The 72,089-nt window shown below is 33.9% G+C and overlaps 3 protein-coding genes across 3 annotated transcripts; all 3 read left to right on the top strand.

Annotated features, from left to right (window-relative positions):
- Window positions 1-40,775: 40,775 nt before the first annotated feature.
- Window positions 40,776-47,247, top strand: LOC136274598 (RNA-splicing ligase RtcB homolog). Its single transcript, XM_066081823.1, has 10 exons — window positions 40,776-40,997; window positions 43,188-43,237; window positions 43,903-44,009; window positions 44,296-44,455; window positions 44,854-45,029; window positions 45,334-45,522; window positions 45,855-45,965; window positions 46,143-46,262; window positions 46,795-46,837; window positions 46,957-47,247. The coding sequence occupies exons 1-10, from the start codon at window positions 40,795-40,797 to the stop codon at window positions 47,019-47,021; spliced, it is 1,224 nt and encodes a 407-aa protein (XP_065937895.1). The 5' UTR covers window positions 40,776-40,794; the 3' UTR covers window positions 47,022-47,247.
- A 16,720-nt stretch (window positions 47,248-63,967) lies between these two features.
- Window positions 63,968-68,103, top strand: LOC136275035 (RNA-splicing ligase RtcB homolog). Its single transcript, XM_066083290.1, has 8 exons — window positions 63,968-64,231; window positions 64,486-64,645; window positions 65,457-65,632; window positions 65,926-66,114; window positions 66,455-66,559; window positions 66,734-66,853; window positions 67,376-67,418; window positions 67,550-68,103. The coding sequence occupies exons 1-8, from the start codon at window positions 63,968-63,970 to the stop codon at window positions 67,612-67,614; spliced, it is 1,122 nt and encodes a 373-aa protein (XP_065939362.1). The 3' UTR covers window positions 67,615-68,103.
- A 1,429-nt stretch (window positions 68,104-69,532) lies between these two features.
- Window positions 69,533-71,660, top strand: LOC117685354 (tripartite motif-containing protein 3-like). The gene is made up of 2 exons (XM_034459691.2): window positions 69,533-69,614; window positions 69,843-71,660. The coding sequence occupies exon 2, from the start codon at window positions 69,850-69,852 to the stop codon at window positions 71,518-71,520; it is 1,671 nt and encodes a 556-aa protein (XP_034315582.2). The 5' UTR covers window positions 69,533-69,614; window positions 69,843-69,849; the 3' UTR covers window positions 71,521-71,660.
- The last annotated feature ends 429 nt before the right edge of the window (window positions 71,661-72,089 follow it).

Here is a 72,089-nt window from a genome sequence, read left to right as displayed (position 1 = left end):
GGTCTATGATAAGTCAATTTTTGTATGTAAGTTTAAGAAAAAATGTCTTCTGCAAAAAAAGGGGATGAACTGACGTACGTTACAATCACTTTAAAAGAGGAGATAGAGTGCAATGAACATTTACATTAAAATCTTCATTATTCGACAACATTGTTCATTGTATCTGAGATTGAACTATTGCTCTACTTATAACAAATCTTATAAACTACGAATAATGTAAATTTACTGAACAAAATAGGCATGTATTATTTTATTTTGCAATCAAATTTATTTACGTTGTTAATTTTATTTCTATTGATTTATCATAATTCATTGTTTGATCATATGCTGCACTCGCCAAAACGGTCGCACATTAAAACATATTATTTGTAAAGTAAGCAACCAATCACAGATGTGCTGTATCACATGTAGTTATTACATTTTAATCAACATACGATGTATACGAAATACAGTCAGTACCACCACTAAAGTTCACTTCAATACACTGTCAATCAAAAATAATCGAGTGACGTCACAAAGGTTTACACATTGATCCGATAGATTTGTTCGGCGTCAGTAAATTTTGACCCACAATTCATAGTATCAATGGTTTCCAACCTCACGTTCTCGCGAGAATCAAAGTAAAATTTTGAGAAGCATATAAGATGTGTGATTTTAAGAACATAATGCTTTTTAAAGTAAATAAAACAGTATACTTCGCGTACTTTTATTTCTTAGTGGAGTTTTAAAGAGTCAGGCGACACTAAACCAACGTGAGATTTGACGTCACAATAAGCACTGACAAGGGGAAATTTCTCTAACTGAAGTTATTGTAAATCTGCTGAAATTACCAAAATCTTCCCAATATCTTGCAAAGGCTAAACTAAAGAACAGCTGAAGAATGAGGACATTTCTTCAGAAACAGGAAACATTTGTAACTTGCACTCATTTTGATGAATGCTCACACTTATTTTATTCACTATAATTACGGCAATTTCCTGGAACGTAAACGTATATTCGCTTTTTTAAAAGAGGTGGGTGGATGGCAGCAAAAAGAAAAAGAAATCATGAAAATTCTAATCCTTCAGCTGTTTGGCAGTTCAATGGTTTCTTTATTTTCACTTCCATTTATAACATGCGGGTGGGTGGGGGGGGGGGGGGGGGCTCCATGTTCTTTTAATATGATAAGCAAATATTTTAAAGCGAAAATTGAAAAAAAAAATTAAACATTTTTTTTTGAAAAAGTGGAGGGGCAAATCCATGATGAGTCGATTTTGTATGTGTAAATTGAAAAAAAAATTGAATTTTATTTTTTTAACGGGGGGGGGGGGCTCTATGATGAGGCAATTTTTATTTGAAGTTTAAAAAAAATGTCTACTGCAAAAAAAAGGGATGAACGGACGTTACAATCACTTTAAATTAAAACATTTTCGTTATGCAATCCTTTGTTATTTTAAACTATTATATAGCATAAAGTACTTGTAGATTTGAAAACAAATCCAAAACGTTACCTCTAAGTGTCCAATAAGTTTAAAAAACTGTCCATTATTTTAAAGAATGGACAGTGAAATCTGCCCAGTAAAAAATAATGGATAGTAATTGTAAACTTATTGGACAGGTACAGGTGACGTGTAATAAAACAAATACCATGCAAAGCCATATATATGAGAACAAAATGAAATTTAATTAAGCATGCTTTGAAATACTAGTATAATAATCCAAATGAATTGACACTACTCTGTAAAATAATTCAAATGCACTGGTACATGAGTGGAAAATAATCCAAATGCAGTTGTATACATGTGTGGAATCAGGAAAATCCAGATTTGACTTTGCCTCCATTTTTTTAGATAAACCACTCCGTATTAAGTCATCCAAATCCTGCTGATTCAGAGGTTTTAAAAACCTATTATTGCTCTCTACCTCTTGACTGGCGTTAATCATATCTTCATCAGAGATATCAGAAAAGACACAGTTCTGAATAAAATCAAAATCTGGCCCAGCCTCTATATCTAGAATGTCACTTAGAACACCATCCGTGTTTGGATGATTTTCATAATCATCCTTGCACTTTGACTGAGTTATTTTTAGAAAATGCTTTCTCCATCAGAGGATACTAAAACACAAGTTGTGTGAATGAATGAAAAATCATGCAGTTCAAGATATACCTAAAACGTCACCTGAACCTGTCCACTAAGTAGACAACAGAAACAGAATTCTACTCAGGACTGCTTTTTTTGTTAGGGTGGTTATAAATAGCTCTATTTTCATTGTCTACTGGTGTACCTGTTGAAGTACCTGTTGAAGTCCATTCTTAAAACAAAAGAGGATAATGTTTTAAGTCGGATATAAGCCTCAAACTGTCCATTCTGTGAGAGAAAGAACTGATCTCGGCCCTTCGGGCCTCGATCAGTTTTTTCTCTAACAGAATGGACAGTTTTTGGCTTATATCCTTTACATAGGAGATACAGTGCAACATTTATATTAAAATCTTTATTATTGAACAACATTGTATCTGAGATTAAACTACGCTTCTACTTATAAATAAATAAATTATAACAAATCTTATAAACTATGAATAATGAAAATTTACTGAAAAAGGTGTGTTTTTATTATTATTATTATTATTTTTTTGTTTTTTGCATTCAAATTCATTAACGTTGTTAATTTAATAATTCATTGTTTTATCATAATTCATTGTTTGATCACATGCTGTGCTCGCCCCAACGGTCGCACCGTAAAACATATCATATTGAGTTGTTATGACGGATAGGATTAGTCTCGTCATATAAGAAAATATTAGTAATGAGACACGGGGCGTAACTCTTATTGTAAATATGAATCTATAGTCAGGTGACAAGCCCAGCCATGTTTTAGATAACGAACTTGTCAGATTAGGTAAATATGTAGTTTTTTAATGATATTTCTGATCTCAGAATGCATTTCTACCCTTAATGTTTGCTCGAAAGAATAAAAAAGAATAAAGCCGTGTGCATATCTGTATCAAAAGATATAATAAATATACTTTCGTTTTTATGTTCTAAATAAAGCTTTTAAATATTGTAGCCTAATCGTAACTTTATTATTTAAGGAAAGAGCCAGTATGGATCCTCACTGTAGTGCTCCGAATGAACACCTATGTGACCTTTGTGAGACCGCCATAGTATAAAGCTACTGTGACTATTGTCATGTCAACCTGTGCAAGCCCTGTATAGGTGAACATATCTCTGATGAATATGAAAAACACAAAATAGTAAGATTTCAGGATCGAAAATCAACCTTGATTTATCCAAAATGCGTAATGCATCCACAGAAAAACTGCAAATATCAATGCAAGAATTGTGACACTGACAATTTTGTTTGTTCTTCCTGCACTACATCTGAACAACACAGAGGTCATGTATTTATAGACATTTTAGAAGTATACAAAACAATGAAAAAAATTATTGAAAAGGACACAGAGGAGTTCGAAAATCTTATCCCTCCTAAATATGAAGAAGTTGCACTTGACTTGGAAAATCAGCTTGCTAACCTCGACGGAAGATATCAAAAATTTACAGAAGAAATTTCCAAACAAGGCGATGAATGGCACAAAGAAATCGACATAATCATCGACAAAATGAATACCGAAATGAGCGAAATAAAAATGAAACACAGAGACATTTTACAGAAACATTTGGATGAAATTAAACAGATACAGTCTCTCATAAATAAAGCAATACTGGTTACGAAGGAAATGAAAGAATCTAGAGAAATATTCTTCATTATTAAATACAGGTCTTAAATCAGGGAATTCAGTGAGTTTCCACCCACAATTACAGTAACATTGCCAACATTCCTTCCAAAATCAATCAACCGTGAAAAACTGTATGATTTGTTCGGACATATCACCCCGTTATATACTGTTACAAAGAAAAATGGTTCGTCACTGAACCTACCCGATACTTCAGTCAGAGAACTACTAGATAAACCGGAAACTGTTGCCACAATAGAGACTGGATGTGAAAGAATATTCAGTGTTACCTGTCAAAATGAAGACAATATATGGACGAGTGGAGAGACAAATGTCATAAAAAGCTTCAACAGTAAAGGTTCACTGCATCAAACGGACATGTTCATCACAAAATCCGGACACCGGCCTAGAGATATAGCTGTAGACGTTAATGGAGATCTTCTGTACTCTGATGATTCATCAAATACAGTGAATACAGTAAAGAATGGACAGACATACGTATTGATCAGATTTCAGGGATGGGTGCCCACTGAGTTATGCATCACCCCCAGTGGTGATCTCTTAGTTACCATGTACAGTGGTGATTTCACTCAATCCAAAGTTGTCCGTTACTCAGGATCTACAGAGAAACAAACCATTCAATTTGATGATATTGGGAAACCTCTGTACTCAGTGAATTCTTATATTAAATACATCACTGAGAACAGAAACCATGACATCTGTGTTGCTGATTTTCTGGCTGGTGCAATAGTGGTGGTGAATCAGGACGGGAAACTCAGATGGAGATACACCGGTCATCCCTCAGTTACCAAGAACAAACCATTTAAACCCCGTGGAATCACGACAGACAGTCAGAGTCGTATCCTCACTGTTGATTGTTACAATCAAAGTATCCACATTTTGTATCAGAATGGACAGTTTCTCCGTTACATTGATAACTGTGATCTTGAGGATCCGTATGGTTTATGTGTTGACAATAATGACAATCTGTTTGTGTGTGAATCTCACAAAGGTAATGTAAAGAAAATCAAATATCTTAAATAGGCACAAAGGCTGATAATTATGTAATTGAAATAATTATGATATTTTCATGAATACAGAGTATGCATTGTATCAACCTCTATAATGATAAAACGCCGCTTAATGATACAAATATCTTTAAGCGTTGCAATTGCAAACCCTAATGCTATAAATTCTTGCATTAACAGTTTTCAATATGAACCTCTAATGATAAATCGCCGCCTTATGATACAATTTTATCATTGAGCGTCGCGAATGCAAAGCAGACCTAACGCTTAATGAAACAGGCAAAAAACTACAAGGACAACCCCTAATGATACAGACCTTTTCATCATTAAGCGTTGCAATTGCACTCTTAATGATATAATAACAAACCAAAATGTGAAACTCACGCCATTTAAAAAAATATCTAGGAAAGAAAGGTGGATGACAGGAAAATAGGAAGATTTTTACATAACATATTATCCAATATAGTATCATACGGAACAACACCATAATGTAACATATTACACATTCCAATATTAAATTATGATACAATATCATATAATTGATATAAAACAATATCATATTACATGAAATAAAAATAAGATTTTGGGATACATATCATACGTATTATACAATATTGCATATTATGATACCTTACTTTATCATATTTTTATCATTAGTATACAATATCGCATCATATAATACAATATTGTATCATATAATATGATTGCGCCCATGAGAAAAGGGTCCTTATGACGTTTTGTATAAAACAGAGAAATAACGTCATAAAGAATAATAGAATCATTCATTATTACGAGTGTGGGATAGTGAAATTCCACCGAGGGGACAAGATTCACTGTCTAGGACGAGGCTTTGCCGAGTCCTAGACCGTGAATCTTGGCCCCGAGGTGGAATTTCACTATCCCACACGAGTATATAATGAATGATTATTTTTCTCGCATTATATTAGCTTAAAAAATGATGTTTAACAACTTTCTGTTATGACGTTCAAAAGATTACTTTCGGTTTATCCCTCCGCGTGCTTCAAATAGTGCAAGTTAAATGAAAGCATACGACAGTTTTTTCAATTAAAATATGAAAAATTGTAATTAATTATGCAACACAATTACTTAATGGATAATCTCAATGCACTATTTTGCATTTCCCTACGGCAGACAACGTTTGTTTACGGTTTAAAACAGCGTAGTAATACACAGTGTAAGACAGAAAAATCTCACACTGCTGTCTCACACCGGACAAACCGATCTCACACCGGTGATAATGCGAGAAAACACGTTCCGTAAAAGAAAAAAAAACTTGTCTGATAGCCAGGTACTAAACATGCAGCGGCGCTGTAATTTTGTTACTTTGTTTATGAGCACCTGTCTTAATAGCAAGGGCCTAGAATGCAGTATCTTTTATAATAAATAAAATGAACATATTTATATTTTTTAAATATTTTACTCATAACTCGCGATCGAATGTAGATTCCGTGCTTGTTTGATACGAACAAAAGACAACTCTTAATTGATCATCGGCATAAAAAAAAAACTTGTACAGAATAACACGATTAAACAATTTACATTCTGGAACAATTTACAATGCGGTACTAAATTTGATATTGAATGTTTTGAATATAAATTAATTTTAAAATTACCGGTAAATGAGAAATCATTATATTCTCGACTGCGTTTTCGCTACCGATTATAACTTGTTGATCCGCCCGTCAGCATCTGTTTAATCGCGCGACCGACTTTAACTTCATGTAGGTCTACCATTTTCATCTAAAGCCCTGAATCTCTGACGACTCGGGTCCAAAAACAAGTTTAACAATCTGGATGAAACCCATAGCGTTTTTATTGCACGATAAATACTTTAATCACTGTTTATAAAGGCATTATATATGATCACGTCGAAAAACAAGAAAGATAATCCACTTGTGTAGAAAATACCATGAGGTTCCGCACGGGGAAATTGATGTTTAATATATTTTATCTGTTCAATATTTATAAGTGTTAAAGAAATTAGTGAATGAATTATTATTAAAAATATGTATTTAATTTATATGTTGATACTACAGGTAGATCCAGTCGTTTATCAATTGATATAGCTCGATATTATTCCAAACTGTAAGATTATGTCATTTTTGTTGATTTTTTAAATAGATAATAATAAATGAAATTTGATAAATTTATTGTAAAACTAAATTCTTATTAAGAATAATTTATAACCTTTCACTTTAGCTTCATCATTTTATTTGGTATTGTAACTCTCAGTTACTAGTATTCAAGTTAGAATATTTAAAAGAAATTATTCATGGCATATCATAAGTCAGGTTTTATAGTCCGTCTATATATTTATTTCATAAAGATAAGATATACACACTGAAAATTGTTTTAACTACATGTTATAAAGAAAAGAAAATGTTTACTATTACTACAAAATGTTATGCATACAGATTTAAGCGCAAAACAAATGCAAGTTAACTTTACGATTGTCATTTAATTGTTGCAAATATATCAATTTGTTTTTATTTTCTTAGTTTGATGCACTTTCAGAATGAATCTATGCATGATTAAGATATAGTCTGCCAAATTTAATCTTCAAAATTTTATTTTTTATGCGTGTTTTTTTTTTTTTTTTTTTACATTTTTGGCAAACTGATATACATTTTCTCCGGCACAAACTTGATTTTTCAAAGACATTTTATAATAGAAACCAAACCTTTTTCAACAGCTTTTACAATTTTTTAAACACCATAAAATCGCGAAAATAGAGGCCCAGGGGTCACATCGCTCACCTGAGCAACACTTTAAGATATTGATCCCCCGTTGTGCCCCCCCCCCCCCCTCACACATCTGTGGCCCCAACCTTTTCCCCATGGTCATGATATGACCTAATATTAATACAAAAATGCATACAAAGTTTCATTATTTTCTATTTATCTCCCTTGAAATATGGTGTGGTCCTTCTTTCGTACACACTTGAATTTCCTTGGCCCAAGGGTGATCTGTGCCAAGTTGGTTGAAATTGACCTAGTGATTCTGTAGGAGAAGACGTTAATTCGTTTATAACGACGACAACAGCGACATTTTTAGCAGAAAAACTCATTTAATTGAGCTTTCGGCTACGGTGAAATAAAATTGTATAACCTTTGATAATCATGTGTTTCCTTTGTTTCTACCTGTATGTTATCTAAGCTTTTTGTATAATCTATCACTATTATTTATAAGGTCAAATTCCAGTCACGAAGTTTGGTAGACTATGAATGGAAAATGAAGTTCAAATATGTTTTTTTTTCATGGTCAATTACTTAGGGATAAATGATTACAAAACAAATTTCTTCTTGGTATTATGTAATCATTTTGTTTCAGATACAATCGTGCAATATATAATAATATATACAGAATACACATCGTATGAATTCAAGAAAGATCTTCCTTGAAGACTTTGCTTCTGAAGTTTTTCTTACAATATCTATTTACCGTATATAGAGAGCATATGCTGCAGCCAATGCAAAGGTGTAAAGACGAATAATGACTCCCGTAGAATAATGACCTTGGATCATTTTTCGACGTAGAATAATACCCCCCCCCCCCTTTGCTGTATAATAATTGAATTTTTCTCAAGAAATAAACTCCAGTGGTTTTTTTTGTTCATGTTAAACATGAAAAGAAATTACCCCCGCTGTAAACAAGAGTAAAAATGGGTTACACCGTATCCAAGATATCTGACTTTGAATTAACTGAATTTTCACTCTAATCAGCCTATTTTGAAGTTATAAACACCGAACTTGTAAAGAGATCGCTGTATATAGTTTTTCATATCTGTAGCAAACACACACAAATACACTTTTATTTCAACAAATTGATTGTAAACAGTTACGTCTCTTCTCTCGTCGACATATGGCGGGAAATGACACTGCACTTGTGTATAAATCGGCTGAACTATACTTGACACTCTACATGCATAATTCTAAACACCATTTTATAAACCTTTATTATCTAAAAACGATTTTTGGTCAACAAAATTTTTGCACAACGTGCTAAACTTTTATAAATTATTTTATCGCGATTTTACAATTGCATCGGCGACTTTGTCAATCTAAATGTGTCCATTTAGGTCATTTGAACTTTGTCAATTCTTTTTTTAACTTTCCATAACGATATTGTGGTGAATGGTTGGCCGTTATCTCCCTTTTATTTAAAGTGTACATCAAACGAATTACAGGGCAGTGCAGGATATCTATAGGGCTATTATTATCAGGTCTCAAATTTCGGCTTTACGGATACCACCAAGTGGTTTCGAAGGGTTTTTATCTACCTTGGTTTTGAACACAAGACGCATTTATCAAGTTGCCAATGCTCCTACAAATTATTGATGAATTACTTATCTTGATGCTAATTAAAGTATGCCGACGATAAAGTGTTTTCTGAAGAGTACTCTCAGTACTTTGATGATTTTCCTGATTGACCGTTAGCTTCTACTGGCTGCGATCAAGATCGTAGCTGCTACGTAGGGCTACGTAGTTGAACGGTAGGCTAGCCTAGTCGCTACGTAGATATTTGTAGCCTAAATATTTTATGCTAAGCATCAAATTCAAGAAGGTCACCTTATTTACCACTTTGTAACAAACATGAAATGTATTTACATAGTGATATTTTGTTCATCATTTAAGTTATAATGAATTTTCACATGTATATTTCCGCTTGAAATAAACGATATATGTCGATGTAATTAGTCTTTAGTTCAATATTTCCAACTTCAAATCAGAGACCTAGCGGTCTGTTCAATAGACCTATATATCTAGGTCCTAGCGGCTGGGCTAGCTGCTACGATCTTGAACGCAGCCCTGCTGTTAGCGGTTAGCAATAATGCCTAACATAATAATGGAGTAAACTTTTCATAATTTTGGTTTCATCATTTATTCTGGGTGAAGCAATTTCATATCAAATAGTTTGTAGTAGGGGAAAATCATCAATGCAAGTATAATTCATGAACAATATCTAGTCTACTCTTTCATCGCCGATAAACATAATTTTTGATTTATAGTGTCTTGTATCTCGAAATAATTCTAATGTGTTGTCGTTAGTAATAATGAGATACATGTAAATGCAACTCGTTAAGATGACAACCACACCGGTACCCAGATACAATACATCAGTGTCATGTTATAAGGAAGGATTTGTTTTTCAAAGATATAACTCCTTCTCTTCGGTACTTTCTGTAAACTGCAGTAAAGATTACAATATTGTAAAGACTATTTCACAACTAATAAAAAATTATATTGTAAAAATTTTAAAATTAATCTATAAGGGGTCATTATTCTACAGGGGTCACTTTTCTTCATGTAGAGCAGGCTTGGGGCGAATTACATTGTAAAGTAATGCATTACATTACCATTACTTTATTGTAATAACCCGTTGTAATATCTATTAATATAAGCAATTTAAAAATAAATTTTTTAAATCTTCTTTTAATACATGTAATACATTTCCAACAAAGACAATTTTTTTTCAAGAACTATTTTTCTCTTCTTTAAAATAATTTTAATCAAATACAATTTCAGTTATTCATTTATTCATCACATTTTTTAAATAGTGAACATGCATAAATAAGCATAGTAATGCAAAGTAATGCCATGTAATGCCAGCATTACACAAGATTTTGGAAAGTAATGCATTACATTACCATTACTTGTAATGCTAAATTTGTGGCATTACACATTACTAGCATTACTTTAAAAACATGTAATGCATTGCAATGCATTACCATTACATTTAGCATTACCCCAAGCCTGATGTAGAGTGTGCTCATTTTTATAAAAATAACACTTATTCGCTATAAACTTGCAATTTATATATGCTTAAAGCGAATTATGAGAGAGAGAGAGAGAGAGAGAGAGAGAGAGAGAGAGAGAGAGAGAGAGAGAAGCTTGAAAAACCGATATATTGAACCAATGTTAACTAAAATATGGCATGCGTCTTGTTTACAAGTAAAGAATTGTGAGCTCTATAATTCGCTTATAACTCTACGACTGACACTCAGATTTTAGTTTATCACTAGCAATCTTTTCTCAAGCATTGTAATCAATAAAAATTAAAAAAAAATAATGTGTAAAGGTGAATGTCAGTAGCCAGTATTTGCATGGTACAATATTATTAGATAAATGCTTTATGATGACTGTCAACATCCAGTGCTTTCTGGTCGCAATATAATTAAAAATGTATATACAGTTGTATATATATACAAATGAATTTTTAGATAATTATTTTAGCCAAGAATTGACTTTATCGAATGGCAACTGACTTTGTCAGACTAATATAATTCAACCATTTATTACAAAGTAAGTCTGTTGATATAATTTATTTCAAATCAAAGGGCTTGGGGACAATTGATATTTTACTTTTGAATATGACACTCATTTCTACTGTTATCTTGGAAATCAAAGCAAATTTGTTATAGCATATTAGATCGCTATTTCGTAACTTTTCCCAGCAATTTTAGTTGAAACATACATATTGGGTTTAAATATATATCACTGATGCTATCATTTAACGGGTATAAAATAATTACATCTCTAATCATTCTCTTAGAGATAAAAAATGCTATTTTGAAAACCAGGTGCATTAAATAAAAAATAACTGCTTTAACCTATCTCTACGTAAAGATGTTCTACTATTTAAATTATTGTTTTAAGGAATTACTGTGCAAATATTTTTTGATATTGATATTTAAATCTGCAGACTAACGCATTTTAATGACATTCATGTATCATTGTTTATATTTCAAAAGAATGTTATGTTCAATAACTCTTTAATTCGCTAATATTTCTGAAGTTTGCTTTCTTTACAATCGATTTATAGCATGCGGGTTAAATAACCCCAATCATTCGGGGGACGAAACCAAACGGTTTCCTTTTCAAAGAATTCCCGTGATGCACTTTGTTTTTTCGTTTGCCCAAAAAGAAATTATTTTTATTTACTTTGAATATTTCTAACATTGAAATGAGACTGATTCTGCTCGTGTAAATAGGAGAAAGTTCCTAACTTTCTAAGATAAATGGTTTGTATGGCAAAAATTTTGATACTGTATTCAGAAAAAAATCGGACCATTAAGTGATTCAATATTCTGTAGAGTTAATGTCAATCATGTCGTCGGTATGTTGTATATTTTTTACTTCTTTTTCCATGAAGTTAGCTTTAAAGCATTGTATATTTTCATTATTCTTTATTTTTTCAGATAAAATTTCGGAAACAAAAAGATATAGAATGGCTGATATTGGACAGCCTTGTCTTATTCCCATTTTCATTTCGCATGTTTTTGAAATCCATCCGTAGTTCTTTAATCTGAATATTGGGCTTTGATATAAATTTTTATCCAATTTAGAAAGTTTTCCCCGAAGTCGAATTTTTCTAGTGTTTTAAATAAAAAATTCCATTCTACTGAATCGAAAGCTTTTTCAAAGTCTAAAAATAGCATGATCCCCTCTTTGTTAAAATTTTCACAATATTCAAAAATATCTAAAACGAAACGGACATTACGTTTAATCAGGGTTTGAGATTTCAAAAAATATTTTTACAAAATTCAATACTTGAAGTCCAAAGTTGTTTTAAAATCCCAAAATAACAATGTTATTAACAAATATCGATATTGATATCCATCTTTTGTTTATTTGAGGAAGATATGCTACGACAAAAGTAGATTAATATTGAAACAGAGGAAATTTGGACTAATTTTTCCATTTTCTGATTTTCTCTTAAAAACTATCTGTTGCAATGTAATTGCAAAAGTTAAGTTTTTATGAGTTTTTTTCACATCATTTTACTTATTTTATGGTTGTATTTACTCCTGTATAATTTTATATTACTGGCTGGCGCGTTCGGCCTTTTATCATGTTTATATAAGCTGTTTGCTCATTACCAATCTGCTTTGAAATAAAGGTTTGTAATCTACGTGCAAAAATAAATGCTATGATTTTGTAATCTGTATTAGTAAGACAAATCGGTCGGTAATTTTTCAAATCATTTTTTTCTTCCCTTTTTAGACGGTGGCTATAAATAGCCACGGTCTATTGCTACGGTCCTGACCGGAAGAGTATTTCTCACGGGGACCCTAGCGGATAAGGAACGATAACTCTGTTAGGTATGCAGTGTTACACGCAATGTTTTATCTATGTGTCGTTTTACAGTTTGATAACTAATTTTAATCTTATCAGATATTTTAAGCACTATAGCTGCTAATCATTTTGTACATATATTTAAATAATTTATGAAATTGTGTTTTATTTTAAATGAGCCGTTACCCTGTCTGCTTACGCGGTATCGATAATTTATGCACCAACTGCCAGTTGTGACGTTAAACGCTGTATCAGGACTGCATAAACTATATCACTGCGACTAATTGGCTAAGAGATCTCATAGTAATCGCTTCTTGTGTTTTATGATGTAAACAATTGTCAGAAACACACTATTTAAACAGGTTTGCCATTTCATATTTCAGCAAGTATGCTTCATCGATAAATTCATTAATTTTCAACAGCTGTTCAACGCATAAATTTTAGTTGAGGTAGAATAATTATTTATTTTGTTGTAGCTTATTCTAAAGAATTCACAACAAATACTGACGATGAATATTAGATAAATTACATTTTATTGAACTTTAACCGATCAATGGCACACTTTCTTCTACAAGTGTGCATGTGTTTTTTTAACATACAAAAAACTTGAAATTTACGGTACAAATGTGTTTAATTTTGGACTATCCTGTGATTTACCGTATTTTGTAACCCACTCAGTCTGTAGGAACATTAATACAGGCACCTCAATATTCATCAGACAATATTTACTACTGATGTTGACGCTTTACTTGCTGCTGAATTTCTCTCAAATCGATCGACCTCGGATTGTAAAATTCACGTGCAAATGAAGTCGCCATTTTACATGTACACATGTATAAACAAACAAACTTTTACGATGTTTCAAAGATTTTCAGTTCAGATTTTTTGTAAGCAAATAAGGGATTAAGACATGCTGTAAAACGTCTTATGGATTTCATGGCGTGTCAGCTCGTGTACTGTGGTTTCATTCATTTTCGTGGGTATCAATTTTCGTGGATTTTCTGAAAACCTTAGTTTCAAGAATACATAAATTCGTGGCCAATGATCCTATCAATACAAATTGTTAGTTAAAATTGAACTTCAATGAACATTTAATTTCGTGGATCAACTTAACAACGAAATCCACGAAAATTGGTATTCAACTAGGGTTGGATACCGGTACACGGTACCAATACCGTACCGAATACTTGCTTTAAAAATACCGGTAAAATACCGTTTCATTTAATACCGGTACTAATAACGGTATTTCTGTATCTTTGAAACCTTTTCATACAATTAAAATGATTTTAAAAAACGATTACAGACTCGCTAAAATCGAATTCTCTGCGCATTAAAAGGATAGGCTAATTAACGAAATATGAGCTTTCCCGTTCTTAGTACGATCCTTGATTCGACTGCCAATACTATAATAAGTCAATACATAAATTTAAAAAAAACTAATATACTTTTACAATGATAGTTTTTAATTTTATTCTGACAATAAATGTAAATTAAAAAGACAAAATAGCGCAAAAGTTTTTTTTAAAATTCCGTTCTATTTTCTGATGTTTCGTCAATTAGTGCGACCAAACAATGGCTGACAACCGGATAAACGCGCTCGGCTGTTTAGTCTCATTTCAGTAGGAAATCAGATGGTGGTGTTTGCAACAATTGCCAGTTATTTTGCCTGGGAAAAGGGGAAAACACAAGGAACTTTACTAAACATTTGAGAATCAGATTCAATTTATTTGTCTGTTAATCTTTTATTAAAAGATTGGAGCATAAACATAGTTTGTAAACTCATATGTTATTGTAAATATATTATATACTATCTTTATAAATTATAACACTGAAAGATCAAAAACACCTTTATTGAAAAAAAATAACTATCATTCTCATTTATTGAGGTCTAGTACCGTATCGTTAAAAATACCGTATCATTTCAAAAATACCGGTATGGTATCGTACCGTTTCATCCTTAACGGTATCCAACCCTATATTCAACGAATATTGATGAAACCACAGTATCTCTAAATAAATAAGCAAACCCCGCTGGCGCCTCAATTTGTATTATGGGTTATATAGTACAAAATCGATATATAGTGTTATCACAGGCAAAGACACTGGAAAATGTAAATATATTTCGATATAATTGTTTAATTTATTTGCAGCAAACGCTAGCTTTTTTTGTGAGAAAAAAACAATCGGTTCAACTCATGCAATATTCCATATACATTTATGGTACATTGTGAACGGTAATGTAAGATATAATAATTTTGTTCACTTAACAGTTTCTGACGAATTTTTCACACTAAACTGAAATAACGCAATTTGATGAGCGAAGTACAATCTGTGACTTTAATCCATATGCGCCCGTCTCTGCTACTAGAGAACCTTTCCTTTCGCGGGTAGGTTAAGGCAACTCATAGTTTAATGACCGTCAAAATTATGATCAATTTAAATAATGTTTATTTTTATGAAAACAGCGCTGGATATTAAAACCAAGTGAAAGAGTTCACCAAGATATTATTTTTCTACTTCGGAATCGACTCAATCTTTGAAGCTGCCGTGCCATGGTATCACGTGACAGTTAAAAATAGATCACTTTTTTACCTTAACAAAAAATCAAAAAGTGTAACACTACCCCGAAATTCATTTGTATGTTTTCTACAATAATTCGATTGGAAATTAGTTCATGTTTATTAGTATTACTGCTAGAATCCTATTGTACATCGCATAAAATAAATATTGTAAATATTTATCGGAAACCCTCTCAACTTCTAAAATTTCATTGAAAATACTACGTATTTTTCGTTTAAAACAACAAAGCACAGGATTCTAGCAGCACTTTCCATGTAGTTTAGGTCATATACCGTTGATATTTACCAAAGTCATCTTTCCTAATATCCAGGGTAGTGTTACACTTTTGCCATTTTTTGTACACACTGACAGAGGAAAGGCTGGTCAAGCCATATAAATGTCGATCCGCTTACCTTATAACACTCGCTGATTAAACAAAATATCCATGCCTGTATTATCCTGATTATATTCGAACTGACGCTCATCTTAATCTTAGGTATCTGTATTAAATAAGTCTTATTTCGGCATTGTTTACACTGCATTCCGATAATTTGTCTCCCGACATGATCTTCTCTTTTAAACATGCTTGTGACGTCATCAATGATAATTATACGTAATAGAGAGAAATCGAAGATATATTCAGTTAGAAGAGTTTCTAGTGATATTTTATGTCTGTAATTTTTATGATATAAACCAGAGATAAAGTTAAAATCGACATGTTTCTGAGTAAAATATGACATCATGCTGCTTATTGTGACGTCATATCGATCAGAGGAATTTGATCGCTGTGAGTTGCCTTATCATACCCGCGTTGGTTTTGGGGGATTTTTTCGCAAACAGATAACATTATTTACACATGTACGTAAATATCGCCTCTTTTGTTCTCAAATAATTTTTAACTCGTGAGTACAACTCTTTAATGAGCTTTCTTCGATATTTGTTTCCATTTACAAATAGGCGAGCAGGTTAGAAAGTGTCATCACTCAACGAAATGCTACATCGGCTGTAGCGTATACATCCATGCTATATTTGCGATAAATAATGAGACATGACGGTAAAAGGTAACTAAAGGTGCTTCATAGATGAATGTAGTATTCTGCTGAGCTACAGAACTATAGCTTTCCGGAAAAATTGCCGGGATTTGCGGACCCTAGATCTATTGTATAGACTATAGTACATGCAAAGAATAAAATGAAATTAATATACACAACTGTACGGTGGGAAAAACATGCGTTTTACTTGGATTTTGTTTGTTTGGTTTTTTTTAAAACTTATTTTAAATAATTAATCTATATTTCTTGTAAGTTTACTAGAAAGGTTTAATGTAGCAAGTTAATTATGCGTGTTAAAGTGTACTGAGAAGCGATAAAATATACATGTGACTTTCCCAAATTCATTCAAATGATTTGAATAAATCTATAGCTAAATACAATAAGACAAATAAACTTTAAAACGTTGAGTAATGAAACTGCCGCGACTGAATATTGTATGAAATTTTTTTTCCCAAATTTTTATTCACTTTCGTTGTGAGCAAATGGAAATAATCCACTACAGTCGAAGATAAAATATTGACTGACTCTTCTGTTTCATGATGACGTGCATTCCAAAAGCAATATCAGTTTTATCAAACAGGTTCTTGCAATCCATTCCGTTCTCTGTACACCTAAATGTATAACTGACTATGAGGACAAAAGCAAGTGTGATGGTCCACAAGCAAGTGTGATGATGCAACTTTTTCCCCGTGAAGAAATTGAGAAAAAATGCTGTCGAGAGGGACAATAAACATACTACATGTATGCCCAAATACTCAGTAAAAATCTTGATAAGTATTTTATCATACCAAAGCTTTATTTGTTCTCGTTACTTTGAGAAATCTACAATATCTTTAAAGCACAATAGTCCACTCCACACTTTTCAAAAGTTGTTCCCCTTTGCTGGGTCAACCCAAAGGTCAAAAGGGAAAAAGCCAAAATTCCCCTTCTTTATACAATCAAATATTTTGGCGTACTGTGATGAAATCACTTTGGATTTGATTTATTCATTCAATATGTGGTGGCAACCCACATATTTAATGAGTCTTTCAAACGGAGTTTTAATGTCAACTGATATAGATACAAAAATATAGATACAAACATATAGATACAAACTTCTATACTACAAAGGCTACTGTGATAAATCTATGGGTTTTCCCCAAAAGATGACGATTATAAAGAGACTGAACATTTGTAAAGTGTGGATTGTGAACACAACTACGATTTCCACATAATTATCCATGTGAGTAACTCACGACCAGTTGTGCTAGTACATGTATGAGTTGCTGGCTGTGGATTTTCGACAACAATAATTTCCATACATGTAATATGCCACTTTCAAACGGCGCCACCGTCTAACAGTACTTTCAGTACTTTGATTATTGTGGTGTTCCCAATCAGGAAATTTACCCGTTCCGGGTTTTGATATTATATGTTTTGTTTATATTTCCGCCCAAGCAGAAGTAAGTAAGTACCACCAACCATTTAATACCAATTGTGTTTTAAGCCCCAGTAAGTAATTATCATTTTATTTAGAATTTCATTGTAAATTAAGTAAATAAGTACCTTTAACTGTTTTATACTTAAGATATAGCGAAAATTAAATGTTTAAATATTCTGCTGCAAAATTATCGGTCTGCTCAGTGGAGGTGGAAACTATTCCTGTCATGGCAGTGTCCATTACTATACCATACTATACTGTGTGTTTAGAAAGTTATTGTAATGTGTCATTTTGTTTTGTTTTTTACCCTCTTCACGGGGAAGAATGTTTCGGCTCAAAATAAAACTTGAAAACATCACATTTATGTATAAGGAGATAACTGCAAGTCTCTGAGAAAATGTCATTTTTCCGTTCAAAAAGATTTCCTTTAACATGTTATAAAATAAGGAGGATAGTTGGTGCCAGAAACATTGATAAAATTCATTGGGTATACATCGAGGCCAGGGAATTTATTTGATTTTAAATTCATAACGGTTTCTTTACACTCATTCATTGACGGAAATGTATCACACATGTTTTTATTAGTTTCAGATAGTGTATTTAAAATATAAGTCGATGTCTTCATTTGATATTAGTTTTGAACTAAACAGGTTTTCATAGTAGTCACACATTGCACCAAGAATATCGTCATCTTCGTTAAGAAGATTATATTCGCTTAAAACTTCGTGGATAACATTTTGTGTTTGGTGCTTCTTTTCTAAACTAAGAAAATATTTTGTATTTTTTTCACCATCACTAACCCAATTTGCTCTCGAACGAATTTGTGCCCCTTGTGCTTTTTTATCATATAGATTGTTTAGCTGATTTTCTAATTCATGTTTCTGTTCATATCCATTGCTTTATGAGGCCAAAATAAATTAATAGTGTGTTTCCTATTCCAGCTTGAAAAAAATAGGGTAGGTAGGTAGGGAAAACATTTTAATTTATTTAAACATTTTATTTTTTTTTTCACTTCAACAACAATAAACAAGTTGGAAAAGATGAGTTTATTTTTTTTTCTGCCAAAAGGCAATGATGCATTGTTTTTTTACCGTTGTCATCAAGTTTTTACCCCCCTGGTGATGACACTTTCGAATTGTTATTGCCAACAATGTGCTTTGCAAGCACGATGCCATTTTCCAGAAATCGCTGTCAAAATAAATCTTTAAATTGGTGAAGAGTATGTGTATTCTCAAACACGGAAGTGACTAAGATTGGAATTTCTAAAAGTAAAGCCGGAATCGTTGATATCCAGATTTATAAATCGAAGATAAAATGTTTAGGGTCGGGGCATATTTTAAGGGTCGGTCGGGGAACTGGAAACACACCCAACCTAACAGAAAGTAAACCTCAACTCAAACCTGGGTTTACTTTTGGGGTTTACTCCAGGTTTACAAGAGAATGCCCCCATCCCCATTCAGTAAAAGACTATCATTTCTGAAATTTTAAGTATATTTGTGATGTCTTTTTATCTGTATATAAGAAAAACGGTTCATGTCTGTGTGTGTGATTGTATTTATTCTGTATGACGTATTATGAGACACGGAACCTAACTCTAATTGAAAGTCTTAATCTACTGTCATGTGACAAGACCAGCCCTATCAGACAACGCAGTTGTCTGGTTTGAAAAACATTTGTTTTCTATAATATTTCTGATCTGAGTAAGTTTTTCTTTTTTTAAACATCTTTATTTTATTTTAAACAATCATAAAGCTGAATATATCAATTAAATAAACACATGCAATGTACATGTACCTTATTTGCTTTCAATATTCTAAATATATGACAGACATGCTAAAATAATATTTGTAGGAAAACTATGGCCACCCATCGATGTAGTGCCCAGGATCTGCACCGATGTGACCTTTGTGAGACCACCATAGTACAAAGCTACTGTGACATTTGTCATGTCAACCTCTGCAGGCCATGCATAGGAGAGCACATCTCTGATGAGTATGACAAACATAAAATAGTTCCTTTTCAGGAACGAAGATCAACCCTTGTTTATTCAAAATGTGAAACACATCCGCACACAAACTGTAAATTCCAATGCCAAGATTGCGACTACGTTTCTGTATGTTCTTTTTGCATGGCATCTCAACATCACAAGGGACATAATTTTGTACAAATTTTAGAAGTATTTAGGACCAAGAAAGAAGTCATTGAAAAGGATGCAGAAGAGTTAAAAAATCTTATTACTCCAAAATATAATGAAATTGCACTCAAATTCGAAAAGCAGCTTTTAAGCCTGGATGAAGTTTATGGCGAAGTTACAACAAAAATTTCCAAACAAGGCGAGCAATTGCACCAAGAAATTGACATCATTTTCAAAAAACTAAAAATCGAAATCGAAGAGATAAAATTGGAACACAGGGGTATTTTACAGAAACATTTAGATGACATCAAACAGACACAGTATCTCATAAAACAAACATTAGAAGCCTTAATGGATCTCAAGATAACCACTGAGGTATCTCCTATCATTAAATACAGCTCTAAGATCACAGAGTTTAGCAAGCTTCTAACTAATGTTCAGGTATCACTGCCAACATTCATACCAAAGCCAATAGACAGTGAGAAGCTGTATCATTTGTTTGGACATATCATTCCATTATCCACTGATACAGATAGAAATCTTCTGAATGAACCGGAGCTTGTAGCCACAATACAAACTGGGATTGGGCATCTACGAAGTGTTACCTGTGTACAAGAAGGCGAGATATGGGCAAGTGGACAAACTAATGATATCAAATGTTTTAACATTGAAAGTAAACTACTCCAAACAGTCAAAACAAAATCAGGAATGTGGCCTAATGATATAACTATTGACAGTGATGGGGATCTATTTTACTCTGACTGGAAAAAATGCACAGTGAATAAAGTAAAATTGGGACATGCAGAGTGGATCGAAAAGGATTGGTTGCCTGTTAACCTTTGCATCACTTCAACTGGTGATCTCCTGGTAACCATGCACAGTGATAGAGAAAAAAAATCCAAAGTTGTCCGTTATTCAGGGTCTATTGATAAACAAACAATTCAATTAGATAATGAAGGCAAGCCTTTTTACTCAGGGGAGTTTTATATCAAATACATCACTGAGAACAACAACCATGATATATGTGTAGCAGACTACATAGCTGGTTTGGTAGTGGTGGTTAATCAGGATGGGGAACTGAGATGGAGATACACTGGTCATACCTCAAAAACAAACAAAGACCCATTTCAACCGCGTGGTATCAAAACAGACAGCCAGAGTCGTATCCTGACGGTAGATGGTAATAACCATTGCATCCACATTCTGGATCAGAATGGACAGTTTCTCCGTTACATTGATAACTGTTATTTGAAGGACCCTTTTGGATTATGTCTTGACAATAATGACAATCTGTTTGTGTGCGAGTTTTTCACAGGCAATGTAAAGAAAATCAAATATTCAAATTAAACGCTAAAAGGTTTGACAGCAATAAAATTCAAGCAGGAAATTCATATAGCAAATTTCAAAGAGATACGTGTTATCAATCTATGATCACGTTCATTATGATACATGTAATTTAAATATAAATGTCATATATTTGTAGAAATACACATTTTAGCATGACTAAATTGATAACAAGTTATCTGTATATATGTAGACTATCTGGACCTGAATTCTACATAATTAGGTCAATAAGTCATAAGTGATAAAATTGTTGATTATGTTTGTTACTGACTGATTACGAAAGTATGTACCAGGTTGATCAATCTTAAAGACGACGAGACAAAACCAGCTACTATCCGTTGAAACTTTTATTTCACAAGAAGCGATGATTCTTAAATCTCCACGTAAAAGTCGCCTTAAATCTCGTGCAATTTAAGATGATCAAACTCTTCAAAATTCCAATTTTCACCTTTTAAATGGTCTTTAAAAATCATGCTGCATCCTTGTTTACCTACGATTCTTTGTTGCTATTCAATATAAAACGTTTTCTCTCTATCCTCTGCAGATGTTTGAGGAAATCTCAATCCTGCCATGTTTTTTTTTCTTCTTCAGACACATCAATGTGATGTCAATTCAAAAGGCAAATACTCTAGAATTTAAATTTAAATTCAAAGGGCAACTACTCCAAATGTTTAAGAAGTTACTGAGAGCGGTTTCTGTTTAAAATATTATAAATGGTCAATATGAAAAGTTGAAGCGTCTTGTTTGAACCAATGAAAGTGTAAAGTTTCGGTCCGAGGGAAAACAGGTATATACCGTATACTAGTATCCGAAATTTTCGCGATGATCTAATTTTCGATTTTTTCGCAATCAATTTTAGATCGCAAAATATACTATCTGAGTCAAATTCAATGTAATTTAGCATAAATCGTCCTTAGGGGAAGGAAAATATAAATTGCAAAAATTAAGGGCTAATTCTGTTTCAAACTTGAGTAATTTACGAAAATAATAATAAGACAAAGAGAATGGGGGTGAATCATTTCAATGTCGGGCTCGAGATTTCATATATCAAAAACCAGTCTATGTTGGTCACATACCACTATTTTTACCCCGTGCTCATTGACCACGCAAGTAGTTCTATTCTTAAAATGTATGTTTTTTTCCGAAATTTCCAGGGATGCTAAATGGGCGAATTTGGTGCCTTTTAGGGCATGGATGGAAAGAAGAAGGTTTAAAAAAAAAATGCTGGCTAAAAAAAATTTGGAAAATCGATCTTTAAAGGCGGAAGTGAAAGTGGATATTGCAGGGTAGGGGTTATTGTTGGGGCCATATCTCAGCCCCCTTTTGATTGATTTTCCTGTACTTTGGACATGTTGTTGGACTAATGTTTGTCTGTTATTATGCCAAATTTGAGTAAATTTGAGCCGGTTGACTTTTTTATATGAATTTTTGTTTTATAAAGGATTAAGAGGGGAAAAATAATTGTGATCTGTGTCCTATCAGGTCAAAAGTGAAATTGCATATTTAAGGTTCTATCCTCCATTTTTTAATAAATATCAGTTGTTTAAGGTAATTTATGGAAAAATTGTGTTTTTTGGTCAATTATGAAACTTTAATTTCACATAAATAGAGGAAAAATTGGGGGTGGGGGTGGTTTTATTGTTGGGTGATTAGTATGACCCGCATACGCAAATGAGGTAGGTCGCATTTCTATGTAACTGTGCATCAGCACTACTTCTGTCGTCTGCAACTTTCATTTCGTGGCTATGGACGAATTTCTTGCAAAATACAGAGAAAAAGTGCGCTCGGGCTCTGCTCCTGGTTTGAACGGTCAGTGCCGCATCTGGACTGGCGCTAAAAGCAGCACCAACAAATATGGTGTTGTATGCTACAAGCATCCAGTAAAGAACAAGTGGGTTACCATGCATGTACATAGACTCAGTGTCATGCTACATCATGGTTAAATCATGAGTTGGATGCATCCATTGTTTATCACACTTGTGCCACAACACACTGTGTGTTCTTTCGGAGCACATCACTCTGGAACCACAACAACCAGCGACAGACCTGCTGAGCTAGGGGCACCTGCCTGGGCCACTTTCCCTACCTGTCTTGCAGACTTGACCTTATTATAGACCTAATGAATTGAGAAAACAAAGAATAGGTAAGTTTATCATATTTATACCCCCGCTCCGAAGGAGAGGGGGTATACTGTTTTACCCTTGTGTGTCTGTCCGTCCGTCTGTCCGTCCGTCTGTCTGTCTGTCTGTGTCCGTCCATAACAAAAATTTCTGTCGCATTTATCTCAGCAACTATTAATCGCAGATGCTTGAAATTTTTACACAGTGTTTGTTAAGGCATGCCATATCGTGGGATATATTTTTGTACCAATCGGACGTCAACTTCCTGTTAAATGACGACTTTGCTTATTTTTTAACTAAAATTTTCAAACAAATTTTCGTCAAAGATTTCTCAGCAACTATCTATCGCAGATGCTTGAAATTTTTACACAATATTTGTATAGGCATGCCATATCGTGGGATATATTTTTGTACCAATCAGACGTCAACTTCCTGTTAAATGACGACTTTGTTTATTTTTAGCAAAAATTTTCAAACAAATTTTTGTCAAAGAATTCTCAGCAACTGTTTATCGCAGATGCTTGAAATTTTTACACAGTATTTGTATAAGCATGCTTTATCGTGGGATGTATTTTTGTACCAATTGGACGTCAACTTCCTGTTAAATGACGACTTTGTTTATTTTTAGCCAAAATTTTCAAACAAATTTCCGTCAAAGATTTCTCAGCAGCTATTTATCGCAGATGCTTGAAATTTTAACACACTATTTGTTTTGGCATGCCTTATTGTGGGATATATTTTTGTACCAATCAGATATCAACTTCCTGTTAAATGACGACTTTGTTTATTTTTAGCAAAAATTTTCAAACAAATTTTTGTCAAAGAATTCTCAGCAACTGTTTATCGCAGATGCTTGAAATTTTTACACAGTATTTGTATAAGCATGCTATATTGTGGGATGTATTTTTGTACCAATTGGACGTCAACTTCCTGTGTAATGAGTACTTTGTTTATTTTAGCCAAAATTTTCAAACCAATTTTCCTCAAAGATTTCTCAGCAGCTATTTATCGCAGATGCTTGAAATTTTAACACACTTTTTGTTAAGGCATGCCATATTGTGGGATATATTTTTGTACCAATCGGATGCCAGTTTTCTGTTAAATGTCGACTTTGCTTATTTTGCATATTCACATCAGAGCGGGGGTATCACTAGTGAGCATTGGCTCACAGATATCTTGTTGATAGAATGTTACACCGCTAAACATTGGAGAGTCATGCATCTCTCCTCACAATAGAGGTTTTAGTGTATGCCTGATGGTACATGATGATGGATTCAGTTCAAGCTTTAAGGTTAGTAATAGTCAGTGTCATTTATAAAATGGGTATAAAGTCTTTCAGTCGCATCCCTGGCGAGGCCTCAGATGATATTGGCATGCTCCTCTCCTGTGGTAGGGATGATCACGTGATCCTATAGATGGCCAAGTTGCTGCTAAAGTTCCACCAGTTATGGACCACGCCCCCGTCCCAGACCAAGGAATAGGAGGCACACATTGAACAGTATCCGTCATAACATGCAACTGTTGCCTCCAGGACTTTGGGTAAGAAACTGCTCATTTTCTCCAGGTCTCTGTCATACTTGGTGAATAGCTTTTTCACTATCATGGAACAGCTGGATTTTAAGTCATTGCTAAACACCCTTTGTAACTCTTTCTTTTCTTCTTTTGTCTTAGAATGGAACATTTCATCGCTGTATACTGCTCGGTTGCTGGCACGGAACTGTGATTGCCCAAGATGGACAGGGTCTGCTAGGCCCTCTACCTTCCACAAGGGATGAAGAGCCCGCATGGCAACGTCCACTCCTTTAGCACCTTGGGCGTCGCTGTCTGTGGTAACATACTGGACTAGAACATCTTGCAGGCCGAGCTGAGTGCCGATATCCCTCCCCATCTCGTATTCCGAGAATGGAGCAGCCGGAGACAGGTTTGCAGTACATTCAGCATGACCGCCAGGACAGTCCACTTCCATTCCTTTGCCACGCAGCAATGCACCAGTCCAGCAGAGTTTGTTCTGTACTACAGCACAGGCAAGTATGTACTTTCTATCTGTATTTGTTTCTACTGCCAGAGAAAAGGCTTGACTGGCATTCAGGCTGCTGTTGTACATTACATCTGTTGAAATGTTGATATTGTCAGGGTGTCCTCGAGTAACATTAACCTCTTTGACTTTTTGTATCCTGTAAATCATGTCCAATTTGTTTAGTTCTGTTATTTTGCTGCTTGCTTTGCACAGGAGTGTCTGCATGAATGATTTGCTGGGAGCAGGTATGTCCAAACAGGTTAGGAGTTCAATCATCTTCTCGGCCCCGATGGCAGTGTCTTGAATGGCATATGCTAGAGCAATGTTGGTTGCTGATGGATTATTATAAAATCTACCAATTGATAAATTTACCTTAAATATTTAATATAATTCATTAAATCAACAATAATACATTCATGACATATTATATACCTGTAATTTTATATTTTAAAATTTCTTTGCTTTAGTAATATACAGAGCACCTAATATGAATTTGTGACATGTACATGTTATAAATATATTATTGCTGAATTAATTAATTATACTAAATATTTAAGGTTAATTTATCAATTGGTAGATTTATTAATAATTTATATGCACGCTTAGCCTAGCATATTGTTATACAGTGACATACTAGTAACTATATTTTTATTCACATGTATTGATAATAAATGAACATAATATATGTATTTCAAAGTACATTTTATTTATTTTAAATCCATGCTTGCATGCAGGCCTACAAATTTCAGCATGCGTAGTCTGCTGACACGACTTCCTACTAGACTGTAAAACTTGCAAAGTTGCGTTAGCGCGACAGCGTGTTGTGCAAAGTTGTGTTAGCGCGACGGCGTGTTTTGTGTTAGCGCGATAGTGTGTTGTGTGTTAGCGCGATGGCATGTTGTGCAAAGTTGCGTTAGCGCGACAGCTTGTTGTGCAAAGTTGCGTTAGCACGACGGCGTGTTGTGTGTTAGCGCGTGTTGTGTGTTAGCGCTATGTCTCGTTTATCTGATCAATACTTGCAACTGGGCCAATGGGAAAGTAGAATTATTGCTTGTTTGTCGCCTCATGAGTGGAGGCTATTTCAATGAGGCGGGAGGCAATTCCAAACAAACCATAATTTTATTTTGGCCTAATTGAGTTGAATTGTATACTTTTCAAAAAGTCTGTAAATTCAAAAGCTTGATGAAAAAGCACACACAGTCATTTATTCTCCCAAAATAACAGAAAAGACTTCTTGTTTGAAATTTTGTAGTGCTGCCATTTGATTTCAAATTTGAATCTTTTTATTAGGTCTTTCCACCTTTCAGGTGAAAGACCTTTTGTATTTCTTATTAGGGTCTTCCGTCTTCAGCGGAAGACCCTTCTATTATTCTATTGTTTCTTTTTCACTTTTCTTATTAGGGTCTTCCGTCTTCAGCGGAAGACCCTTCTATTATTCTATTGTTTCTTTTTCAATTTTATTATTATTATTCTTTTTTTCCTTACACATTTTGTGCAGGCGATTTCTCGGAAGTGGCTGATTCGATTTCCTTCAAATTTTCACTGATAATGCCCCGTTATATGAAGTTTGTACCCTAGTGAGATTTTTTCAAAATTCACTTCCGGTCGGAAGTTATCGTCAATAAACGATTTTTTAAAGTCAATTTTGTCTGTCAAGTTTCTCAAAAACGAGTAAAAATATAGGGCTGAAATTTTCAGAGATGATAGATCTAGCGTTTTTCTGGTGAACCTCGGTCATGAAAATGTCCGCCGTCACTTCCGGTCGTCACCGGAAGGAAATTTGAAAAATTGAATTTTTCGACTTTTTTATTTTTTGATATTTTTCTTTGAAATTTTTACACCTTATAGTGACCCTTTCACTGATTAAGAATATGTAATTAGTTTTAAAATCGATTAAGGCATTCTCGAGAAATTAAGCGTCAAAGTCCTGAAGCGAGAATCCGAGTACCTCAGTCGATAGAGTCGTGGACATGGCCCGGGCGACCCGGGTTCAAGCCCCGAGTGCCGCAAAATTTTTTCCTCTTTTTTTCGCTTAGATCTACGATTTTATCTTTGAATTGATAAGTTTAATCTAATCTATTCAAAAATCAGACGGAAGACCCACTCGTTGCTCGCAACGAGATCGAATCTAGTTATTCTTATTCTTTTTTTTTCTTCTTACCGATTTTGTGCAGGCGATTTCTCGGAGATGGCTTGCTTGATTTCAGTCAAATTTTCAGGGATGGTGCCTTGTCAACTGAAGTTTGTACCGCCGGAACAGTTTTTTAAAATTTACTTCCGGTCGGAAGTTATCGTCATTAAACGATTTTTTTAAAGTCAAATTTGTCTGCGACGTTTCTCAAAACCGAGAAAAGATAGAGAGCTGAAATTTTCAGAGATTATGGATTTAACGTTTTTCTGGTGCACTATTGTCTAAAAAATGTCCGCCGTCACTTTTGGTCTTCTCTGGAAGGAATTTTAAAAAATTGAATTTTTCGACTTTTTTATTTTCTAATATTTTTTTTTGAAATTTTTACACCTTATAGAGACCCTCTTACTGATTAAGAATATGTAATTAGTTTTGAAATCGATCAAGGCATTCTCGAGAAATTAAGCGTCAAAGTTCTGAAGCGAGAGTCCGAGTAGCTCAGTCGTTATAGTCGTGGACATGGCCCTGGCAACCCGGGTTCAAGCCTCGAGTGCTGCAAATTTTTTTTCTCTTTTTTTGGCTTAGATCTACGATTTTATCTTTGAATTGATAAGTTTAATCTTATCTATTCAAAAATTGGACGGAAGACCCACTCGTTGCTCGCAACGAGATCGAATCTAGTGTTTTTAGGGTCTTCCGTTTCCAACGGAAGACCCTCTTGTTATTCTTCGGTTTCTTTTTAGGGTCTTCCGTTTCCAACGGAAGACCCTCTTGTTATTCTATTGTTTCTTTTTATTAGGGTTTTCCGTTTTTCAACGGAAAACCCTTCTGTTATTCTACTGTTTCTTATTATTATTTTTTTTTTTTTCCCGCAAATTTTGTGCACGAGATTTCTCGAACATTTTTTGTCTGATTGCTATGAAATTTTCAGGGTATGTAGGTGATATTAATATCTCTAGACGTTTTTTTCAAATTTTTAAAATTCACTTCCGGTTATGAGTTATTGCCCTTTAATTGAAAATTGGGGGGTCTTTTGTCCAGAGTTGATCTCGGGAACTACAGATGATAGATGCATGAAATTTGGCGAAATTGTCGGTAACATTTTATAGTTTTGCTGGCATGAAAATTTTGGTAATTTCTTTGTTAGTTTTTGAGCTATTTGTCGCCAAAGTTTAAGATTTTTTCGGGGCTGAAATTTTGTTGCTTTTTGTATTATAACCTTTAAACTAAAAATATTTTGTTAATACATATAGAACAAAAGTTGTTTAGAATAACGAGAGCTTTCATTTAAAATTAAGAAAAAAGGGCTGGCCCCTATAATTAGGGGTCAGCAGCTCATACACGTATTTTTCTGATAGCAAAAATCGTTATCATTTTATGACAAAAAATTAATTTAGTTATTGTTAATATATTAAATAATGTCATTTGGTATCAAATTAAACAAGTTCTGTCCTATATTTTTTTTTCAAATTTCATAAAACAAATATGTGAGAATCGTACATGAACGAGTTAATATGTCTACATAGACACACAAGCGAACAAATGCCACATTAAGGCCCAGGCATTTACTGCATTACGTTGTGTTGCGTCTTAGATCAATTGTTGTGATTCAATTTCATTTTTTTCATCTATATCATTTATGAATTCAATGAACACACATTATTTAAACGTTCTATGTGCAACTATTTGTCGGGGCGCCCCTGTTTGTGACCCCCGCGCGCGCGCGCCGAATGTAAACAGTAACGAACGGCATTGTAGAAAAGAGAGAGCCGTAATGCAGAAGAGAAGTTGTGTATTCTTTCGGTGTACACATGCATTTTCAATTTGCTGTGATACATATGAACATGCACAGGGAACAATACTACATATTTGTTTAAGGAGGATATTTTTCTCGTGAATCGTTTACGAGGAAATTCTGAAAGCCACACTTCTGTCGACGATCAGCCGTTGATAAGCTACGAGTAATAAAGGAGAAAAGATGGACATTAAAGTGTGTGATTTATGTGGATGTTACTGAAGAAGGTGAGGCTTTTACTCCTTTTAAAGTTTCTTGTTAACTGGTTAAAATTTAGTATATAGTATAGATGTACATGTAAGTACGTGCACACTGTTAGATGTTTTTGTTATGGTGTGGGTGTTTGTTTACTAACGTGTAATTTTTACATGTTTCATGGGTGTTTAGACTCGCTCGAGGTTCATGGGGGACTGGAAAGGGTAACTGAATTTATCTATTTAAAAAAATAACAGGTTGTGAATTTTCATCTCAAAATTCAAAGCAGGGTCTAATTAGAAACATATCATATATTCTTGTGCAGAGGACTCCAAATGTAGTCATGAATACCCTGTAGACATAACTTCAAGTAAATAAAATTGTATACTTCAGACTTCAGAGTTAAAACATGACTTTAATATCTTTATGATGCCGATCATTGTATCATTAAAGAGGTTTAGCAGACCAACGGGTACCCGGTACATGTACTTGTACATGTAGGTTACAAGTTAGAACTATGCCTACCATTCTACCAGTTCACATAATTTTTCTTGTTTAGCAGTTATGATGTGTACTTAAATTGTCCTTGTTAATGTTTTAAATGTAATTTTTTATTCTCTTTTTTTAATCTGACTACTGGCAGTATTGGCGTGCGAGCAGTTCTCGCCGAGGACCATTTCTCGCTGGTGCACTGTTACATCATATTTTCGTATATAATTTTATGTGTTGATAAAATGACGTAACAATGCACTGGTGAGAAATGGTACTCGGCGAGAACTGATCGCACGCCAATATTGATTAATTACAGACAAAAACTGAAGGTTGCGAGTGTTATTTTTAATTGAACAACATTGTTTTAAATAATTCTTTATATATGTGATGATCAGACCGGTTTGAATACCAGTGCCAGATAGCTCAGTTGGTAGAGCACCTGACTAGAGATTCAGGGGGCCCAGGTTCAAATCCCTTCATTATTTCTCCCATCCTGTTACAATATTGGTGTTGTGACCAACCCCTCAGTCTGACTAAAGCCAGCCCCTACTAATTCACTTCGTTACAACGAAGTGAATTAGTAGGGGCTGGCTTTAGTCAGACTGACCAACCCCTGGAACTAACAGGTTAACTCGATCCTGCCAGGGATGATCTTCGAGGGTGAAGATCATTTAAGGGTGAGGAATGTAACGGTCAGACTGGTTTGAATACCGGTGCCAGATACATGTAGCTCAGTTGGTAGAGCACTTGACTAGAGATTCAGAGGGCCAGGTTCGAATCCCACTTTGTTCCGTCGTTATTTCTCCCATCTTTTACATATACATGTATATCAGATATATGACAGATGATTAAGGTCATCACATGTTTTGCAAGATGCAATAAGTGTTAAAAACCTTTACTTTACAACAGAATACATTTAAGTGAATATTTATGTTTCTTGTTATTATTTGGTGTGGTTTTCTTGACAGTGTCGCATAAACAATTTACCCGCTCCTAAAACACAAACTTTCTTTTTGTGGATTCAGCTTACCGCTGATTGGCTGCTGTTGCAGCAGACAAATAAGATATGCACACACAAAACACAATGAACTTATCAGAGAATGAGTTGAGTTTATTTAAACTGTTGGAATTTGGGTATTTTTTTTTAAAATGTATACTTGTGACAAAACATATATGTGGTACATACAGCTGTAGCTTTATGAAGAAAATTTTGGTTAGACCATATATACCTATCATGCAAGTAAATGATATTTACAAAAAACTTGCAATTTATGGTGCACGAAATATACGCTAGTTTTATAAAGATTGACATACATGTAATGTACCACATTCTTTGAAAAATAATCTATTAAAAATTCTTCATTAAGTTTACTCATACATGTTTTATTCTTATTACACATAGTATTGTTTTTAAAACATGTAATTTATAAGAAAATAAACAAAAACCCTCGCTAAATTTATTTGCAAACAAAAAATACACAGTAGAATTGATAAAAAATGGTATACCAGAAGCTAATACCAGTACATGTACTTTGACGCTGTTCGGTGGGTAATATTCGTTTGTAATTTACGAATTGAAATATTGACTGTTGCACTACAAGTACGGTAATAAACTCTCTCTCTCTCAAACTCTCTCTCTTTCTCAATTTGATAAGTGTTTATATATACCTATGAAAATTTTTTAATATTATATTATGACTTGATATGCAAATTTTTGATCTTGTACTGCCTAAATGTTATGTCATGTATTGGGATATGTCATACTTATTACACTGCATGGTCAGTGTATTTTTTACAGAAATACTATGCATATGTTAATGTAAACACAGCTATTACTAGTACATGTTTGTAAACACAGCTAATTATTTTTTTTATTTATTTCAGCTCAAAACAGACTCTTGTTACCACATGGCTTTTACCGGTACCTGTTGATTCTTGTGGGTCAGCTCCTGAGATTAACCTGTCACCTCTATCCACATGCATATTCCTTGTGTTCTACAGACTATTTAATGGTAATTCAAATTAAATCTGATAATGCATGAACAATAATGGAACTTGAAGAAAGCATCATGCCATGTTGTGGTTTGTGTTTGATAAGAAATTATGAAAATAAAATTAAGGTTGTTTAAAGAAATTCATAATTGCTGTGAAAATTTGTTTTTTCAATAAAAGTATACAATTATGTTTCCTTTATTTTTTATTTCATAAAGATATTTAGATGTGTTTACATAATTGAACCCCCCCCCCCCCCTCTATTTGATTGTCTGCATTAAGATTACATGTAGGATATGTAAATGTACATTTGACTTTGAAATAACATCTGCTATGATAATTACTTTTGAAATGAACAAGAAACAACCTATTTCTACCTTTCTAAGGTATATATGCATAAAAAAGTAGAAAAACATGTCAAATTTGAACATTTTTCATTGAAATCAACTCTGTCTCCAGCTACCTGGGTGTGTTTGAATTTAATTCTAATTTAAGGCAGATGTCTAACTTGTAGGTTGTAACTTACTGTTTTAGCATGGTTAGAAGAAGACTAGAAATCAGAATAGATTAGATATTCACTAAATATGATTGTTAGCTTACTTTTTTCATGAAAACAAGAAATCACAAGCAGGACAGCTGTCTATTTGTTAATTAAAATGGTAAAAATCATACAATAAACAAATAAAGATCACATTTTAGAATCATTGATGATTGTTTTCAAATATGTGTGAGAAATGACTCAAGGAAATTGCCACACGTTTCATAAAATTAGGTAAAACATTTCAAACCATGAGTTTTTATGAAAATCAAAAGATTGGGGGGTGGGGGGTATACATGTAAGGGTATTTCTAAGTGATGTGAAGCTTTTATCATGATTATATCATGTAGGCATATGTTGTATTGAATAAGGTTTCTTTTTAAAGGTGGTTGAACAAAAGTTGACCTCTAAAAGGTCAGATAAAGATGTTTTACTATGGAGAACCCTGTAAATCTGTGTTTACTAAAGGAAATTGGAAATGGTGGGTTCACTTAAATGGCCATATTTTTATTAAACCTCAATGGAATTGGCAATATGTGGTATTCTTTTTCTCAGAATTCCATTAGCTTTCTTATTCTAAGACAAACCGTCGTTTCATAAAAATGTTAGTGTACTAAGTTAAAGATACAAGGAACAGTTTCGGATAAAGTACCGTCAATATTTTTGTAAAATTGAGAGTGACTGTACTTGAAGGTTTATCATTGTTGCGTAGATTCATGAAATGAATTTTAATGATTATCAATAGTTAGAGGGATGTCTCTTGTTGGAATTGGTAAGCAATATTAAGGCCCCTAATTTTAAGTACATGAGAAGCAGAAATAAATTGTGAAACTTGCGGCTATGACAGATATGTTGACTTTACAGTGAAATTGAAGGTTACAAACGGGAGGTTATATAACATGAAATGTAGGTGGATGGGATATTATATGCCTATTTAGTATTTACTGGGTATGAGGACAATAGCAAGTTTATTGTCCCCCAAGACAGCAAATATTTAATGAGGCAAAGCCAAGGGAAATAGTTGCTGTGGAATGGGACAATAAACTTGCTATTGTCCGAATAGTCAGTTAATTGGTATTTCATTATACAGAAGAAAACTTTATTTGTCAGCGATGCAGAATTTCTTGATGATAAACAAATTAGAGTTAAATCAAGCTTTGTATTTAATGCGGCGATCTTATTAGGTCAGAGGTGTTCCGAGTTTAATGTGATATGGGACACTTCCATGTTGTGACGTATTGTTTCGAAATAAACAATAAAACAAAGTGTAATTATATAAGTACATGTAGTTTCTTTTCAAAAATGGTCACCTAACTCCTTAGCACAGTGGGTTAGAGGGTTTACTAGGAACCTGTAGTGACCTTGAACCTATTTTCAGTGAAAAGAAACTGTGAAGGTCATATCAGAATTATATTTTTAAAAATCCTTGTCCGGAGTATATCTTCTCTCCCTTTGCTCCATTCAACCTCATACTTTACCCACATGATGCCTTTGTTCAAAATATATGCAATGACCTCGAATGATATTTGTAGATGAAGAGTCAAGGTCATATCAGATCACACGAAAATCCATATTTTAAGAGCATAGATATACTCTCCTTTTAGCCCCTATTTGGCTAATATTTTACCTTTACAGAGTTTATTGGTTAATGGCGTGCAGTGACCTTGAACCAAGTCTGTCAAGGTGAAGGTCATAGCAGATATTTTTAAAATTAGTTTTAAATAGTAGATTATTTTCCAAATATGCTTAATCTTGGTCAGATTGAACAAAAATGCATGTATGTTAGGGGGAATGAAATTGAATTAAAAGTTCTATGCCAGCTGGAAAAATTTCAAGTTATAGGTCAAGGTCAAAGCAGAATTCTCTGAAATAACATAAGCGGGGCCCTTTGAAATGTTCACCATTTCAATGTTGTCTGGTTCATAGTAATTTTACATAGAAAATATTCACAGAAGTACAGTAAAGTAAACTTTACATCGATAAGTTTCTGACAATTAATGACGCAACGAGCACACAGTACGAAAGGTCAACCTTTTGAAAAGCAGTGAAGAGGAAAAGTTGCTCAGAATTATGTTTTAAACAAAATTGATTTTTTACATAAATTTTAATTTTGCATTCTGGGTTAAGAAAAAAGATGTTAGTTCAAGGTAAAGTAAACTTGTACCTAAGGTGGCAGGGGATAGTTTCGAAGGAAAGACCCGGTCAAAATTTTGAAATAAAGGGAGAACCTGGGGTTTGGCTGGTTATTTGAGGGGTGTAAATTGCTAGAATATTTATTGCATTCATTTTGTGGATAGAGGAGCTCATGTCAATTTCATTGATATATGACACTTTAATACTGGTAGCACTTTTCATCAGATATGGAATAAAAATGCGAAACTGAGGCCAAAATTTTCACTTTCGGTTTTGTGCTTGAAAAGTAGGGTGGGTTCAGAACACGAAATGTCACTCGAAAAGAAGGTGATTGACCCCCCATCAATTGGTGATTATTTGCATGGGTATACATTAAGCTACAAATCCTATGGTAGTTTATGGCAGTTGCTCGGGACTGGAGCGTGGTTCTGGACCCGTGAAAATGTGAAAAAAGGGCAATTTTTCAGAAAATTTTGAGACCGTCCCTGGCTTTTCTTTATAGTGCTATATGTAAGTTGTACTTGTTTTATTCTGAAATGTTTAAAAATTCTCAAGAGTCGGGACCATGTGTCCCCTGAATGCAAACCAATTTTAGCAAATTTAAAAATCCACTGAAAAATTAAATCTCATATATGAGCACTATCTGCCTCAAATTTCCTCGACCAAAAAAACTATCCCCTGCCACCTAAAATGAAGTCAAATTTGTTAAGTCGTACTTAAACACATTGGTTTTTTTTGTTAAGTCGTTCTTGAAATGGTTAAGGGTTTTGGTTAAGTCGTACTTAAAAACATTCGGATCATGTTAAGTTGTACCAAGAATCATTCGATTTTTTTTATCTTTTTAGTTGTACTTAGGTTTCTTTGTTACTAGATTAAGAACTCTGCTTCTTAGACGTACTTCTAGCGTTGCTTTCGACATTAGCGGAAAACCCACTCGTTGCTTTGCAAGGAGCTTTGCTCTAGTTATTAGGGTCTTCCGTTTTCAACGGAAGACCCTCTTGTTATTCTTCGGTTTCTTTTTATTATTATTATTATTATTCTTTTTCTTTTCTTCTGACTCCTTTTTTGCTTCATAACTCAAAAGGTTTTTAACCGATTTTGATGAAATTTTCAGAGATTTTTGCAAGTTGGCGTCCCTCAAAAGTATAAAAATTTTAAAGAGAACGTCACGTCCGTTTTGACGTGACGTCAATTTTAAAAATTTCAAAAAGTCATTTTGTCCCGGACTTTTCTCGAAAACGCTTTAAGATAGAGGCTTGAAATTTTCAATGGTTATGATTTGGTCTAATTACCTCTGTAATAAGGCTCGAAATGAAAATCTATCACTTCCGGTCCAAACCGGAAGTGAAACAAATTTTTCGAAAAAATGAATTTTCTGATCAAACCAAAAATGAATATGTGTTTTGTAGACCTTATCAAGCTGAATCTAACACTGAAATCCGTTTTAAAATCGGACGATGCATTACAGAGATATCGGGGTTCAAAAATTGATTTTTCCGGAAATTTTGATTCCGCGTCCTTGGTTTAAAAAATAGCGTAATGTTAAAAGTAAAATTAACTCGTACCATAAATAATTGTTAAGTCGTACTGTAACACATTCGGATTTTTTTTGTAAAGTTGTTCTTGAAATCGGAAAGGTTTTTGGTAAGTCGTACTTAAAATCATTCGTATTTTGTTAAGTCGTACCAGGAATAATTCGATTTTTATCATCTTTTTATTTTAGTTACTCTTGTTATTGGTTAAAGAGCTCTGCTTCTTACAGGAACTTCCAGCTTTACTTCCGACATTAACGGAAGACCCACTCGTTGCTTTGCAACGAGCTTTGCTCTAGTTATTATTATTCTTTTTCTTTTCTTCTGACTCTTTTTTTGCTTCATAACTCAAAAGGTTTTTTACCGATTTTGATGAAATTTTCAGAGATTTTTGCAAGTTGGCGTCCCTCAAAAATGTAAAAGTTTTAAAGAGAACGTCACCTCCGTTTTGACGTGACGTCATTTTTAAAAATTTAAAAAAGTCATTTTGTCCCTGACTTTTCTCAAAAAGGCTTTAAGATAGAGGCTTGAAATTTTCAATGGTTATGATTTGGTCGATTTACCTCTGTAATAAGGCTCGAAATAAAAATCTGTCACTTCCGGTCGAAACCGTAAGTGAAACAAATTTTTCGAAAAAATGAATTTTCTGATCAAATCAAAAATGAATATGTGTTTTGTAGAGCTTATTAAGCTGAATCTAACACTGAAAGCCGTTTTCAAACCGGACGATGCATTACAGAGATATCGGGGTTTAAAAATTGATTTTCCCGGAAATTTTGATTCCGCGTCCTTGGTTTAAAAAATAGCATAATGTTAATCGTAAAGTTAACTCGTACCAAAAATAATTGTTAAGTCGTACTTAAACACATTCGGATTTTTTTTGTTAAGTCGTTCTTAAAATCAAAAAGGTTCTTGTTAATTCGTACTTAAAATCATTCGGATTTTGTTAAGTCGTACCAGGAATAATTCGATTTTTTTCATCTTTTTATTTTAGTTACTCTTGTTATTGGTTTAAGAGCTCTGCTTTTTACAGGAGCTTCCAGCTTTACTTCCGGTAGTAACGGAAGACCCACTCGTTGCTTTGCAACGAGCTTTGCTCTAGTTATTATTATTTTTTTTCTTTTTCTTTTTTTTCTGACTCCTTTTCGGCTTCATAACTCAAAAAGTTTTCAACTTATTTTAAGGAAACTTTCAGGGATTATGTGCAATTATAATGCCTCAAAGATGTTAAAGTTTCCATAACAACGTCACTTCCGTTTTGACGTTACGTCATTTTTAAACTTTAAAAAAAGTCATTTTGTCCGCGACATTTCTCAAAAACACTTTAAGATAGAGTCTTGAAATTTTCTGTGGTTATGAATTTGGCAATTTACATGTGCAATAAGGCTGGCAATAAAAATCCGTCACTTCCGGTCGAAACCGGAAGTGAAACAAATTTTTTGAAAAAATTAATTTTCTGATCAAATCAAAAATGATTATGTGTTTTTAACCGGGTTTTCCAACGGAAAAATCCGGTTATTAAAATGGTGAAAATGGCGGGCGGGCGGGCGGATGGGCGGGCGGGCGGCTGCCAAAAGGGTACCCTCATTGTACGGATAACTCCTCCTACAGTTTTCAAGATAGGAAGTTGTTCTTTTGCAGATCAATTGTACATATATTAGAGGTGTGCATATTGCTAGGATTTTGATTTCTGATAATTAATCGAAAAAATACCAGCTTTTGAACTTAGTCATTTTTTGGCAAAATGTTGCATATAGGGTACCCTCATTGTACGGATAACTCCTCCTACAGTTCTCAAGATAGGAAGTTGTTCTTTTGCAGATCAATTGTACATATATCAGAGGTGTGCATATTGCTAGGATTTTGATTTCTGATAATTTATCGAAAAAATACCAGCTTTTGAACTTAGTCATTTTTTGGCAAAATATTGCATATAGGGTACCCTCATTGTATGGATAACTCCTCCTACAGTTCTCAAGATAGGAAATTGTTCTTTTGCAGATCAATTGTACATATATCAGAGGTGTGCATATTGCTAGGATTTTGATTTCCGATAATTTATCGAAAAAATACCAGCTTTTGAACTTAGTCATTTTTTGGCAAAATATTGCATATAGGGTACCCTCATTGTACGGATAACTCCTCCTACAGTTTTCAAGATAGGAAGTTGTTCTTTTGCAGAACAATTGTACATATATCAGAGGTGTGCATATTGCTAGGATTTTGATTTCCGATAATTTATCGAAAAAATACCAGCTTTTGAACTTAGTCATTTTTTGGCAAAATGTTGCATATAGGGTACCCTCATTGTACGGATAACTCCTCCTACAATTCTCAAGATAGGAAGTTGTTCTTTTGCAGATCAATTGTACATATATCAGAGGTGTGCATATTGCTAGGATTTTGATTTCCAATAATTTATCGAAAAAATACCAGCTTTTGAACTTAGTCATTTTTTGGCAAAATGTTGCATATACATGTAGGGTACTCCATTTCACTGGATAAGGGTTGACATGGATTATGGATACAGTTTACATAAAAGAAAACCCGGTTTGCTGTCACATTGACAGCTTTTCCCTTGTATAGAGCTTATCAAGCTGAATCTAACACGGAAATCCGTTTTAAAATCAGACAATGCATTAAAGAGATATCGGGGTTTAAAAATTGATTTTTCCGGAAATTTTGTTTCTGCGTCCTTGGTTTTAAAAATAGCGTAATGTTCAAAGAAAGTTAACTCGTACCAAAAATAATTGTTAAGTCGTACTTGAACACATTCGGATTTTTTTTGTTAAGTCGTTCTTGAAATCAGGAAGGGTTTTGTTAAGTCGTACTTAAAATCATTCGGATTTTGTTAAGTCGTACCAGGAATAATTCGATTTTTTCATCTTTTTATTTTAGTTACTCTTGTTATTGGTTCAAGAGCTCTGCTTCTTACAGGAACTTCCAGCTTTACTTCCAACATTAACGGAAGACCCACTCGTTGCTTTGCAACGAGCTTTGCTCTAGTTTATTATTTTTTTTCTTCTCTTTTTTTCCAGGGACAGCTTTTTTATTTCTTGAGATATTGAAACAATTTTTTCTTTATGTGATTGACCATTAAAAGTTATGGTACCAAATGACCCTTTGCTTGATAACTCCCAGAACTTACAAAGTAATTGTCCTTGTGTACTAAAAGCATGTTATTGCTACTCCTCTGAAACCAAAAGAGATAGAGACTTGAAACTTTTACCAGTGTCTTCAGTACACTAAGAGGGTTCTTCAATCAATTCATACCTAAAGGATCCGAGGCCCCCTTCTAGTAATTATTGCCCCTGAATGTATTTGAATTTCTATTAAATCACTTTCAACTTTTTTATATTTTGTCACACAGACTTCGGACCACTTAGGATTGAAGCGTCTACCTTGGCTGAACAAAATGGCATAAAGGTCAAAGGTCAAGGTCATTTGGAAATCCGTTAATTAACGAGTTTTTAGATCTCTTTTGTTTAAGGTGGTAGTGAAAATCTTTTTCATGGATGTAGTAGGACATCTTAAGACATTTTAAAATATAGCCCCTTGGCTCTTTTCTTTAAAAAGCTATAGAGTTATTGCCCCTATTGTACGAAATGCTTGTTATCGCTACTCCTCATTTACCATAAGAGATAGAGACTTGAAACTTTTACGAATGTCTTCAGTACACTTAGAGGGTTCTTCAATCTATTCATACCGAAAGGATCTGAGGCTCCCTTCTAGTAGTTATTGCCCCTGAAAGTATTTACATTTCCATAAAATTACTTCCAACTTTTTTATTACTTATCATAGAGGCTTCGGACTACTTGTGATGGAAGCGTCTACCTTGGCCGAACAAAATGACATAAAGGTCAAAAGTCAAGGTCATTTGGAAATCTCTAAAAGAATGACTTTTTAGATCTCTTTTGCTTGGGGTGCTAGAGAAAAACTTTTTCATGGATGCAGTAGGACATCTTAAGACATTTCAAAATATAACCCATTGACCCTTACCATGTTACAATTATAGAGTTATTGCCCCTATTGTACAAAATGCTTGTTATCGCTACTCCTCATTAACCGTTAGATATAGAGACTTGAAACATTTACTAATTATTCAGTACACTTGGACACTCCTTCAATTTATTCATACTGTAAGGGTCTCAAGTCCCTTTTTAGCAGTTATTGCCTCTGAAAGTTTCTAACATTTAATAAAAACACAAATAATTTCTGAGTCAATAATCATATATACATCGGACCACTTGGTATTGAAGCGTCTACCTTGTCAGATCAAAATGACATAAAGATCAAAGGTCAAAGTCAAGCAATAAAAAATTGCAAACTTAATCGTTTGACACTTTTTTATCAAAGTAACACAGAAAAAATACTTTATTCTATAAAAGCAATCTTATTTCAAACATAAAAAACAATAATGTGGAAAGACCTCTAATTGTTCGAGAACAATTAGTCTACTAGTTATAATAGATCTATGTAAAATGGTGTTAGAAATGTTGTAGGAAATATGGCGGCCTTTGACATGAGTAACAAAGACGCAGTAGTCTCGCCTGGAGGGGTGGGGTTCGACATTAACTGTGGGGTCCGCCTGCTCCGTACCAATCTGATGGAGAAAGATGTGGCCCCTCTCAAAGAACAGCTCGCTCAGTGCATGTTTGACCACATCCCAGTCGGTGTGGGCTCTAAGGGAATCATTCCAATGACAGCACAGTAAGTACTAGCTGCCTCAAATCTCGGACGAATTTGCAGCCATGACAGTTACCCTGGTTTCATTAATATTAGCATCACCTAATTAACAGGTGTGTCTCAGATCTGTCAGTCAATATTGCGATAGGGTCTCAACAGCTCAGTGGTAAGAGCAGCATGGTACGCCAGAGGCTCTGGGCTGAAGTTACGGTTAATTAATTGTGACGTGATTTTTAACCATCAGTTACATTTTTTCAATTTCAAGTAGATTTAGGGGAAATCTAAGTTTCTTGGAGACATAAAATTAGTAGCTAAGTGATCTAAACAATACTGTGCATTTAATATTGCACTTCAATGAACATTTATTAAATTTCGTGGATCAAGTAAACAACTGAATTCACCAGAATTAGTAATCGATGAATACTGATGAAACCACAGTAAATTTTATGGGTGGTTAACATACTGATTAAAATACTCAGCCCCTTCATTTTTAGTAAGGAATGGATGGGGTTTTTTTTTTGGGGGGGGGGGGGGGGCAAGAATGTTTAAGGGAGGAAGGGCACTTTAAAAGATGTGATGCAGAATTTTTAAAAAGATCTTCTATTGTAACCATTCATCATCATCTGGAAGACTTATGCAAATTGTAAGGTCAAAAATAATCATTTTGTACATTTCAATATCTAAGAATCTTAAGTACCTTAATAAATAAGGGTTAGAAATACAGAAATCAAGCCTTAGAAATGTAGAGATAGGAAATAATTAGGATGGCTTGTTTATGGACGACAGTCATAAAAAGCCCCCGTAATTAGGATGTTGTCTATGAGGATTATAATGATCTATCACTAATAAGTCTTCTTTCTCTGCCACAAATTTGGTCAAATTGAATCACCATTACTTCTGGACACTCAATGAGCAGTAGAACAAATGAGAGTTGTTAGGAGACCTCTTGTAAGAGATCATTAGCTGTACACACAGATTATGTTCTAATGCTTCAGAAAATGACATACATGATATTAGATGTTGTTGTTAAGAGATAAGCCCTTCATGAGGTACATTGCATTGCCATATAAATGTGTACCCGGTATATTTTTGTGGTGTTGTCTGATCTGATCCAATGCTATATTTATTTAGTACAATTTTAATTAATATCTGTCAATACTTATCCCCTCATAATTTTGGACAATGGGCCACAATGAAATCGTAACTCCTTTATGACTCAAAATGTTCTTGATAGTGATGTATTTATAAATATTATATTTGTATTATTTTGTGCATATATGTATGAAGCCTCCCCCTCCCCCCCCCCCCCCCCCCAAAAAAAAAAAAAAAAAATCGGGAGAGGGCTACATTATTGCAGCAAGTACGAATATAATGCATCTAATGATTTTCTGAATATACACACACCATTTTTTGGGGATGTCAAAAATGCAGTGCTAGGAATCTGAATAAAAGAAATCAGTGTTATTGTCTGGCTCTGGCAGACATCCCAATGGATTTCTGTGAGATTTTGGGTTGTTAAGTAAATTGATTCTTTTACCACTGTTATGAAAAAGTCTCTGACATTATCATATCAATCTCTGACAGATTTTTGTTATACAAGACAGAAGTATTAGTTTTGTTAACTAAGTTGATTTCCCATCATCCACTAGTCTACATGTATCTTGGAAGTGAAGGAGAGTCATTCAGATTCGATAGATTTCTACCATGAACAGATTCTTTGAAGTATTATGAGTTCAGTTATGTTTTGACACTTTACAGAAATAGATGCATGGCTGTAAATTTGTGTACATGTTATATCCTATGGAATTCCTGCAAATACTGTAAACAGTAACGGCATACCTTAACACTGTACATGTACATACTGAACTTCATAAAGGAATGGTAATATTTGAGTGCTATTAGCATTGCTTCTTGTCTTTATTTCTATTAATTAAAAGACCATGTATGTACATGTGAATGATAAAAGTAAAAACATTGAAAGAAACTTAACTCCTACAGGTACTGCCAATAATATGAATGTAGGACTTTAAAAAAAAATTAGTTGAAAAAAATTATGATGATTTCATTAAAATGAAACTTAGGAATTGCAAAAAGCCACATGCATTTAATTAACAATTGGTTTATAATTGATTAGATCAACAATCATATAGTTACTAGGTATTTTTTCTCTTTAACATGCAGGTAGTTCAGATCTATATTTTAAATATTTTACAGGAATTTAGAAGAGGCATTAGAAATGGGCATGGACTGGTCACTCAGAGAAGGTCAGTATGATATACATGTATGTAGGTCAGTATGATATACATGTATGTAGGTCAGTATGATATATATGTATGTATGTCAGTATGATATACATGTATGTAGGTCAGTATGAAATACATGTATGTAGGTCAGTATGATATACATGTATGTATGTAGGTCAGTATGATATACATGTATGTAGGTCAGTATGATATATGCATGTAGGTCAGTATGATTTCATGTATTTTCTCAGTAAAATATACATGTATGTAGGTCAATATGATATGTAGGTCAGTATGATATACATGTATGTAGGTCAGTATGATTTACATGTATGTAGGTCAGTATGATATAACGATACATGTATGTATGTAGGTCAGTATGATATGTATGTATGTAGGTCAGTATGAAATAGTATATGTATGTCAGTATGATATGTATGTAGGATCACAGGATTAGTAATGGTTTATGGTATATTTTGATAAAGAAAATGATGAGCCACAATATGGAAGTGATCCATACCACTCTAACATGAAATCCATGAGAACCGGCTCTTTTCATGTTAATTTCACACGAGAAATCCCATGTCAAGTATTGTTAGGAGGTCGTTGACATTAATTGCTTGATCTATGTCAGGGTATGCATAGATACATAGATTCTTAATGCAGTCTTGTGTTTTCTGTGTCAGGGTACGCGTGGGCGGAGGACAAGGAGCACTGTGAGGAGTATGGGAGGATGTTACAGGCCGACCCCGGGAAAGTCAGCAACCGGGCCAAGAAAAGGGGACTACCCCAAGTCAGTGGGAAAAATCAAACCTTCACTTGTTTTAAAATGGTCAAACTTGTTCCTCATTTATCAATGAATTATTGTGATGATAACAACATTCCTTACATTTTAAGAATTGAAAAAAATTCATCACTTCAAGATTACCTAGTGAAATATTTGAATCATTTTCTCAATAGATAACATGTACTTTGAAACATATAATTATGAAATCTCAGAGTGTCTGAGAAAAAAAAACTTTGAGAAAAAAGGCCCTGTGATTTATACAATTTTCATGTGTCGGCAATCTTGATTTCAGTTGGGAACTCTGGGAGCCGGCAACCATTATGCTGAGATACAGGTGGTGGACGAGATCTACAATAAGTTTGCCGCCAAAAAGATGGGCATCGAGTGTAAAGGACAGGTGTGTGTGATGATCCACTGTGGGAGTCGGGGGCTGGGCCACCAGGTAGCAACAGGTAAATAACATACCTCACAGGTAGATGGAGATGAAGTGTTGGTCAGGTTTTAGTTACCTTAAGTGTACATGTATTTATCATCTGAATCTCTGATGCCAAGTGTTATTTGATGACTGTTTCAGTACAGAATAACTTTTGGAAACAACGATCCAGATATGTAGTCACAAGCTGGGTTGGTTTGGTTTTTGATTGTGAGGAATTTGTAAAAGAATTCTTGCATTCAGTAAATTTATTTTACAGTTTCACATACAGGTAAAACTGCATTATAAAGCTACTATACAAAGTAATATTTTTTTTGGTGACAAAAATTTTGTAAGATTCATGAAAACATCACTATATTGAAAATTACTTGCTATTAAAGGAATCATTTGATGCCATATGTATCTATGATTTTCTAGATGCTCTGGTTGCTATGGAGAAGGCAATGAAGCGTGACAACATTAAAGTCAACGACAGACAACTGGCGTGTGCCAAGATTTACTCCCAGGAGGGTCAGGACTACCTCAAAGGAATGGCTGCCGCCGCTAACTATGCGTGGGTCAACCGCTCCAGCATGACCTTCCTCTGTAGACAGGTACTGCGGTTTCTTTATTATTTGCTGAGCACTAATTTTTGCAGATTATAATTATTGTTTAGTGGAACAGTCGATGAAACCAAGCGTTAATCCAAGTAAAGACTGAAGCAAACATGTTATTGGAAGAGCCAAAATTTCTATGAAACTTTTTTTAAACTGCGTGTTTCAAATGCCTATGAAAATTGATACTCGTCCACAACTATTAATCAAACCATGGCAGATGCTTTTTCAAAGCAGGAAATGGTTCAGATTCATTTTCTGAGTGGTCATTTGAACTGAAAGTGTTTCCATTTTTTTCTTTAAGGCCTTTGCGAAGATGTTTGACAGTACCCCAGACGACCTTGACATGTTTATGATTTATGACGTGTCACACAACATTGCCAAAGTGGAGGAGCATTTTGTGGACGGGAAACAAAAGACTTTACTGGTTCACAGGAAGGGCTCCACCAGGGCCTTCCCTCCCCACCACCCCCTCATTCCTGTAGATTATCAGGTGAGGAAGTGGCCCATGGATATATATGTTTAACTTCTATGAGGAATACGTCAACAGTGCTATCTTGTGTTTCTTTATGAAATATTTCATATTTGAATAAGCATCTAACTGATTTACTCAAATAAGATTCCAAAAACACAATAAAAGATATTCTTAATATTATGAAATTTGATATTCTTTTGCTATCACCCAAAATCCATTATTATTTACTCCTATTACCCTTTCTGTGTTTCAATGATACCTATATTTTTCAAATTAATGTAATTTACGCTAGTTCAGCAATTAAGGTATAATGCAGTAGAATTATTACCATCTAATTTTTAAATGATCAGCTGACTGGACAGCCTGTTTTGATTGGAGGAACCATGGGAACGTGTAGCTACGTGCTGACTGGTACACAGCAAGGAATGGATGAGACGTACGGAACCACGTGCCACGGAGCTGTAAGTGAACAGCTTCATTCTTGTTATGTAAAGAAATGTCTTTAACATTATTAAGTGCAGTCCTGTTGACTGCAAAATTTTTTTTTTACTGAATATGGTCAAAATTGGTGGATTACTTCAATTTCAGAACTATATGTATATGCTCATCTTCAGATTTTTTGGAAATATTTTCTAAAGGGGCGAGCTTTATCCCGAGCCAAATCCCGGCGTAATCTGGACTACACAGAGGTCCTGTCAGCTTTGGAGGAGAAAGGAATCAGCATAAGAGTGGCTTCACCCAAGCTGGTCATGGAGGAGGTACGGTCACTGTTCAAGCACTCACATCTTTGCTATCTATAGAGTTTTTTGGTTTCACTCCTGTCCCCCATGCATGTCAAAATTCTTAGCTAGCTACATGTAACTGAAGATACTTCCTAAAAAATTTGGACAATTATGTCAGATTTTAAAAAACCCAGCTTGTATGTATAATACTGATTGTTATCAATTTGAAGTTTTAGACTAAAGCAGAGTTAAATATTACATGTTGCACTTTTGTATTATGATTGAGTTTTACACATACCGTTGCATTTAAAGAAGAGTAACTTGTCTCAAGAGATATAAAATTACACAATACATGTATTTATCATGATGTTTATGAAAATGGATTATCATATGATTACTACATGATTGAACATTTAAAAGTGATTTTCTAAATGTCAAAAAGGCTTGAGAAGGTTTTAGATTGGAGGTGGTATTTAAGGTAACATTGGGTCTTTTGCATATTACGTGCCACATATATCAATTCCTATTCTCTTCATAACTTTCATTTTCAATTTTTGCATTTTCACAGGCACCCGAATCTTACAAAAATGTTACAGATGTTGTAGATACTTGTAAGTATAGGCAGTATTCACAACTAAAGATTTGTAGATGTCAGTTGATATCATGATATCTAAAATATGTTGTATTAAATTTTGTATTTAATATAATTTCATTTCATATTCGTTTGCAGGTCACATGGCAGGCATTAGCAAAAAGGCCATAAAGCTACGTCCTATTGCGGTCATCAAAGGCTAAACTAAGTGATAAAATAATGTGACCGCTTGACCACAGGAATGGATCATTACAACGGGTGCAATACTGCTTTGGTGACCACTTACTGGTATCTGGTGGGGGAAGATTCTATGTTTCATTCAAGACTTTATGTTAACTTAACTGAAGTCTTATTTTGTTGTGAGAGGAAAAAATACAGCATATCATCTTGCTTTGTAATGCAACTTTATAACTTCAAAAGTGTGTTCAAATTTGAACTCTTAAGACTTGTTTTAAAATGTATATCTCATGCAGTTTAGTGGGTTTTTTTGTGTTTATGTACATTTACTGTACCAGTTTGTTTGTCAAAAGAGTCCCAAAATGCATCTTGATATATAATATATGTGCCAAACAATTTTCAAAAAATACTTACATGTAAACTGTTTGTTTCACTACAAATTTTCCACATGAACATACACGTACATGTATATGACCTCCAAAAACTGATTTGTTAAACTGTTTCATTAAAATACATTGCCAAAAATTTATTGGATTTATTTTTTTATCATAACACTACTTGGACAGAGAGTTTAAGGTACAGTTATGTATTGTGATTTATGTTTGATAATTAACATAATTATATAATTTATACATTGACAGTACACAGTACTTAGTCTAGTACAAGGCTGTCTCACCGTCAGCCTGTTAATTTTGCACATCCCCCGCTTCCCCCAAAGAAAAGAAAAGAAATCAAATTTAAATAGGGCGATCCACAGGAGCATGGTATCCGCTCTACACTGTATGACATATATATAAATATTATTTATATATATGTCATAGAGTGTAGAGCGGATACCATGCCCTTGTGGGCGATCTGTGTTTATATGAGCGGCGTTAACGTTGAAAAAGGCAATGTGTGATATTCTGAATTTTTATCTGCAGTATGCGTGGGGGTAATTAGTGGGACAACTTTTTTGTTCAGAATTTTTCTTTTTTTTGGGGGGGGGGGGGGGTAAATATGTAGAGGCACTTCATTAAAAATGGATTGACCATACCATCCCAAGAGAGAACTGTAATATTAACTGAAATATTTTCATAGATTATTTTAAGATTTAAGAAACTATTTCAATTACTTAAAAATCTATAATTCCCAAGCTAATTAAAATTTGATAAGTAGAGAGAAAGCGAGCGGATCTAACATCTAATTTTAATTAGATTGTAAAATTCCTATCTTACTTTGAGCAGTATGTTTAGTCATATGTCAAAAACAGAATAAATGCACAAACTGTTTCGCATTTATGGTCAGCAAGTCAGTAATTAATGTTCTTTTTAAGTAGTACAAAAATTACAGATTTTTTCATACGATATAAAAATCAAATCAGTAATTGCATAATCATTTAAGCAAATAATTAATATTAAATCAATAAATAAGTACTAGTATTTTTGCAATTGCATCTACCTTCCCGCCCCACATGTATTCCCTTCACCTGCAGTGTTGCAGTGTGTTGTTGGAAATTATTTGTCCATGTTTATTGTACAGGTTTGTTGTACAAAGAGATATAATTATGTTACAACCGAAAATTGTCATTGGGCCGAGGCGTCTTTTACATGGGCTGCTCTGTCGGGGCCGAGCTGTCTTTGTGGGCCAAAGGTCCGAGGTGTCGTTGGCCGAGATGTCTGTCTACCGAGATGTCCCACGAGCCTCCCCCCCCCTTCGATAGCATTCAATCATTTCTGTTATTTTAATGTTATTTAGGACAAGCGTATTTTATTTTGGATATAGATTTGACGTTTTCCCCTAAAGAACTACAATTCGTATATGTACAAGAATATTATTATATTATTAAGAAAATTGTCATTGCGCCGAGGGACGACTGTCTTCTACATGGCCGAGGTGTCTAACCGAGGTGTTCATGACCCCCCCCCCCCCCCCCCCCCCCCCCCCCCAATGGATAGCATTGAACTCGATCATTTCTATTATTTTAATGATATTCTATTTGCCCTTACCCCTAAAGAACTGCAACTCCTATCTAATACAAGAATACTATAATGGTGGGACACGGGAAGTAACTCTTATTGTAAATATATCTATTGTCAGGTGACACGCCCAGCCATGTTTTGACAACAAAATTGTCTGGTCAGGTAAATATATGATTTTTATGATATTTCTGATCTCAGAATGTATTTCTATTCTTAATTTTCTTTATAAAAATAACGAAGCGTGAGACTGTGTTTGATTATCCAAACCAAAATATAAATTAAATAATGTACTTTCGTTTTAATGTTTTATATAAGAGCTTTGATTTATAGTACATATACGTATTCGTAACTTATTTTGTTTTGACAAGTATACTGAAAATTAATTTTTAAGAACAAACATGGACCCTCGCTCTACTGCTCAGGATGTTCATCGATGTGACCTTTGTGAGACCGCCATAGCACAGAGTTACTGTGACTTTTGTCATGTCAACCTGTGCAGGCCCTGTATAGGAGAACATATCTCAGACGAATATGAAACACATAAAATAGTCCGATTCCAGGATCGAAAATCAACCTTGATTTACCCAAAATGCATAACGCATACACCAAAAAACTGTGAACACCAGTGCAAGAATTGTGATAACATTTTTGTTTGTTCTTCTTGTACTGCGTCTGAACAACACAGAGGCCATGTATTTGTAGAAGTTTTAAAAGTTTACAAGACAAAGAAAGAAGTTATTGAAAAAGATGCAGAGAAGTTACAGAATCTTATTTCGCCTAAGGTGGCAGGGGATAGTTTTTTTGGTCGAGGAAATGTGAGGCAGATAGTGCTCATATATGTGATCTAATTTTTCAGTGGATTTTTAAATTTGCTAAAATTGGTTTGCACGCAGGGGACACATGGTCCCGACTCTTGAGAATTTTTAAGCATTTCAGAATAAAACAAGTACAACTTACATATAGCATTATATAGAATGGCCAGGGACGGTCTCAAAATTTTCTGAAAAATTGCCCTTTTTTCACATTTTCACGGGTCCAGCACCACGCTCCAGTCCCGAGCAACTGCCATAAACTACCATAGGATTGGTACCTTAATGTATACCCATGCAAATAATCACCAATTAATGGGGGGTCAATCACCTTCTTTTCGAGTGACATTTCGTGTTCTGAACCCACCCTACTTTTCAAGCACAAAACCGAAAGTGAAAATTTTGGCCACAGTTTCGCATTTTCATTCCATATCTGATGAAAAGTGCTACCAGTATTAAAGTGTCATATATCAATGAAATTGACATGAGCTCCTCTATCCACAAAATGAATGCAATAAATATTCTAGCAATTTATACACCTCAAATAACCAGCCAAACCTCAGGTTCTCCCTTTATTTCAAAATTTTGACCGGGTCTTTCCTTCGAAACTATCCCCTGCCACCTTTAACTTTTAGAGTTTGTTTCTCTTTAATCAAAACACTTTAAAATCAGAAAGTTCATGCAATTCTGAGTAAAACCTTTCAAATTTGGTCTGATTTCATTGAAAAATAAAAAAGTTATGGCTGTTTAAGTATTACCCCCTTTCCCGGCTGAATCACCTTAACCTGTTTCTGTAAGGTTTTTCAGATATATCATGACTTTTTTCAATCCAAAAGACATTTTTTCTTTAAAAATCAGTTATAACAAGAAACCTTTATCCCTATCTGATGTAAAAACATTGAAATATTCACATTTAGTAACAACATATAGGAGAATTCAACTCATATGTATCACCTATCCCCCTGCAAATGGGAATAAGAAAAAACACATTATTACTCCTTGCAATCAACTTTTTTGTTTCTAAATGGTACTAACAGGTTTAAAAACTCTATTGGAACACAAAAGCAACCTATTTGGAACACAAAACCTTCACTTTCATATTTTCAAAAGGGAAAGGTACCTAGAAAATGGCAATCAGGCATCTTACCCGAGGACTTATTTCCCAAATATGCTGAACGGATGATGATGAAACCTAATTTCTCTGTTTATTCTTTAACCAATACCAAAAGATCTAGATTTATTTGTTATAAAGATTGAAATACATGTTTTACATACAAAGAAATACCAAATTTGAACATCATGACCACACCCCCATAATGAGGTGGGAATACATGCAAATGACAAATGGTTAAAAAATGCACACAAATTCAATTTTTCTTGTTATATTTTCAATAAAGAAGAAACCAAACATATGTGTTTTGTTTTAAATGGGAGAAATTTTATGTATGCATGAGATTTTATCAAAAGAAATGTGAAATAAAGGCTATTTTTGGTTGTCGGTGAAGAAAATTGAAGGGGGGGGGGGGGTGCTTTTTTGACAATCAGACATTTTAAAATTGTTTATAATGACTTAAAATGCAGATATTAACTATTCAGAATTACATGTATCTACATGTAAATTACATGTAGCACATTTAAAATATATATTTAGCCCTAAAATCAACTTTTTGTCTGTTTTAGTTTGAGAAAGAACAACATTTTACAATTTTTTTTATCAAATCTAAGGGTTTAAAGCTTCATAAAACTGCATGGCTGTCAATTAATTTCCAGAAAATTTCATGAAAATGGTACAATATTATTCAGTTAATCCAAATTCAACCCAACATCTTATTTCAATGGGAATAATATGCCTATAAAGGGTTTTAATATAAGGACAAACCCAAAATACTAGAAAATTGCACTTTTTCTAAGGACCACCACCTGCTACATTTTGGCCCCTAAATCTCATTACAGGGTTGAGCAATCATAAAAATTCAGCCAGTTTCCCATTTTACACACATTGAACATCTTTTCTGTTCCCATGTTGTTAAACTTAAATCCTATTAAAAATTTGACATTTTCTTGAAGGTGGCAGGGGATAGTTTTTTTGGTCGAGGAAATGTGAGGCAGATAGTGCTCATATATGTGATCTAATTTTTCAGTGGATTTTTAAATTTGCTAAAATTGGTTTGCACGCAGGGGACACATGGTCCCGACTCTTGAGAATTTTTAAGCATTTCAGAATAAAACAAGTACAACTTACATATAGCATTATATAGAATGGCCAGGGACGGTCTCAAAATTTTCTGAAAAATTGCCCTTTTTTCACATTTTCACGGGTCCAGCACCACGCTCCAGTCCCGAGCAACTGCCATAAACTACCATAGGATTGGTACCTTAATGTATACCCATGCAAATAATCACCAATTAATGGGGGGTCAATCACCTTCTTTTCGAGTGACATTTCGTGTTCTGAACCCACCCTACTTTTCAAGCACAAAACCGAAAGTGAAAATTTTGGCCACAGTTTCGCATTTTCATTCCATATCTGATGAAAAGTGCTACCAGTATTAAAGTGTCATATATCAATGAAATTGACATGAGCTCCTCTATCCACAAAATGAATGCAATAAATATTCTAGCAATTTATACACCTCAAATAACCAGCCAAACCTCAGGTTCTCCCTTTATTTCAAAATTTTGACCGGGTCTTTCCTTCGAAACTATCCCCTGCCACCTTTAACTTTTAGAGTTTGTTTCTCTTTAATCAAAACACTTTAAAATCAGAAAGTTCATGCAATTCTGAGTAAAACCTTTCAAATTTGGTCTGATTTCATTGAAAAATAAAAAAGTTATGGCTGTTTAAGTATTACCCCCTTTCCCGGCTGAATCACCTTAACCTGTTTCTGTAAGGTTTTTCAGATATATCATGACTTTTTTCAATCCAAAAGACATTTTTTCTTTAAAAATCAGTTATAACAAGAAACCTTTATCCCTATCTGATGTAAAAACATTGAAATATTCACATTTAGTAACAACATATAGGAGAATTCAACTCATATGTATCACCTATCCCCCTGCAAATGGGAATAAGAAAAAACACATTATTACTCCTTGCAATCAACTTTTTTGTTTCTAAATGGTACTAACAGGTTTAAAAACTCTATTGGAACACAAAAGCAACCTATTTGGAACACAAAACCTTCACTTTCATATTTTCAAAAGGGAAAGGTACCTAGAAAATGGCAATCAGGCATCTTACCCGAGGACTTATTTCCCAAATATGCTGAACGGATGATGATGAAACCTAATTTCTCTGTTTATTCTTTAACCAATACCAAAAGATCTAGATTTATTTGTTATAAAGATTGAAATACATGTTTTACATACAAAGAAATACCAAATTTGAACATCATGACCACACCCCCATAATGAGGTGGGAATACATGCAAATGACAAATGGTTAAAAAATGCACACAAATTCAATTTTTCTTGTTATATTTTCAATAAAGAAGAAACCAAACATATGTGTTTTGTTTTAAATGGGAGAAATTTTATGTATGCATGAGATTTTATCAAAAGAAATGTGAAATAAAGGCTATTTTTGGTTGTCGGTGAAGAAAATTGAAGGGGGGGGGGGGGTGCTTTTTTGACAATCAGACATTTTAAAATTGTTTATAATGACTTAAAATGCAGATATTAACTATTCAGAATTACATGTATCTACATGTAAATTACATGTAGCACATTTAAAATATATATTTAGCCCTAAAATCAACTTTTTGTCTGTTTTAGTTTGAGAAAGAACAACATTTTACAATTTTTTTTATCAAATCTAAGGGTTTAAAGCTTCATAAAACTGCATGGCTGTCAATTAATTTCCAGAAAATTTCATGAAAATGGTACAATATTATTCAGTTAATCCAAATTCAACCCAACATCTTATTTCAATGGGAATAATATGCCTATAAAGGGTTTTAATATAAGGACAAACCCAAAATACTAGAAAATTGCACTTTTTCTAAGGACCACCACCTGCTACATTTTGGCCCCTAAATCTCATTACAGGGTTGAGCAATCATAAAAATTCAGCCAGTTTCCCATTTTACACACATTGAACATCTTTTCTGTTCCCATGTTGTTAAACTTAAATCCTATTAAAAATTTGACATTTTCTTGAAGGTGGCAGGGGATAGTTTTTTTGGTCGAGGAAATGTGAGGCAGATAGTGCTCATATATGTGATCTAATTTTTCAGTGGATTTTTAAATTTGCTAAAATTGGTTTGCACGCAGGGGACACATGGTCCCGACTCTTGAGAATTTTTAAGCATTTCAGAATAAAACAAGTACAACTTACATATAGCATTATATAGAATGGCCAGGGACGGTCTCAAAATTTTCTGAAAAATTGCCCTTTTTTCACATTTTCACGGGTCCAGCACCACGCTCCAGTCCCGAGCAACTGCCATAAACTACCATAGGATTGGTACCTTAATGTATACCCATGCAAATAATCACCAATTAATGGGGGGTCAATCACCTTCTTTTCGAGTGACATTTCGTGTTCTGAACCCACCCTACTTTTCAAGCACAAAACCGAAAGTGAAAATTTTGGCCACAGTTTCGCATTTTCATTCCATATCTGATGAAAAGTGCTACCAGTATTAAAGTGTCATATATCAATGAAATTGACATGAGCTCCTCTATCCACAAAATGAATGCAATAAATATTCTAGCAATTTATACACCTCAAATAACCAGCCAAACCTCAGGTTCTCCCTTTATTTCAAAATTTTGACCGGGTCTTTCCTTCGAAACTATCCCCTGCCACCTTTAACTTTTAGAGTTTGTTTCTCTTTAATCAAAACACTTTAAAATCAGAAAGTTCATGCAATTCTGAGTAAAACCTTTCAAATTTGGTCTGATTTCATTGAAAAATAAAAAAGTTATGGCTGTTTAAGTATTACCCCCTTTCCCGGCTGAATCACCTTAACCTGTTTCTGTAAGGTTTTTCAGATATATCATGACTTTTTTCAATCCAAAAGACATTTTTTCTTTAAAAATCAGTTATAACAAGAAACCTTTATCCCTATCTGATGTAAAAACATTGAAATATTCACATTTAGTAACAACATATAGGAGAATTCAACTCATATGTATCACCTATCCCCCTGCAAATGGGAATAAGAAAAAACACATTATTACTCCTTGCAATCAACTTTTTTGTTTCTAAATGGTACTAACAGGTTTAAAAACTCTATTGGAACACAAAAGCAACCTATTTGGAACACAAAACCTTCACTTTCATATTTTCAAAAGGGAAAGGTACCTAGAAAATGGCAATCAGGCATCTTACCCGAGGACTTATTTCCCAAATATGCTGAACGGATGATGATGAAACCTAATTTCTCTGTTTATTCTTTAACCAATACCAAAAGATCTAGATTTATTTGTTATAAAGATTGAAATACATGTTTTACATACAAAGAAATACCAAATTTGAACATCATGACCACACCCCCATAATGAGGTGGGAATACATGCAAATGACAAATGGTTAAAAAATGCACACAAATTCAATTTTTCTTGTTATATTTTCAATAAAGAAGAAACCAAACATATGTGTTTTGTTTTAAATGGGAGAAATTTTATGTATGCATGAGATTTTATCAAAAGAAATGTGAAATAAAGGCTATTTTTGGTTGTCGGTGAAGAAAATTGAAGGGGGGGGGGGGGTGCTTTTTTGACAATCAGACATTTTAAAATTGTTTATAATGACTTAAAATGCAGATATTAACTATTCAGAATTACATGTATCTACATGTAAATTACATGTAGCACATTTAAAATATATATTTAGCCCTAAAATCAACTTTTTGTCTGTTTTAGTTTGAGAAAGAACAACATTTTACAATTTTTTTTATCAAATCTAAGGGTTTAAAGCTTCATAAAACTGCATGGCTGTCAATTAATTTCCAGAAAATTTCATGAAAATGGTACAATATTATTCAGTTAATCCAAATTCAACCCAACATCTTATTTCAATGGGAATAATATGCCTATAAAGGGTTTTAATATAAGGACAAACCCAAAATACTAGAAAATTGCACTTTTTCTAAGGACCACCACCTGCTACATTTTGGCCCCTAAATCTCATTACAGGGTTGAGCAATCATAAAAATTCAGCCAGTTTCCCATTTTACACACATTGAACATCTTTTCTGTTCCCATGTTGTTAAACTTAAATCCTATTAAAAATTTGACATTTTCTTGAAGGTGGCAGGGGATAGTTTTTTTGGTCGAGGAAATGTGAGGCAGATAGTGCTCATATATGTGATCTAATTTTTCAGTGGATTTTTAAATTTGCTAAAATTGGTTTGCACGCAGGGGACACATGGTCCCGACTCTTGAGAATTTTTAAGCATTTCAGAATAAAACAAGTACAACTTACATATAGCATTATATAGAATGGCCAGGGACGGTCTCAAAATTTTCTGAAAAATTGCCCTTTTTTCACATTTTCACGGGTCCAGCACCACGCTCCAGTCCCGAGCAACTGCCATAAACTACCATAGGATTGGTACCTTAATGTATACCCATGCAAATAATCACCAATTAATGGGGGGTCAATCACCTTCTTTTCGAGTGACATTTCGTGTTCTGAACCCACCCTACTTTTCAAGCACAAAACCGAAAGTGAAAATTTTGGCCACAGTTTCGCATTTTCATTCCATATCTGATGAAAAGTGCTACCAGTATTAAAGTGTCATATATCAATGAAATTGACATGAGCTCCTCTATCCACAAAATGAATGCAATAAATATTCTAGCAATTTATACACCTCAAATAACCAGCCAAACCTCAGGTTCTCCCTTTATTTCAAAATTTTGACCGGGTCTTTCCTTCGAAACTATCCCCTGCCACCTTTAACTTTTAGAGTTTGTTTCTCTTTAATCAAAACACTTTAAAATCAGAAAGTTCATGCAATTCTGAGTAAAACCTTTCAAATTTGGTCTGATTTCATTGAAAAATAAAAAAGTTATGGCTGTTTAAGTATTACCCCCTTTCCCGGCTGAATCACCTTAACCTGTTTCTGTAAGGTTTTTCAGATATATCATGACTTTTTTCAATCCAAAAGACATTTTTTCTTTAAAAATCAGTTATAACAAGAAACCTTTATCCCTATCTGATGTAAAAACATTGAAATATTCACATTTAGTAACAACATATAGGAGAATTCAACTCATATGTATCACCTATCCCCCTGCAAATGGGAATAAGAAAAAACACATTATTACTCCTTGCAATCAACTTTTTTGTTTCTAAATGGTACTAACAGGTTTAAAAACTCTATTGGAACACAAAAGCAACCTATTTGGAACACAAAACCTTCACTTTCATATTTTCAAAAGGGAAAGGTACCTAGAAAATGGCAATCAGGCATCTTACCCGAGGACTTATTTCCCAAATATGCTGAACGGATGATGATGAAACCTAATTTCTCTGTTTATTCTTTAACCAATACCAAAAGATCTAGATTTATTTGTTATAAAGATTGAAATACATGTTTTACATACAAAGAAATACCAAATTTGAACATCATGACCACACCCCCATAATGAGGTGGGAATACATGCAAATGACAAATGGTTAAAAAATGCACACAAATTCAATTTTTCTTGTTATATTTTCAATAAAGAAGAAACCAAACATATGTGTTTTGTTTTAAATGGGAGAAATTTTATGTATGCATGAGATTTTATCAAAAGAAATGTGAAATAAAGGCTATTTTTGGTTGTCGGTGAAGAAAATTGAAGGGGGGGGGGGGGTGCTTTTTTGACAATCAGACATTTTAAAATTGTTTATAATGACTTAAAATGCAGATATTAACTATTCAGAATTACATGTATCTACATGTAAATTACATGTAGCACATTTAAAATATATATTTAGCCCTAAAATCAACTTTTTGTCTGTTTTAGTTTGAGAAAGAACAACATTTTACAATTTTTTTTATCAAATCTAAGGGTTTAAAGCTTCATAAAACTGCATGGCTGTCAATTAATTTCCAGAAAATTTCATGAAAATGGTACAATATTATTCAGTTAATCCAAATTCAACCCAACATCTTATTTCAATGGGAATAATATGCCTATAAAGGGTTTTAATATAAGGACAAACCCAAAATACTAGAAAATTGCACTTTTTCTAAGGACCACCACCTGCTACATTTTGGCCCCTAAATCTCATTACAGGGTTGAGCAATCATAAAAATTCAGCCAGTTTCCCATTTTACACACATTGAACATCTTTTCTGTTCCCATGTTGTTAAACTTAAATCCTATTAAAAATTTGACATTTTCTTGAAGGTGGCAGGGGATAGTTTTTTTGGTCGAGGAAATGTGAGGCAGATAGTGCTCATATATGTGATCTAATTTTTCAGTGGATTTTTAAATTTGCTAAAATTGGTTTGCACGCAGGGGACACATGGTCCCGACTCTTGAGAATTTTTAAGCATTTCAGAATAAAACAAGTACAACTTACATATAGCATTATATAGAATGGCCAGGGACGGTCTCAAAATTTTCTGAAAAATTGCCCTTTTTTCACATTTTCACGGGTCCAGCACCACGCTCCAGTCCCGAGCAACTGCCATAAACTACCATAGGATTGGTACCTTAATGTATACCCATGCAAATAATCACCAATTAATGGGGGGTCAATCACCTTCTTTTCGAGTGACATTTCGTGTTCTGAACCCACCCTACTTTTCAAGCACAAAACCGAAAGTGAAAATTTTGGCCACAGTTTCGCATTTTCATTCCATATCTGATGAAAAGTGCTACCAGTATTAAAGTGTCATATATCAATGAAATTGACATGAGCTCCTCTATCCACAAAATGAATGCAATAAATATTCTAGCAATTTATACACCTCAAATAACCAGCCAAACCTCAGGTTCTCCCTTTATTTCAAAATTTTGACCGGGTCTTTCCTTCGAAACTATCCCCTGCCACCTTTAACTTTTAGAGTTTGTTTCTCTTTAATCAAAACACTTTAAAATCAGAAAGTTCATGCAATTCTGAGTAAAACCTTTCAAATTTGGTCTGATTTCATTGAAAAATAAAAAAGTTATGGCTGTTTAAGTATTACCCCCTTTCCCGGCTGAATCACCTTAACCTGTTTCTGTAAGGTTTTTCAGATATATCATGACTTTTTTCAATCCAAAAGACATTTTTTCTTTAAAAATCAGTTATAACAAGAAACCTTTATCCCTATCTGATGTAAAAACATTGAAATATTCACATTTAGTAACAACATATAGGAGAATTCAACTCATATGTATCACCTATCCCCCTGCAAATGGGAATAAGAAAAAACACATTATTACTCCTTGCAATCAACTTTTTTGTTTCTAAATGGTACTAACAGGTTTAAAAACTCTATTGGAACACAAAAGCAACCTATTTGGAACACAAAACCTTCACTTTCATATTTTCAAAAGGGAAAGGTACCTAGAAAATGGCAATCAGGCATCTTACCCGAGGACTTATTTCCCAAATATGCTGAACGGATGATGATGAAACCTAATTTCTCTGTTTATTCTTTAACCAATACCAAAAGATCTAGATTTATTTGTTATAAAGATTGAAATACATGTTTTACATACAAAGAAATACCAAATTTGAACATCATGACCACACCCCCATAATGAGGTGGGAATACATGCAAATGACAAATGGTTAAAAAATGCACACAAATTCAATTTTTCTTGTTATATTTTCAATAAAGAAGAAACCAAACATATGTGTTTTGTTTTAAATGGGAGAAATTTTATGTATGCATGAGATTTTATCAAAAGAAATGTGAAATAAAGGCTATTTTTGGTTGTCGGTGAAGAAAATTGAAGGGGGGGGGGGGGTGCTTTTTTGACAATCAGACATTTTAAAATTGTTTATAATGACTTAAAATGCAGATATTAACTATTCAGAATTACATGTATCTACATGTAAATTACATGTAGCACATTTAAAATATATATTTAGCCCTAAAATCAACTTTTTGTCTGTTTTAGTTTGAGAAAGAACAACATTTTACAATTTTTTTTATCAAATCTAAGGGTTTAAAGCTTCATAAAACTGCATGGCTGTCAATTAATTTCCAGAAAATTTCATGAAAATGGTACAATATTATTCAGTTAATCCAAATTCAACCCAACATCTTATTTCAATGGGAATAATATGCCTATAAAGGGTTTTAATATAAGGACAAACCCAAAATACTAGAAAATTGCACTTTTTCTAAGGACCACCACCTGCTACATTTTGGCCCCTAAATCTCATTACAGGGTTGAGCAATCATAAAAATTCAGCCAGTTTCCCATTTTACACACATTGAACATCTTTTCTGTTCCCATGTTGTTAAACTTAAATCCTATTAAAAATTTGACATTTTCTTGAAGGTGGCAGGGGATAGTTTTTTTGGTCGAGGAAATGTGAGGCAGATAGTGCTCATATATGTGATCTAATTTTTCAGTGGATTTTTAAATTTGCTAAAATTGGTTTGCACGCAGGGGACACATGGTCCCGACTCTTGAGAATTTTTAAGCATTTCAGAATAAAACAAGTACAACTTACATATAGCATTATATAGAATGGCCAGGGACGGTCTCAAAATTTTCTGAAAAATTGCCCTTTTTTCACATTTTCACGGGTCCAGCACCACGCTCCAGTCCCGAGCAACTGCCATAAACTACCATAGGATTGGTACCTTAATGTATACCCATGCAAATAATCACCAATTAATGGGGGGTCAATCACCTTCTTTTCGAGTGACATTTCGTGTTCTGAACCCACCCTACTTTTCAAGCACAAAACCGAAAGTGAAAATTTTGGCCACAGTTTCGCATTTTCATTCCATATCTGATGAAAAGTGCTACCAGTATTAAAGTGTCATATATCAATGAAATTGACATGAGCTCCTCTATCCACAAAATGAATGCAATAAATATTCTAGCAATTTATACACCTCAAATAACCAGCCAAACCTCAGGTTCTCCCTTTATTTCAAAATTTTGACCGGGTCTTTCCTTCGAAACTATCCCCTGCCACCTAAATATGAAGAAACTGCACTCGAATTGGACAATCAGATTGCCAACCTGGATGAAGAATATAAGAAACTAATAACAGTAATTTCCAAACAAGGAGAGGAATGGCACAGAGAAATGGACATCGTCATCAACAAAATGAAAACGGAAATCGGCGAGATAAAAGAGAAACACAGAGATATTCTACAGAAACATTTGGAGGAAATAAAACAGATACAGTCTCTGATAAATAAAACCTTACTGGCTATGCGTGAAATGAAGGTATCTAGAGAAGTAAATCCGACCATTGAATACAGCTATAAGATGAGAGAATTTAACAAGCTGCCACCTAAAATTAAGGTAATGCTCCCTACATTTATTCCAAAATTAATAGACTGTGAGCAGCTAAAAAGTTTGTTTGGACAGATTACCCCATTATCTTCAGTTACCGAAGAGGGCATATCGTCAATTAACCAACTCAACACTCCAGTCAAAGAACTACTGGGTAAACCAGAGCTTGTCGCCGCAATAAAGATTGGATTTGTACCCCTAATCAATGTGACATGTTTAAATAAAGACAGAATCTGGGCAAGTGGAATGACCAAAGAAATGAAATGTTTCAACATTAATGGTTCGTTGCATCAAACAAACACCACAAGATCAGGGAATTGGCCTAGAGATCTAGCCGTAAACAGTGATGGGAATCTTATATACACTGATGATAAATCAAATACAGTGAATTTACTAAAGATGGGACAGACAAAAGAGTTGATCAGATTACAGGGATGGAAGCCTAATAAGCTGTGTGTCATCTCTACAGATGATCTCCTGGTTACCATGTACAGTGATGATAAAACTCAATCCAAAGTTGTCCACTACTCGGGGTATACAGAGAAACAAACAATTCAATTTGATGATGAATGTAAGCCTTTATACTCGAGGAATAATGATATTAAATATATCACAGAGAACAGAAACCATGACATCTGTGTCGCTGACTATGGGGCTGGTGCAGTAGTGGTGGTTAATCAGGCCGGGAAACTCAGATGGAGATATACCGGTCATCCCTTAGTTACCAAGAACGAACCATTTAAACCCTTTGGTATAACAACAGACAGTCAGAGTCGCATCCTGACAGCAGACTGTGACAACCACTGCATCCACATTCTGGATCAGAATGGACAGTTTCTCCGTTACATTGATAACTGTGATCTAGAAAGTCCGTTTGGTCTATGTGTGGACAACAGTGACTATTTGTTTGTGTGTGAGTGCAACAAAGGCAATGTAAAGAAAATCGTATATTCAAAGTAGGCACAAAGGTTTGACAGTGATGTAACTTAAACATAATTTTTTCATGAATTCAGAATTATACCATCTATTTTTAGTATTAAAAGTTGTATTGTTCATTCATTAAAAAATGGTGTGTTTAAAGTCATCGAGGTTTGGTTGTTTCAATTAACTTTTCAATATTAATAGGTTTATATAAAGGTTTATCCCTAAGATTGGACCTTTATTGAGAACTGGTTTATGTAATATATATTAAAATGCATTTTAAGTAAATCAAATATCATGCACATATGTATTTAAATTTAAAAAATGTACATTCAGAAATACACTAATTAAATTATTTTATTTGTTTTGTTTTTTTAACATATTGCACGTTAAATTGCAGATGATTAACGTTCAAGCAATGAAATGAAATCTTTTTTTAACACCTTCACCCAGTGTTTTACATTGTGTTTTACAAGGATATCTGATGTGTTACAATGCTGAATTTTGCGTGTTTAAAGGCACGTTTAATGTGGAAATCTTTTTATCGGCATCGGCTTCTGGACCTGTTTAAAGTTTTTGAAGCATCATAAATCATAAAACTGAACAGCTTAAAAATGGAAATACAGTGGAAAGGTGGTGTCAGCTCTAAAGCAGACTTTTGCTTAGACGGAATGAATGGGTGTCAGATCTTTATATTTCCCTACATTTAAATATATTTTAAAAAGCATTTTTATAGCTGAAATACCAGTTCTAACACCTGGCCGTGTCAACGATTCATGGTAATACTTTTGTCAATCGTTGTGAAAAACAAAGTCCAATTCTGTTCAGTATTACAAAGAGCAATGAAGCTTTAAAAAGGTTATGGTTTCTGCATTTTGTTTTACCAATCTGATGAAACTTATGACTAGATTTTTTTTCTCGTTGACTTGCAGGTCGATTGGACGATATCTTAAAATATTTTTTACAGGAATTTGGAAGAGGCATTAGAAATGGGCATGGACTGGTCACTTAAAGAAAGTCAGTATGATATATGTGTGTAGGTCAGTATGATATACATGTATGTAAGTCAGTATAATATACATGTATGTAGGTCAGTATGATATACATGTATGTAGGTCAGTATGATATACATGTATGTAAGTCAGTATGATATACATGTATGTAGGTCAGTATGATATACATGTATGTATGTCGGTATGATATACATGAATGTAGGTCAGTATGATATACATGTATGAAGGTCAATATGATATACATGTACATGTATGTAGATCAGTATGATATATATGTATGTAGTTCAGTATGATATACATGTTTGTAGGTCAGTATGATATACATGTATGTAGGTCAGTATGATATAAATGTATGTAGGTCAGTATGATATACATGTATGTAAGTCAGTATGATATACATGTATGTAGGTCAGTATGATATACATGTATAAAGGTCAGTATGATATACATGTTTGTAGTTCAGTTTGATATACATGTAGGTAGGTCAGTATGATATACATGTATGTAGGTCAATATGATATACATGTACATGTATGTAGATCAGTATGATATATATGTATGTAGTTCAGTACGATATACATGTTTGTAGGTCAGTACGATATACATGTATGTAGGTCAGTATGATATATATGTATGTAGGTCAGTATGATATATATATATATATATATATATATATATATATATATATATATATATATATATATATATATATATGCATGTAGGATTTAATGATTCGTGATGGTTTATTGTATATTTTAAAGAAAAAATATGTCATAATACGGAAGTGATCCATACCTCTCTAACATAAATCCATGGGGACTGACTCTATTTATGTTTATTTTACTTGAGAATGCCATTGTCGGTTACTTGTCCTTGCCTGTATATTAATTGTACAATTTCATTTAAGATTCATACTGTACTGTGGTTGTTGATAAAATGGCTTAGTCTATGTCAGGGTATATATGGATACATAAATTCTATATGCAGTCTAGTGTTTTCTGTGTCAGGGTACGCATGGGCGGCGGACAAGGAACATTGTGAGGAGTACGGGAGGATGTTACAGGCCGACCCCGGGAAAGTCAGCAGCCGGGCCAAGAAAAGGGGGCTACCCCAGGTCAGTTGGAAAAATAAAACCTTCACTTGATTTGAAATGGTCAACCTTGTTTTGTATTTGTCAGTGAAGTTATTAAGTGATGATAACAACATTCCTTACATTTTAGAATTCATCACATCAAGATCACTTATTGAAAAAATGGAATCATTTTCTCCATAGAATTACTTTTGAGAAAATATGAAATCTCAGAGTCTCTGAGAAAAAAAGGCCCTGTGATTTATACAATTTTCATTTGTCGGAGGTCTTGATTTCAGTTGGGAACTCTGGGAGCCAGCAACCATTACGCCGAGATACAAGTGGTGGACGAGATCTACAATAAGTTTGCCGCCAAGAAGATGGGCATCGAGTGTAAGGGACAGGTGTGTGTAGTGATCCACTGTGGAAGTAGGGGGCTGGGGCACCAGGTAGCAACAGGTAAATATCACACCTCACAGTTAGATAGAAATACAGTGTTGGCCAGGCTTTAGTTACCTATAGGCCACATAGAATTAATATTAAGATTCTCATCCTGATTAGCAAAAAAAATAGGGACAGGTGGGTGGATTTTATTTATTACTTTTTTTACCATTCATGTTATAGAAATAACAACTGCTCTATTCTTTTGAATTGTTAATGCTGATATTAGTACCCACTTGCAATCTTTTAATTCCATTTTATTTCGACTGTAAATACATGAAGAAATTTGTATCCTTATGATAACAAACATGACTGGAATCAAACGGTAATCCAAATGTTTAAACAGCCATTAAAATGTTTTTAATTTTTTGTATGGTACATGTACCGATCCCAATTTTTTCATGAAAATCTTTTCCACACAATTTTTTTTCCAAAAAATAATATAAAAAGCATTAAGGCGGGCCATTTTCAGAAAGGCAGGCAGGAATGAGAATCTTAAAATTAATTTTATGTGGCCATACACTGTATATGTATTTATTATCCATATCTCTGATGCCAATGTGTTATTAGATAACTGTTTCAGTACAGAATAAATTTTTAAAACAACGATCATGATATACTAAGTCTACACACTGGGTTGGTTTAGTTTTCGATTGAGAGAAATTTGCACAAGAACTGCATGATAAAGCTACTATAAACCAAATGAAATTTATTTTAGGTGACAAACAAATATGTAAGATTCATTAGAATATCACTGCATGTATCATGGAGATTACTTGCTATTTTTAAAAGCAATCATTTAATAACGAATATATTTACCATTTTATAGACGCTCTGGTTGCTATGGAGAAAGCAATGAAGCGTGACAACATTAACGTTAATGACAAACAACTCGTCTGTGCCAAGATTTACTTCCCGGAGGGTCAGGACTACCTCAAAGGAATGGCGGCCGCCGCTAACTATGCATGGGTCAATCGCTCCAGCATGACCTTCCTCTGTAGACAGGTGCTGTGATTTCTTCATTATTTGCTGAGCACCAATTTTTGCAGATTATATTGTTTAGTGGAACAATCGATGAAACCAAATGTTAATCCAAGTGAGGAATCAAGCAAACATGTTATTAGAAGAGCTCAAATTTCTATGAAATTTTTTTAAGTGTGTGTTTCAAACGCCTATGAAAATTGATGCCACAACTATTAATCAAACCATGGCAAATGCTTTTTCAAAGCAGGAAATGGTTCAGATTTATTTTTGGAGTGGTCATTTAAACTGAAAGTGTTTCCATTTTTTTCTTAAAGGCCTTTGCGAAGATGTTTGACAGTACCACGGACGACCTTGACATGTTTATGATTTATGACGTGTCACACAACATTGCCAAAGTGGAGGAGCATTTTGTGGATGGGAAACAGAAGACTTTACTGGTTCACAGGAAGGGCTCCACCCGGGCCTTCCCTCCCCACCATCCCCTTATTCCTGTAGATTATCAGGTGAGGAAGTGATCCATGGTTATATATTTTTATATATAACCATGAGGAATAAGTCATCAGTGCTATCTTGTGTTTCTTTATGAAATATTTCATATTTAAATTAGCATCTAACTGATTTATTCAAATAAGAGTTAAAAAAAACACAATTATAATAGACATTCCTAATATTATAAAATTTAATATTCTTTTGCTACCACCCAAAATCCATTACTATTTACTCCTATTACCTTTTCTGTGTTTAAATGATACCTATATTTTTCAAATTAATGTAATTTAAGCTAGTTCAGCAATTAAGGTATAATGCAGTAGAATTATTACCATCTAATTTTCAAATGATCAGCTGACTGGACAGCCTGTTTTGATTGGGGGAACCATGGGAACGTGTAGCTACGTGCTGACTGGTACACAGCAGGGAATGGATGAGACGTACGGAACCACGTGCCACGTAAGTGAACAGCTACATTTTTGTTATTTAAAAAATGACTTTAACATTATTAAGTGCAGTCCTTTTGACTGCGATTTTTTTTTTACTGATTATGGTCAAAATTGGTGGATTACTTCAATTTCAGAACTATATGTATATCCTCAACTTCAGATTTTGTGGAAATATTTTCTAAAGGGTCGAGCTTTATCCCGAGCCAAGTCCCGGCGTAATCATGACTACACAGAGGTCCTGTCTGCTTTGGAGGAGAAAGGAATCAGCATCAGAGTGGCTTCACCCAAGCTGGTCATGGAGGAGGTACGATCACAGTCCAAGCTTTGCGATCAAAATTTTTTTGGGTTTCACTCCTCTCCCCATTCATGTCGAAATTCTTAGCTAGCTAACTGAAGATACTTCATAAAAATTTTTGGACAATTATGTCAGAGTTTTAAAAAATCCAGCTCATATGTATAATACTGATTGTTATCAATTTGAAGTTTTGGACTAAAGCAGAGTTAAATATTACATGATTGCACTTTTGTATTATGATTGAGTTTTACACATACCGTTGCATTTAAAGATGATTAACTTGTCTCAAGAGATATAAAATTACACAATACATGTATTTATCATTATGTTTATGAAAATATGTTATCATATGATTACTACATGATTGAACATTTAAAAGTGATTTTCTAAATGTCAAAAAGGCTTGAGAAGGTTTTAGATTGGAGGTGTTATTAAAAGTAACATTGGGTGTTTTGTATATTAAATGCCACATACATCAATTAATTCCTATTCTCTTCATATCTTTCATTTTCCATTTTTGCTTTCTTACAGGCACCCGAATCTTACAAAAATGTCACAGATGTTGTAGATACTTGTAAGTATAGGCAGTAGTCACATTGAACTAAATATTTGTAGATGTCAATTGATATCATGATATCTAAAATATGTTGTTCCTGACTCTAAGATTTTGTATTTAATATAATTTTATTTCATATTCATTTGCAGGTCACATGGCAGGCATTAGCCGAAAGGCCATAAAGCTACGTCCCATTGCGGTAATCAAAGGCTAAACTAAGTGATAAGACAACTTGACCGCTTGACCACAGGAATGATCATTACAATGGGTGCAATACTGCTTTGGTGACCTCTTACTTGTATCTGGTGGAGGAAGATTCTATGTTTCATTCAAGACTTCATGTTAACTTATCTGAAGTCTTATTTAGTTGTGAGGGGGAAAATTATAGCATATCATCTTGCTTTGTAATGCAACTTTATAACTTCAAAAGTGTGTTCAAATTTGAACTTTTAAGACTTGTTTTAAAATGTATATTTTATGCAGTTAAGTGGGTTTCTTTATGTTTATGTACATTTACTGTACCTGTTTGTTTGTCAAAAGAGTCCCAAAATGTATCTTTGATATTTGATGTATGTGCCAAACAATTTTCAAAGAATACTTACATGTAAACTATTTGTTTCACTACAAATTTTCCACATGAACATACACGTATATGACCTCCAAAACTGATTTGTTAAACTGTTTCATTAAAATACATTGCCAAAAATTTATTGGATTTTTTTTCATAACACTACTTGGACAGACAGTTTAAGGTACAGTTATGTATTGTGATTTATGTTTAATAATTAACATAATCATATATACATTGACAGTACATATGTACATGGGTGTCGCACCGTCACCCTGTTGATTTTGCACACCCTCTGCTTCCCCCAGAGAAAAAAAAACCAAGAAGATAAAAGTGAAAAGCAAAATTTGAAATCAAATTTTATTAGGGCGATCTGTGTTTATTTGAGCGGCGTTGAAAGGTGATGTGTGATCTTCTGAATTCTTATTTGCAGTATGCGTGGGGGAAATTAGTGGGACAAATTTTTAGTTAAGAATGTTTATTATTTTTGGGGGGAGGGGGTAAATATGTAGAGAAACTTCATTAAAAATGGATTGACCATACCATCCCATGAAAGAACTGTAATTTTTAAAGGCATTTTTTGACAACTTAGTTAATGACTATAATATTTTTTTAATATTAATTTAAGATTTTAAGAAACTTTCAATTATTAAAAAATCTATAATTCCCGATCTAACTAAAATTAGATGTGTAGCGAGTAAGCGAGCGGATCTAACATCTAATTTTAATTAGATTGTATAATTCCTATCGTACTTTGAGCAGATATGTTTAGTCATATGTCAAAAACAGATTAAAGGCAAAAACCGTTACGCAATTATGGTCAGCAAGTCAGTACTTAATGTTTTTTTTAAGTAGTACATAAATTACAGATTTTTTCATACGATATAAAAATCAATTAAGTTGCATTATTACCTAAGCAAATAATTAGTAGTAAATCAATAGATAAGTATTTTTGCAATTGCATTTACTTTCCCGCCCCACATGTATTCCCTTCACATGCAGTGTTGCAGTGTTTTGTTGGAAATTATCTGTCCATGTTTATTGTACGGTTTTGTTGTACAAAGAGATATAATTATGTTACAACCGAAAATTGTCATTGGGCCGAGGCGTCTTTTACATGGGCCGATCTGTCGGGGCCGAGCTGTCTTTTGTGGGCCGAGGTGTCGTTTGGCCGAGATGTCTGTCTACCGAGATGTCCACGAACCCCCCCCCCCTTCCCCACCCTTCGATAGCAATCAATCATTTCTGTTATTTTAATGTTATTTAGGATAGCGTATTTTATCTTGGATACAGATTTGACCCTTTCCCCTATAGAACTACAATTCGTATCTGTACAAGAATATTATTATATTATTAATAAAATTGTCATTGCGCCGAGGTACGTGTCTTCTACATGGGCCAATGTGTCTACCGAGGTGTCCATGAGCCCCCCCCCCCCCCCCCCCCGTTCCATCGGATTGCATTGAACTCGATTATTTCTATTATTTTAATGATATTCTATTTGCCCCTTACCCCTAAAGAACTGCAACTCGTATCTATACAAGAATATTATAATAGTGGGACACGGGAAGTAACTCTTATTGTAAATATATCTATTGTCAGGTGACACGCCCAGCCATGTTTTGACAACAAAATTGTCTGGTCAGGTAAATATATGATTTTTATGATATTTCTGATCTCAGAATGTATTTCTATTCTTAATTTTCTTTTAAAAAAATAAGGAAGCGTGAGACTGTGTATGATTATCCAAACCAAAATATATATTAATTAATGTACTTTCATTTTAATGTTCTAAATAATATCTTTGATTTATGGTGTATACGTATTCGTAACTTAATTTGTTTTGACAAGCATATTGAAAATAATTTTTTTAGAGCAAACATGGATCCTTGCACTAGTGCTCAGGATGTTCACCGATGTGACCTTTGTGAGACCGCCATAGCACAGAGTTACTGTGACTTTTGTCATGTCAACCTGTGCAAGCCCTGCATAGGGGAACATATCTCAGACGAATATGAAACACATAAAATAGTCCGATTCCAGGATCGAAAATCAACCTTGTTATATCCAAAATGCATAACGCATACACCAAAAAACTGTGAACACCAGTGCAAGAATTGTGATAACATCTTTGTTTGTTCATCTTGTACCGCATCTGAACAACACAGAGGCCATATATTTGTAGAAGTTTTAGAAGTTTACAAGTCAAAGAAAGAAGTTATTGAAAAGGATACAGAGAATTTACAAAATCTTATTACTCCTAAATACGACGAAATTGCACTCGACTTGGAAAAGCAACTTGCTAGCCTTGAGGGAGGATATGAGAAACTTACATCAGCAATGTCCAAACAAGGAGAGCAATGGCACAGAGAAATCGACATCGTCATCAACAAAATGAAAACCAAAATTGGTGAGATAAAAGAGAAACACCGAGATATTTTACAGAAACACTTGGAAGAAATAAATCAGATACAATCTCTGATAAATAAAACATTACTGGCTATGAGTGAAATCAAGGAATCTAGAGAAGTAACTCCAACCATTGAATACAGCTCCAAGATCAGCGAATTCAGCAAATTGCCATCCCAAATCAAGGTAACACTGCCAACATTTATTCCAAATTTAATAGACCGTGAGCAGCTGGAAAGTTTGTATGGACAGATCACCCCATTATCGTCAGCTACCGAAGAAAGTCTCTCGTCAATTAACGAACCCAACACTTCAGTCAATGAACTACTGGATGAACCGGAGCTTGTCGCCACAATAAAGACTGGGCATACAAATATATATAATGTGACATGGCTAAATGAAAACAAATTCTGGACGAGTGGATTGAGAAAAGAAATCAAATGTTTCAACATAGATGGTTCACTGCATCAAACAAAGACCACAACTTCAGGAGAACAGCCTAGAGATTTAGTCATAGACAGTAATGGGAATCTTCTATACACTGGTAGTACATCAAATACAGTGAAAAAAATAAAGAATGGACAGGCAGATGAATTAATCCTCTTCGGATTACCGAGATGGGTGTTAGTTCATCTGTGTGTCACCTCTACTGGTGATCTCCTGGTTACCATGTACAATGATGATGAAATTCAATCCAAAGTTGTCCGTTACTCTGGATTTACAGAGAAACAAACAATTCAATTTGATGATGAAAGTAAGCCTTTGTACTCAGGAAGTGACGACTTAAAATACATAACTGAGAACAGAAACCATGATATATGTGTAGCTGACTGTGATGCTACTGCAGTAGTAGTTGTCGATCAGGACGGTAAATTTAGATGGAGATACACCGGTTATCCCTCAGTTGTCACGAAACATCCATTTAAACCTGCGGGCATTGCAACAGACAGTCAGAGTCGTATATTGACATCTGATCATTTCAATCTTCGTATCCACATCTTGAATAAGAAGGGACAGTTTCTCCGTTACATTGATAACTGTGATCTGAAGAATCCTTGGGGTGTATGTGTGGACAATAATGACAATCTGTTAGTGTGTGAGTGTTACAACGGCAATGTTAAGAAAATCAAATATTCAAAGTAGGCACAAAGATTTGAAGATGATGTAACCTTAACATGAAATTTTAGTAAATACATACAATGCTTATATATTGTAATTTTCAATCAGAAACATACCATCTATATTTAGTAGTAAAATTTGTATTATTCATTCAATAAAAAAAATGATGCATTTAAAGACAACCAATTTTTGATTCATTCAATTATCTTTTTAATATTAATAAGTGTTTTATAAAGGTACATCCCCAAGTCTTTTTTTAGCACTGATTTACATGTATGTAATAGACATGTATATTAAAATTCATTTTAAGTAAATCAAATGTCATGCACATAACACTTTACAAGCAGCTACACTACACATGATCAACATATGTGAAATATGTGTAACATATTATTTGTTTCAAATGAGATCATTAAATAGACAAAATATGTGAATCATATATTGCTTCATATAATCACATATGAGTTCATATGATTCTCACATGATCTGCCACATTTGATACTGATATGATTCGATATACAAATGATTCATGTATGATTCTTATATGAAAGGCAATACATATGAAAATCATACGTGGCGAAAATGCCTATGTG

Source organism: Magallana gigas, chromosome 4, assembly GCF_963853765.1.
Source record: "Magallana gigas chromosome 4, xbMagGiga1.1, whole genome shotgun sequence".
NCBI lineage: Eukaryota > Metazoa > Mollusca > Bivalvia > Ostreida > Ostreidae > Magallana > Magallana gigas.
Note: the sequence above shows the minus strand (reverse complement) of the source record. Positions and strands in the feature narration are given on the sequence as shown.

Coding starts and splice junctions, on each gene's coding strand:
- LOC136275035 (XM_066083290.1), top strand. CDS start 63,968: ATGCCATTGTCGGTTACTTGTCCTTGCCTGTATATTAATTGTACAATT. Junction 65,633..65,925: donor TGACCTTCCTCTGTAGACAG/GTGCTGTGATTT, acceptor TTTTTCTTAAAG/GCCTTTGCGAAGATGTTTGA. Junction 66,115..66,454: donor TTATTCCTGTAGATTATCAG/GTGAGGAAGTGA, acceptor TCAAATGATCAG/CTGACTGGACAGCCTGTTTT.
- LOC117685354 (XM_034459691.2), top strand. CDS start 69,850: ATGGATCCTTGCACTAGTGCTCAGGATGTTCACCGATGTGACCTTTGT.
- LOC136274598 (XM_066081823.1), top strand. CDS start 40,795: ATGGCGGCCTTTGACATGAGTAACAAAGACGCAGTAGTCTCGCCTGGA. Junction 44,010..44,295: donor AGAAAAGGGGACTACCCCAA/GTCAGTGGGAAA, acceptor TCTTGATTTCAG/TTGGGAACTCTGGGAGCCGG. Junction 45,966..46,142: donor GAACCACGTGCCACGGAGCT/GTAAGTGAACAG, acceptor TATTTTCTAAAG/GGGCGAGCTTTATCCCGAGC.